The following is a 62,202-nucleotide window of genomic DNA, read 5'->3' on the forward strand; positions in this document are numbered from 1 at the left end:
CAACCTGACTTGCCTCTTGAGAACTCTGCATGCAGATCAAGAAACAAAGTTAGAACTGGACATGGAACCACAGACTGGTTCCAAATAGGAAAAGGAGTATGTCAAGGCTGTATATTGTCACCCTGCTTATTTAACTTATTTGCAGAGTACATCATGAGAAATGCTGGACTGGATGAAGCCCAAGCTGGAATCAAGATTGCCGGGAGAAGTATCAATAACCTCAGATATGAGACGACACCACCCTTATGGCAGAAAGTGAAGAAGAACTAAAGAGCCTCTTGATGAAAGTTAAAAAGGAGAGTGAAAAAGTTGGCTTAAAGCTCAACATTCAGAAAACTAGGATCATGGCATCCAGCCCCATCACTTCATGGCAAATATATGGGGAAACAGTGGAAGCAGTGACATACTTTATTTTGGGGGGCTCCAAAATCACTGCAGATGGTGACTGCAGCCATGAAATTAAAAGACACTTGCTTCTTGAAAGAAAAGTTATGACCAACCTAGACAGTATATTAAAAGATGGAGACATTACTTTGCCAACAAAGGTCCATCTAGTCAAAGCTATGGTTTTTCCAGTAGTCATGTATGGACATGAGAGTTGAACTATGAAGAAAGCTAAGCGCCGAAGAATTGATGCTTTTGAACTGTGGTGTTGGAGAAGACTCTTGAGAGTCCCTTGGACTGCAAGGAGATCCAACCAGTCCATCCTAAAGGAAATCAGTCCTGAATCTTCATTGAAAGGACTGATGCTGAAGCTGAAATTCCAATACTTTGGCCACCTGATGCGAAGAACTGACTTATTTGAAAAGACCCTGATGCTGGGAAAGATTGAGGGTGGGAGGAGAAGGGGACAACAGAGTATGAGATGGTTGGATGGTATCACTGACTCAAAGGACGTGAGTCTGAGTAAACCCCGGGAGTTGGTGATGGACAGGGAAGCCTGGCGTGCTGCAGTCCATGGGATCGCAAAGAGTCGGACATGACTGAGCGACTGAACTGAACTGAACTGAAGAAAAGGTTGCTTCAGGCATGCCAACTCTTTCTGACCCTGTGGACTGTAGCCTGCCAGGCTCCTCCGTCCACGGGATGCTCTAGGCAAGAATACTGGAGTGGGTCGCCATGCCCTCCTCCAGAGGATCTTCCCAAATCAGGGATCCAAACTGCATAGCTCTTGTGTCGCCTGTATTGCAGATTCTTTACCCCCTGAGCCACCTAGGAAGCCCCAAAGGGGCATTCCCCTTGGCTAATTGCAAGGGCAATCATGGAATCCAGCCAACTCGCCTGCTGGTCTCAGCCCATTAATAAATGTTTGAGTTGGATCCACCCTTGTTGTTCCTATGATTGCAAGATGCCCTTCAACACGAAAAAGATAAAAGTTTATTACCTGCAGGACCCGGAAATTATACAATACCCCAGGGGCCACACAGCAAGATTTTGAGTAGAGAAGGAGGATGAGGAACTGAGGTTCTGTGCTAACTGGGGTCAAGGGATGGGACCTAGGGTTTCTCAGGCTCTCTCTTTATTGGCAAATTTGAAACATAAGAGCGGGAATTTTAAAGCACAGGAAGAGAAAACAACAAAAACCAAGTAGCAAAAGGTCAGTTATTGAAATCAACCAGGATCTCTAAAACAAAGGAGTCTCAGCTGGGGCAGGGGGACCTGGTTTTTCCCTAGCCCCGTGGCCACCAGTGTGTTCATTCGAGACAGCCCTTTTTGAAGTGGCGGTCTGGGTGATTAATGCTTAAGTCAGGCAATTCCTTTACAAAAAGAAAAGCCAATGGTCAGGATTGATACCTCATTATCAATCAAAGAAGTAGAGATTAAGACTCAATGAGAAGACTTCCCTGGTGACCCAGTGGTTAAGATGCTGGGGACACAGGTCTGGGAAGGTTCCACATTCACAGGGCAACTAAGCCTATGCACCACAGCTACTGAGTCCACGCTCTAGAGCCCATGTTCTGCAACAAGAGAAGCCACCGCAAGGAGAAGCCCGTACACTGTAACTAGAGAGTAGCCCCTGCTTGCCACAACTACAGAAAAGCCTGCAAGCAGCAACGAAGACCCAGCACAGCCAATAAATAAGCAAATACACATATTTTTTAAAGGATTCAAAGAGATATCCTTATATACCCACTGGATTGACAAAATTTTGAAAGTCAGATGGCACCAAGAGATGATGAGGGCCTGAAGGGAGCTAGCAGGCAGGTAAACTTTGAAAAACAGCTTTCTATTATCCACAGTAATGCTGAAGGTTCTGGGCTTTGATGTGGACATATCTGTACATGCCTTCCCACTGATTGTTGTCATTGCTCAGTTTTGTCAGACTCTGGGACCCTGTGGACTTAAGCCCCCCAGGCTCCTATGCCCATGGGATTCTCCAGGCAAGAATACTGGAATGGGTTGCCATGCCCTCCTCCAGGGGATCTTCCCGACCCATGGATCAAACCTGTGTCTCTTGCATTGGCAGGTGGATTCTTTACCATTGGTCCACCTGGGAAGCTCCCTGCTAGGTTTATCCAAAAGAAGCACATCTGTATATCAGCAATTTCTGCTGCTGCTGCTGCTAAGTCACGTCAGTCGTGTCCAACTCTGTGCGACCCCATAGATGGCAGCCCACCGGGCTCTCCCGTCCCTGGGATTCTCCAGGCAAGAACACTGGAGTGGGTTGCCATTTCCTTCTCCAATGCATGAAAGTAAAAAGTGATAGGGAAGTTGCTCAGTCGTATCCGACTCTTTGCGGCCGCATGGACTGCAGCCTTCCAGGCTCCTCCTCCCATGGGACTTTTCAGGCAAGAGGACTGGAGTGGGTTGCCATTGTCTTCTGCAGGAATACTCAAAGAAACATTGTTCACAACAGAAAAACAACAATGACAAAAACCTGGAGGAAACACGAGGATCCATCCACAGTAGAACACAGATACGTTGGGTAATATGTACTGTATACTGTGTAATATGCGTTGTACAATGTACACAGTAATATGCAGATGATGCAGTTCTATACAACAGTGAAGGCAAGTGAACTGCTGCTGCTTGTGTTCACGCAAATGAATCTCAAAAGCAGAAGGTTTGGGATGGGGTGGAGGAGAACATCACAGAGAAATGTATTCAGTATGACTCCATTTTTACAAAGTTTGAAAGCAGACAAAGTAAAAGAAAATTTTGTTTCACAAACTGTAAATAAGGTTTAAAACTATAGATAAAAACAAGGGATTGGGTTTTCTGGGGTGAAGAGCATGATCACGGAATGTGTTTATGAATCATATTTTTTATTTTCTGTATCTTGTGGTGTTCTGACAGCTTGAAAATCTTGCTGGCCCAAGAGAGGTGGCACTGCAGGGTAACCGATTCTTAGAGATCACCAAGGATTCCATCAGGAGTATGCGTTTTATGTGCAAACCAGCGAATCCAGAGACCGTACCCACTACTACCTATTGGGGTTGGCCAAAAAGTTCATTGGGGTTTTTCTATAAACTGCATAGAAAGGGACATCCCTGGTGGTCCAGTGGTTAAGATTACCAGCTTCCACTGCAAGTGGTGTGGGTTCAATCCCTGGTCAGAGAACTAGGATCCCGTGTGCTGTGTGGTGCAGCCTACAATAAATAAACTTTTAAAAAAGATGCTATAGAGAAACCTGGGCAAACTTTTTGGCCAACCAATACTTTATCTAATTTTCACACACCAAACCAATACTTCCCCACCTTAAATCATCCCAGGGTCAGCTAACCTGGCAACTAAAAACCACCCCTACAGTCATGGTCGTTGTTAGCCGTTCAGTTGCCAAGTCCGACCCTTTACGACCCCATGGACTGCAGCACGCCAGGCTCCTCTCTCGGAGCTTGCTCAAACTCATGTCCATTGAATCAGTGATGCCATCCAACTATCTCATCCTCTGTCATCCCCTTCTCCTCCTGCCTTCAATCTTTCCCAGCATAAGAGTCTTTTCAAATGAGTTGGTTCTTCGCATCAGGTGACCAAAGTATTGGAATTTCAGCTTCAGCATCAGTCCTTTCAATGAATTCGGGACTGATTTCCTTTAGGATGGACTGGTTGGATCTCTGCCAAGAGACTCTCTTCTCCAATACCACAGTTTAAAAGCATCAATTCTTTGGCACTCAGCTTTCTTTATAGTCCAACTCTCACATCCATACATGACTACTGGAAACTCTACTAAAGGCTCTTAAACTCCCCACATCCTTGCTTCTGCCTTCTAACCACCCAGATGTCTTTCTCATGTGCCCCTGAGTGGTGTGGGATGCCTCCTTCCCTTGAAAAGTATTAAGTCATCAGTTCTTTTTTTCAATGACTTTAGACTCTCTGAGTCATCCCTCGGTCACCTCCATATCTGTGAGTATAATCATTGAGATAGGGAGATTGGTCAGAGAGGGGCACCCAGAGATCTTCAAGGTAATGGTAAAATTCTATTTCTTAAATGGACTGCTGGGCTCAACGACATCATCGTTATTCTTCAAACTGCACATACATGCCTTTGTAATTATGGTATAGTCCACTATAAAAATTAAGAAAATCCATAAGCATTTTATTTACTACAAAAGTAGCACATCATTGTAACATTTTTTTAAAGTGTTCATTTATTTGGCTACACCAGGTCTTAGCTGCAGCCTGAGAGCTCTTAGTTGCAGCATGTGGGATCCAGTTCCCTGTCCAGGGATTGAACCTGGGCCCCCTGCATTAGGAGCACGGAGTCTTAGCCACTGGGCTACCAGGGAAGTTCCCAACGTTAATTTCTTAGTTTCGTTGTTTTCTTTTTAAACGTTTTGGCTGCACACATGGCATGTGGGATCTTAGCTTCCCGACTAGGGATCAAATGTGCACCCCCTGCAGTGGAAGCACAGAGTCTTAACCACTGGACAGCCAGGGAAGTCCCTTCATCTCTTAGTTTTGATAAAAGTACTATGATGATGTAAGATGGTAACATTAGGGGAACCTTGGTGAAGGATATGTTAAAATTCTTTATATTGTCTTTGCCACTCTTCTGCAAACCTGAAATTATTTCAAAACAAGAAAAAGGTTTTTAAAAGTACTGCAGAAGCCAAACCATGCAGGATCCTCCTTGGAGGCCACTCTGGCGTGTTTGGATTCTGTCCTCTGAACAACAGGGCGTCACTGGAGGGGTTTCAAAAGGTGGGGCGGAGTCCAATCATGTGTAAAGACAACGCACAGCTTCTCATAAAAAGATTTTTTAAAAAACCCAGAACACAGCTTCTTAAGAATTTCAAAACTGTCATAGATGTGGAGGCCATCTTCCCTGTGGCCAGATGCAGATGGCCTTGACTGACCCCGGCGGTGAGGTCCTTGTGACAGTGGACACGTTGGGGGTGGGGGGCGCGCTGGAGAGAACACAGCACCCATTGATGAACAGCGGTGGGAGGGAGTGTCATAGGAGAGTCCTGGGGCGACGGGGAGGAAATGAGAAGGACAGAGGCTGCAGGGCTTGGTGGGAGATTGGTGGGGGATTGGGAGGGAGGCCTGTGAACAGAGAGGGCTGCGGAGACCCCACCTGCAAGCTTCCCGTGTCCCTCAGCCAAGCTCTCAGCCTCCTCCTCACACCACCCTTCAGCTCCATCAATAGGCCTCCTCCTTCCCCTCCTGTCCTCCCGTCCCCCACACTTATGCATATACCCCACCTCTTCGACCCATCCCTCCTTCCTCAAAGTTCCCAGAAAAGTCCCAGCTCTCCACCTGGGATCTGCCCTCTTCCTTGAATTTTTTTTTGAGTCTTCTCAGCTCACAAAATTCTTCCTCATAAAGATTAGATAAAACTTCCCTTTGATCCCAGGCCTCCCTCCAGCTGTCACCCTCCACGCCTGCTTCAGCCAAACCTCCTCAAAGGCCTGATTGTCTCCTTGGCCCAGACTCCCACTTCCTGCCCTCAGGCCACCCCTCCCCTCTCAGCCCCAGGAACCTTTCCTCCTCTGTGTGAGACCCCACAGCTTTGACCTCTCATCCTCTAGTCCTGCGAGTCTCTCTCCCTCACACACCTCACCTTCTAAGGCAGCATATGCTTATTTGTTTATCGTCTGTCTCTCTCACTAGGTTTCATAAGGTGATGTTATGAGCTGAACGGTGTTAAAAGTGTTAGTCGCTCAGTTGTGTCCGACTCTTTGTGACCCCATGGACTGTAGCCCGCCAGGCTCCTCTGTCCATGGGATTTTCCAGATAAGAATACTGGAGTCGGTTGCCATTTCCTTCTCCAGGGCATCTTCCTGACCCAGGGATCGAACTTGAGTCTCCTGTGTTTTTATGTAGAGTCCTTCCCTCTCAATGATCATGAACCAGCTCAAATGACCAATGGGTCCAGCCTCTCTGCAGCCCTTCATTATGCTATCAACTCCCTGCCCCCCTCATCTCAGACCCCATCTCAGATATCTCTGGAGCCCCAGATCGTCATCCTTTTGGACAGGGGCATCCCACAGGAACCCCAGGCTCGGGAGTTAAAAGCTAAGTGTACTTTCCCCCAGTCCTGTGCATCCAGGTCCAAGGATGCCTCTAAGAGATGACCCTGTGTCCCACCAATAGCAACCAGTCCAGCCTTGTGGATGTTGCTTCTGGAGAGTAAGTTTAGCATTTTTTTTTTTCTCCTCCACCTCACCACTACCACCCTCGCCCCACCCCGGCCACCATCTCCTCCCACCTGGACCACCATAGCAGCCTCCTCAGTGATTTTCCTTGCTGTCTGCTCTGTTGTCTAAATGGTAGTCAGGAGGACCTTTAAAATATACATTAAGGACTCCCTGGTGGTCCAGTGGTTGAGAAGTTGCCTGCCAATGCAGGAGACACAGGTTCGATCCCTGTTTAGACAAGATACCACAAGCTGTAAGGTAACTTAGCCCGTGCCCCATAGCTGCTGAACCTGCAGTCTAAACCCCACATGTGCTCTAGAGCCCATGTGCTGCTCCCCCATACTGACTCTATATGCCTGGAACCCATGCTCTGCAACGAGAAATCAACTGAATGAGAAGTCTGCACACCACAACTGGAGAGTAGCCCTCGTTCTTGGAAACTAGAGAAAGCCAGCATGCAGCAGTGAAGACCCAACATAGCCAAATATAAATTAAAAAAAAAAAAATCTACATTTAAGCTCCTTCCTCTGCTTAAATCTTTTGCTGATTTACACTTTTACATATAGAAGAAAAACAAAATTCTTAGCATGCTGCATAAGTTCCTCCTTGACTTGGTCCCTGCCAGCTTTTCTCCATCTCACTTGAGCCTCAGGACCTTTGAACTTGCTATTCCCTCTTCCTAGGACATGTTCCACTCAAATTCTTTATGACTCACTGCCTTGCTTCTTTTAAATCTCCACTAATGACTGTTTTTCTTTAAGAGGACTTCTTATCTGCCTCTCACGAACTAGGCACCCCCAGCCTCTCACCTTGCTTTCTATTCCTTCTCAGCATTTATCACCTCATGCATGTTATATGCTTGTTTGCTTACCAGTTTGTGTTTTTCTCTCCTTCCTACTAGAACGTGAGGCCCAGGAAGGCAGGGATTTCGTTTGCTTTGTTATCTCCGCCCAAACCCAGCACCTGAAAAAGGTCCAGCATACAGTAAGCACTTAATAGATATAACCAGTGAGTGAAATTTCTAATTCCTCCCGCCTCAGATTTGGGGCTTCAGCAACACTGAGCTGCTTTTGGCTGCCCATACACATCACTGGAAAAAGAAATGGCAACCCACTCCAGTATTCTTGTTTGGAGAATTCCGTGGACAGAAGAGCCTGGCAGGCTACAGTCCATGGGGTCACAAAGAGTCGGATGCGACTGAGCAACTAACGCTACTTCACATCATGCTGTTTATCACCTCCAAGCCTTTGCTCAAGCTGATCTACCTTCCTGGAGGGCCCTTCCTCTGCTAACGTTGATATTCTGTAGACTCTTCCTTGAAGAGTCTGCTTGGGTTATCACCTCCTTCAGGCAGCCTTTCCTGATTACTGCCCCATTGCCTGGTTAAGTAGCCTTTGCAGGGCTCCTGCAGTATCTTGGATGTCTCAGTGGTCAGATTTATCACTGTGCTTTTGAAGGACCTGTTTATTGCTCATTTGCTTATTGTGAGCATCTTGTTAGCAAACCTTTCTGGTAAATCCTTAACATATAGCCTGATAGAGTCAGTGCTGAGTGAATGCTTTTATGACTGAATGAATGAATGAGTTGGCTTGGGTCTAGCCATAAAAATTGCTCTGTGACTCCGAGCAAGTCCACAGCTCTCTGTGGACCCCAGTTTTTCTCAATCTGTGTAACCAGGTGTCTCACAACCAGCTGTGCTTATGAAAATATACAGTTTCCAGGCCCAGCCTTGGAGGTTCCGATTCTGGAGAAGAAGAGACAGTTTGCATGTAATGCACCCCTTTGGGTCATTCTGATGTGCCGACAGCTGGACACCATGGCTAGGTCCCCTGCTCACTGTGCAGACCTAAGATTCTGCCTTAAGAGAAACCAGAAGGGGAAAGTGGCACTTGATGGCCCTTGGAGGACAGTCCTGGGGGATCCCCTGGGGCTGGGGGGTGGAGCGCATGCAGGAAGAAAGCGACCTTCCCCCGCACTGACTTCCCCCATCCCCTATCAGGGCTGCAGATTGAAAGGAGGGCGGCGGGGATAAGCACAGCTGCACAGCACAATTTAGCCCTTTCATTAGGAGCTTAGTTCTTGGCTGGCTGGTGGGGAAAGGCCGCACTGTGACCCCAGCCCCATGGCCACAGCTCCGTCTGCCCAGTTTTTTCTTGCTGCTCAGGCCTTTTCACCCCAAGAAGTCCCTGGGTGTCCTTGGGTGGCCCTAGAGCCTTGAAGTGGGGCCACAGAGGGGAAGGGGCCATTCTCTTGAGAAAAGAGGGAGAAGGAACTAGAATCTGGGGGACAGAAATATTTTAGTGCTGAGAATTCCAGGGATGAAGATCAATCAGGCTAAAGCTGCAGATGTTGAGGGCATACATGACTTGGGGAAGCCCATTTCCTATTTTTTCGCAATTCTGACATTCCAAGGTGATGTGGAAGAAATTCAACCAACCCTTCGAGCCCCACTTACCCTCTCTATGAAATGAGTGTTCGATGGTAGCAGCTGTGATAATACTGTAAACAGACCTTTTAGGTGCTTCCCATTTCTAGCACTCTGGAATTTAGGGGTAGATCCCTGGGCTAACAATCAGGATAGTGGGTTTGAATCTTGATTCTGCCATGGACACGCTGTGTGGCCTTGTGGAAAACTATTGGACTCTCTGGGCATCTTTGCAAAGTAAGTGGGAGTAGAGTGCAGTGTGCCTAAGACAGTTGGTAACTTAACTTCATTACCTTATCCTTGTATGTATCAAGAGCATTTACTCCCAAGAGGGTTTATCACTGTTGATGTTGACCTTGATCAATTGGCTGAGGTAGTGTTTTCCAGGTTTCTCCATGTAAAGTTACTCTTTTTTTTCCTTTCCATACTGAGCTCTTTAAAACAAAATCACTATGTGCAGCCCACACTTTGGTGAGAAAGTAAAAGTTAGTCATACAGTCGTGTCCAACCCTTTGAGACCCCATAGACTGTAGCCCACGAGGTTCCTCTGTCCATGGAATTTTCTGGGCAAGAACACTGGAGTGGATTGCCATTTCCTTCTCCAGGGACACTTTAGTGAGAAACTATGCTCTATCTCCTTGAAGGTGACGTATCTACATAAATTATTTGGAATTATTCTGCAAGAATATTTATCTATTCTCTCCCACTTATTTATTTATAAAAATATAATGCTTTATTTTCTTGCTTGCTCAAATTATTCCAGCTTTGGTCTTTAAAAGCTCTTTCAGTTGGATTCTGTGTCCCTTTGACATGCTGCCATCATTGTGGATTTTTATTTTAGTGCTTCCTTACCTGCCGCACTAAAAAAAAAAAAAATTTTTTTTTTCAGTGCTTCCTTACTTGCTGGGGCTTCCCTAGTGGCTCAGTCGGTAAAGAATCTGCCTGAAATACGGAAGACCCAGGTTCAATCCCCAGGTCGGGAAGATCCCATGGGGAAGGAAATGGCAACCCACTCTAGTACTCTTGCCTGGAGAATTCCATGGACAGAGGAGCCGGACAGACTGAAGTCCATGGACTTGCAAAGAGTTGGACATGACTGTGTGAATAACTTTCACTTTCACTTACTTGCTGGCACTGCAACACGATCCGGGCTTATCTTGTGTATTCCTATCCCAGTCCTGGAAGAATCCATTTCTCCAAAGAGCCCTGGTTCTTTTATTGGAGAATGGCATTAGAAACCAAGATGTGGATATGAGGTGTGCTCATTGCTACTGGGGTGTTTTTGCTTCAAATCCTCTCAGCTGATGGAGCAAGGAAATACATGTGTATAGGCTAACTTCTATGTATACACATATCCATAAAGATTTCTATCTATATCTATCAATCTACCAACTATCTATATCTATTTCTATATTAAGCTAAGTAGGAGTTCATACTGTCTCCAGCTCTGAACTATTACCACCTGGATCATTCTAGTCCCTTGCTGGTCTGTAACTTCTCATTCCAATAGTGAGAAACCTGCACCATTCTTCTTTTGATCATCAAATTGTCTGAACTCTGACTAGTTGAATTCCCTTTAAGTTGGCTCCTTTCACTTGACTTCACCATTCTTTGAGGGCTTTCTTTCTTCCTGACACGAGACATTTCAGGTTCACCTCGCACTTTCTCTGAACAATCCAGGAATCAGCCATTTCTCTAGGGATGTGAGTCTCTTTTACTGGGGAATGGTATTTAGGGACCAAGATCTGGGTACTAGATGTGCTAATTCTATGGGGTTGTTATGGTTCCTTAGCCTACTCAATGGGCAGAGCTAGAGAATGTATGTGTGTGTATATGTGTGAAGCATGAGCTCACACTGATGTCTCCAGCTGAACTCATAGCTGCAGATCCTTCTTCTGTGCTATGTTTTTAATTTTCATTTCCCGTAGTGAGAACCCAGGTTCCCAAGTCATTAATGTATTTATTTATTTCTTCAATCAGACAACAGAAATAGTAGTTTCAGAATTACAGCACCAATACTTTTGCCAAGTGTGGTTAATTCAAGTTCAAGACTTCTTTGTGGTTTTCTTTATTCTTAGAATATATCCTATTAAGAGGCTAGGAGTCAGAGTCCTGTGGCCAAACTTACTTAAATTAATTGTTTTCTTTGTGTGGTTATATTATAAACTTGACATGCAATTAAGCTCATTTTCCCCCCTTTGTTTTCAAGTTTAGGATTTAGGTTTTCATCTTTTAATTTATGTTATTTTTGAAAATGTAAAACGTTTACATGGTTAAAAAGTCAAAACTGTATAAAAATATACTCAGAGAAATCTTGCTGCTGCTGCTAAGTCACTTCAGTCATGTCCGACTCTGTGCGACCCCATAGACGGCAGCCCATCAGGTTCCCCCGTCCCTGGGATTCTCCAGGCAAGAACACTGAAGTGGGTAGCCATTTCCTTCTCCAATGCATGAAAGCAAAAAATGAAAGTGAAGTCGCTCAGTCGTGTCCGAACTCTTAGCGACCCCATGGACTGCAGCCTACCAGGCTCCTCCGTCCATGGGATTTTCCAGGCAAGAGTACTGGAGTGGGGTGCCATTGCCTTCTCCGAGAGAAATCTTACTCCTTTTTCTTCTCTACTGCATTACTGCCAGTTCCTTATGAGAAACTGTTTTTAATAAGTTTCTGATTTATCCTTCTTCGGTTTCTTTTGCATAATCAAATAAATAAGTGTATGTAGAATAAATAATTAAAAATTTTTCTTACATGAAAGGTAGCATACTATGCACAATCCTCTACATTTTGTTTAACAATGTATGTTTTAAATCACTCCACGCAGGTTCATCAAGTTCTTCCTCCTAGCTTTTATGGCAGCATAACAATCATTGCATGTCTGTGCGTGTGTGCCCAGCTGTGTCTGACTTTTTGTGACCCCGTGGACTGTAGCCCGTCAGGATCCTCTGTCCATGGAATTTTCTAGGCAAGAATACTGAAACGGGTTGCCATTTCCTACTCCAGGGCATCTTCCTGAATCCAGATTGACCCCTGGGTTCTTATGCATTGGCAGATGGATTCATTACCACTGCACCATCTGGGAGGCCCCAGACATTCATTATATAGAAATAAAGTTCATTTTGTTATTACAAATAACAATGAATGATCTGTATGGAGATTTTTAAATATTTGTGTAATTATGTCTTTACGATAAACCCTAGAGGAATCCTGAGTCAGAGGGTACAGCCTATGTCATTCTTCTAGATATTACTGAATTCCCACCAGTGATGTGTAAGGATGCCTGTGGGCTCCAAGGCTATCAGCATGTGTCGTCAAGCTTTTGAACTTTCCCCTAATTGATGGATAAGAAATGGCACTTCAGGGCAGTCTGATCTGCATTAAAACTTAGTTCCATCTGTATATACATTTCCCCAGAAGTGCTGGGCCATTTCAAACAACCTCGGTAGACTGGACTTCAGGGTTGTCCCAACCACAAGTTTGGTTGGTGGCTGTGGCTCCCATCACGCCTGGGGGCCAGTGGGATCTCCACAGAGAATCGCAGCTCCTCACCCCCCATCTCTGGTTCCCCGAGGCCACTGACCCTCCTCCCCTCAGCCCCACACTGGGCAAGGCAGCGACTGCTTCCTCAACACAAAGAAGACTCTGAGTGAGGAGAATGACTTGGCCTCTGAGAAATGCTGAAGTCTTGACCTCCTCCACAGCTGAGAGGGCCAGCTGGGGCTGAGGAACGATGAAGGCAGGACCTCAGGGTGCGAAGGACTGGGCCGGGACTGCTCTTTGAGGACGCTGGATTGGAGACACAGGGCACCTAATCCCCCTAGAATGCTTGACACAGCCTCTTACTTACTTCTTAGACTTAAGGCTCTTCCACTCTGTCCTCTCCTACCTGACTGCCTGTGGACATGCCTGAAACTTAGAGGTGACCATGTGCGTGCTAAGTCATTTCAGTCATGTCCGACTCTTTGCGACTCTATGGACTGTAGCCCGCCAGGCTCCTCTGTCCATGGAATTCTCCAGGCAAAATACAGGAGTGGATTGCCACGCTCTCCTCCAGGGTATGTTCCCGAGCCAGGGATCAAACCCAGGTCTCCTGCGTTGGCAGGTGGGTTCCGGTTCTTTACCACTGGTGTCGCCTGGGAAGCCCAGAGCTGACCATGGTACTCCTGTATTACAAACTTTTTTGGTTTTCTAGTTCAGATCTGATCTCGACTCGCCTTCTGAAGGAAATCTCCCTCTCTACCTATGGATGTCAAGGTGGAAGCTACAATGTCTTTTATGAGCTTGTCTCAGAAGTCACACATATAACTTCCTCTACATTTGATTCTTTCCAGGTGAGTCTAGACCCAGCACACACTGAAAGGGGCTCCACTTTGGGAAGGGAGGAGTGTCAAGAAATTTGTGAGTATGTTTTAGAATCACCATGCTATCCATCCACCTAGCCAATGAACATTAACTGAGCACCTGTTACACACCTGGCCTTGTGAGCAACTCACGGTCTAGAACCTTGAAAAGAGTGTCATCTGGACATGAGTGCAAACTCAGTCGTCCCCAGGGTCCAGGAAATAGCGTGAACAAGTGAACCAAATGGGGACTCAGGAGAGCTGGCTACCCTTGATGAAGGGAGAGGTTTCTGGCCAGCTTCAGAGGCTTATGTAAAGCCTCATTCTTTTTAGACATTGACAACAAATTCAGTTGTTGTTTAAGAAACTTTCTGTCTGTCTGGTTTGGTCCATATGCCACTAGTTTGCAGCCACACTGAATTTCTCAGTGTTCTTCTCAAACGTTCATTTATTCATTTCACAAACTCCTATATGCACGGGGCCCCTCTCACACATTAAAGAAATGACCTGCAATCAGCCCCTGCACACCCCATTTTCTTGGCCTGGAGTACCTTCTCAACTTTCTCCCTACATTGAACTCCTATTCCTCCTTCACAACCCAGGTGCCAGTGTCCCTCCTCCGGGAAACCTCCTGGACTCCACCTCTAGTGGGTGTTACTGGTTCTCTCCTGTAGGCTTCTAGTATATTTTCATTCACAGCTCCATTATAGAACTTTTTTGCTTCTTTCACCAGAGAGTGAGCTCCTGAGGGTTGAGTGAAAAGACAGGTGCTGCTGAGCAGAAGGGGGAAGATCACCTGGGGCTACTGGGCAGGGCTCCCCAGAGGAGGTGGTCCTGGGAGGATGAACAGGACTTGCAGAAAGGGGATCCCCTGGTGAGGGCAAGAGGATGAGCAAAACCACAGAGGCAGGAAGGCGTGGGTCGTGCCTGAGGCTGGCAGAGGCCCAGCTCCTTCCTCCTTGGACCTCCCTGCAGCTGGCGGGCTCTTGGCTGCCTCCCCAGATGGTGAGGGGTGAGGTCTGCAGGCCCCGAGAAGCTCCAAGTAGCCGGGGAAGGGGAGACGGCTGGAACAAGAAACCCAACTCCTAGATGAGTCATCTGTGGAGTCAGTCCTACAATAACATGAGAGGGAGGGCTGGACTAGGAGGGAAAGGGAGGGGCAGGGGGCTAAGGGATGGACTGAGGGAAGCAGGAAGGTCCTTAGTGTCCCCGCCTTAGGGTCTCCAGCCCCAGGTTCCCCTGGGACCTTGGCTGCTGGTTTCCACTGCCCCTGGAGCTAGACTCCTCTCCAACTCTCTGCAGCCTCCTTGCTGGTGGGTCTCCCTGCAACCCCTGCCTTCTTTTTGCTGTATCCTCCATCCTGTAGCTAGGAAAATCTTGGGAAAAAATCTGATCACATTACTCCCTCTGTAACTCCCTCCATGGCTTTTCATGGCTCTAAGAGACAATTCCCATTCTCTGTGACCTGCAGACCTTGCCCACCTCTCCCACTTCTGGTCAAGTCCCAGCCCCTTCACTCTGTCTCTAATGTGCCTCCAATCCACTCTCCTGCCACAGGACTTTTGCATGTGCTGTTCCCGCTGACTGTAATGCTCCTCCCTGACTTCTTTCACTAGTTCATCCTTCCTCTCTTGTCAGATCTCAGCTTAAGCCTTCAGGGCAGCCCTCCCAGACCTAGAATCCACTGGGTTCCTTTGATATGGATTCCTGTTTCCTTTGAACAACCATACCTGCACCTGTGTGGTGCATTCATTACTAAGATGTGATCTCTTACCATACTATGAGCTACACAAGGGCAGGGACTGCCTGTTGTGTTCACCCTGCCACCCCAGCACACACATTGTCCCTGGAATAGAGCGGGTGATCAATCAGTGCATCTCAGAACCGCTATCCCCTGCAGGACATGACAAATGCACATGGGTGTTGCCTCATAGCAGTCAGAGAAGGGAGCCAAAGCAGAAGTTATCGGTTCCATTGTACAGTTGAGAAAAACTGAGGTTCAGAGAATTTAGACAAACCCTCATGACACTGCAGGGAGGTAGTGGAAAGGCAGGAACTTGAACCCAGGGCCCTTACTCATATATCATGGGCTCCCCTACCATGAAGCAGTTTTTTTTTTTTAATATTGATTAACTGACTGATTGATTTGGCTGCTTCAGGTCTTAGTTGCGGCATGCAGGATCTTTTGTTGTGGTGCACGGGTTCTCTAGTTGTGGCTTGCAGACTTAGTTGCTCTGTGGCATGTGGATTTTAGCTCCCTGACCGGGGATTGAACCTGCATCCCCAGCATTGCAGGCAGATTCTTAACCACTGGACCACCAGGCAAGTCTCCATGAAGAAGTTTTAAGAGCAGACATGGTAGTTGTCCTGGCTGGGCAGTGTGACACTGCGTGAGTCAACCCCTCTCAGAGTGGATCTCCCTGCTGTAAATTAGGACAATTAAACAAGTGAAGTTTTAAGTCTCAGGGCCACTGAGACATTTTGTTCTCATAGATTTCTTTCCCTGTCCCTGCCACCAGATTGTGGGCATCCTAGGAGAAGGTGGGACAGTGTCTGGGGTACCTGTGTGTCCACAGGAGTCCTCCGCTCTGATCCCAAGACCTGGTATCAGAGAGTTCAGTTAAACATCATATTTCCCCCCTGTAAGAAGAGAAGGTCATTGAGGGAGAAAACAATGTCTTTTTTCTTCCTAGTGTTTATGAAGTGGGCAATGATCATCAAAGCTTTTGTTGACTTAACCTGTGTTTCCATCTCCCTCCTTCTGGTTTCTTTGAGAAGTTCTCCCCACTCCATGCAGTCCTGGTAGACCTGTCCTCATGTGTTCCCACTGAGGGGTGAGCATAGAATCTGTTCTGGCCAATCAGAATAGCCTTATTACTCTGGCCATAGTGATTGGCTCAGGAATAGACATGTGACCTAAGCAAGGCCAATCAGGGTCTTCCTTAGAGTTAGTGGCATATAGAGGCAGGGGGAAAATGTTGTCATTGTACTAGGACTGCTGACTGAGACCATGTAACCCTGAAGTTCCTGGAGACCTTCTTCCCTGGCCATGGGAGGGAAGCCACCTGGAGAATGATGACAGACCTCTGGCACTAGTTCTCGCTTTTAAGATTCTAAAGTCCCTTTTCTCACTTAAGCCAGGTTGAGTTGAACTTCTGTCATTTACAATCAAGAGTCTTTGATGGGTCAGGTCAATTTCATCCTGGAGAGGCCGGGGGTGATGTTCTGTGTGCCCTTCAGCCTCCCTGTTCCGAGTCACTCTTGGCCCCCAGCCCTCACAAGCATTTCTGTGCCACCCTCCTACAGACACCACCAGAGAAGAGGAGCAAACCACTCCTTTTCAACCCAGGCTTTTACAGTTCAGTGCTGTGTTAGTTGCAGCCTCTGAGAAACAGAAACCAAAGACAGAGTTAGAAGTGCAAGAGATTCACTGGGGGTGATGCCTGTAAGGATAAAGGGAAGAGGGAGCCAGGAGAGATGAGGACTGTACCGCAGGTCCGACAACTACAAAAGGAAACGAGGAGGAAAGGAGGGCTGGGCAGAAAGAATTTCAGTCTGTGGCATAGCACTGAGGAAGTCTCACCCAGCCCAGTGGGGAGCTCTGGCATGGGAACTGTTTAGAGAAGAGTCCCACATCAGGCAGAAGGGGTGAGCCCTTGTGCACAGTGTGCTTGGCCAGGGGCTGCCCAGGTAGCATGTGGCCTTGACCACAAGCAGTGTCCTGAGTCATCCAGGGCTCATGGAACTTCCTGCAACAGGCTCTCACTTGAAGGGAGATGTAAGGGGCACACTCCATGGCTGGTACAATGCCTCAATACATACTCATTTTATTTTTTAAATAATTTTTAAACTTAATTCTAATTAATTGATTTTTAAAACATTTTCTGGCTGTGCTGGGTCTTCATTGCTGCCCTTAGTCTTTCTCTAGTTGTGGCGAGTGTGGGCTCCTCTTGGTTGCGGTGCATGGGCTTCTCATTGTGGTGGCTTCTCTTGCTGTGGAGCAGGGGCTCTAGGGTGCATGGGATTCAGGAGCTGCGGCTTGCAGTCTCTAGAGCATGGGCTCAGTAGTTGTAGCACATGAGCTTAGTTGCTCCGTGGCGTGTGGAATCTTCCTGGACCAGGGATTGAACCCATGTCCTCTGCATTGGCAGGTGGATTCTTATTCACTGCACAGGTAAGTCCCCTACTCGTTTTAATAAAGATGTATAGGGGGCAAGATTCAAACCCAGGCCTTCTGCATCCAGAGTCTGTCTTCTCCAGTGTCAATCTTCCTTATACATGAGGGACCACAGGTAGTAAATAAGCTTCATCTCTAGTGCCAGCTTATATTGATTGGAAGCAGTTACCAGGTTGTTGGAAGCAACAACCTGGATCTGTGTTGAAGAGAATTCTGAGGCTGCTTCTAGGTTCAGCAGGAAGTTCCATGATTGATTCATGATGTTTGTGGTGGGTAGGAAGCGGGTGAATATATGCACGTGTGCCAAGTACTTCTGCTGATAGTAGGAACAAATAAATATTTACTGAATAAATAAATTCTGAATCCCATGACTTTAAAAAAAAAAATTAGGCAAGTGAGACTGCTCCCTGATGAGATGTCCTGGCACCTGGCCCTGGGAATCTCAGAAACATAGATAGAGCTGCCATTTGCTGGAGACCTATTGCATGCCAAGCACTGTGTGAAGTCCTCTCAATGCATTAGCTCATTGGATTCTCACCAAAGTCTCATGAGGAAAAGATTATAACCTGTGCTTTATGTTGTGGATACTGTGGCCTCAATCTGTGCAAGGCTGCACAGCACATCAGAGCAGATCCCATTTGCACATCCCTCCCCGGTTCACTCTACTCCACTGTGTGTAAGAATGGTGATGGATTTTGTTATTTCTCCAAATTTAGTGGAGCAATTGGAGCAAGATTCAGTTATTCATTTACCAAAAAGAGAGGAAATGAATACTTGAACAGTTCTTGGAAAATCCTCTGGAAAGTTCCTGGGAGATGAACCAAATCCAATGGAGCATTTAAGCCCGTGTATTTAGAGGTTGATTTCACAACCATTGGTCCCTAACATAAACAACACCATTTTAGTGTTGAAATATATTAATTCTGCCATGTACCAGAGACAGTGCAAAGCACCTTACACTCATTAACTTATTTAATCCCCACCACAGCTCTGTGAGGAAGTAAATATTATTCTCTCTGGCTTACAGAGGATAAAGCTGAGGCACAGGAAGGTGAACTTGCTTGAGGTCACACACAACATGAGGCCAAGGCTGTATGGGTATGTGTGTGTACATTTACGGTTGCATGTGGAATTGAACCATAAAATAGAAAGTATTTTTGGAAGAATATGGGATGGGAATAAAGTGGCCAAGGATGTCAGTGGAGCCAAGCAATGGACTTTATAAAGAGCGTACTTGTGGTTTATATGCCATTTCAGATCCCTTCCCACCCTTTGTATGCAAATTAATTTTCTTTTGGGTGACCCATTGATCTGAGATGTTCGGGGGTTGGTGGGACCTTGGGCACATGGCCCAATGAGAATCTCTCTTTTAAGTCAAGGGGAGATACACAAAACTGTCAGGGAGAGATACACAGTTTGGGATTCATTGTGGTAGCAAAAAGGAGCTAGTTTATACCATTATTCCTAGAAATGGACAGCCTTGTCCAATTTTGGTTTCCCAAGTAGGGCAGTGGTAAAGAATCCACCTACAAATGCAAGAGATGCAAGAGACACAGGTTTGATCCCTGGGTCAAGAAGATCCCCTGCAGTAGGAAATGGCTACTTATTCCAGTATTCTTGCCTGGAAAATCCCATGGACAGAGGAGCCTGGTGGTCTACAGTCCATGGGGTCACAAAGAATTGGACATAATTGAGCACGTCCAATTTTGGTTTCCTCAGTTAACTCCTATCCAACTTTGAACAAACTGCATAACTTCTCATTATCTCAGGTTTTTTTCACCTGTAAAATGAGGACAATAATAGAATTTACATCGTAATTCTTTCACACTTTCCGCCTGACACACGGAAAGCTCTACTTTGGTGTTTGTCTGTGTTGATGGAATTCCATCGGTCATCAAGAGTTTACAACTCATTCCTGCCAGGACCATCCCACTTACCTTGTATGTTTCAGAGGATGGACTCTGGCCTTCTCACTGATTCTGTGAGCACCCCATACTCCACTAATCCTTCATTTTTTTGCCTAACTCACAATCAGTCTCCATTGCCTGCAAATCCTGAACACTAGATGTCATGTCAATTCTGTTTCCCTGCAAAGCTGGAACTCTAGAACCTCCAGCCTACGATCCCCTCAACTTCCAGCAGGATCCTGCCACCTGACATCAACAAGTCTGTTCTCTCCAAAGCTCGAGTCTGGAGTAATGATACCAAAACCATCCAGACCGGCTTCTTCGGGTTGGAGAGGATTTGACTGCTGAATACATACCATCAAGAGATCCCCCGGGCTGGAGCTATTAGAAATAGGGGATTCTTAGTCCTGAATTAACAACGAACAAACAGAAGTCCAGGGATGTAAAGGGACTTGTAAAAGTTATACAAACAAGATGAGATGGCTCCTAGCTTGGGTACTTTCTGCAAAAAGACTGGTTGACTTATGTGGGTTGGGAGATGGGCTGTGAATGATGCTTGGACTTTGAACTTAAATCCTTACTACTATACTTGTCCGTTTTCATTTCTTTGCTTAGTCCCAACTTCTTTAAGCTTAGTATTACCTCAGGGCCTTTGTACATGCTGTTCCTTTTGCCTGGAACTCTGATTCTCCCACTCCATCTCTACTCTTCACCTAATTTCTTCCCCTCTTTCAGATCTAGGCTTCTCTCCCCCTTCCTAAACCACCAACTCTAGGCTGATCCCCCCACTGTGCCCAGCATTAACATTTGTCTGTTTCCTTCTTAGCAGTTCACACACTCAGGTATTACTTTTTTGTGTTTTACGCCTGTCTTTCGCACTAGATTGTACATTACCCAAGGACAGGGGCTCTGTCTTGTTATGGCTCAGTGCATGGTACAATGTTTGATAAAGGACTGGATGAATCCCAGAGTCACCCAACAAGAATAACTAGCTATCATCTAGTTTCCCAGTCTCCCTCCAAAACTGAAGCTTAGCTGGGAACAGTTGTTTGGCCACAGTCACAAAACCGGTCACTATTTGAGAGAAATAAGACTAGTACTCACAACCACCATCTCCTCTAAGCCTTGAGTTGGGTGGTCCTGGTGAAGCATGGGTGGGCTTCACAGGGGAAAGGCCTTGGGACATAATTCTTGCCACCAAATCTAAGAGGCAGGTACTATCGTCACCATTGTCACCATTATCATCACTACCACCATCATCATCCCCATCTTACAGATGAGGAAACTGATTTGCGAGAGTTCCTGACTTGCTGGAATCCCCCAGCTGGCAAGTAGACGAGGTTCACTTCACCGAGCATCAGGACAGCGCCAGAGCCTCGTTCTGTCAGTCTGTACAATGGGCGCTTCCTGGGGTGGGCGGGGTGCAAGATGACTGAGGCAGGAGCTCGGCGGCGGGAGGAGTGAGGAACAGGGCCAGATCAAATTCCCCTTGGCAGCCCGCGGCCCTGGGCCGGGAGGGGGGCGTCTGGTTCTCATCACAGGCGGCGGCGGGCGGGGCGGGGGCAAGGCGCCGGCTCCGAGGGGCCGCCGTCGGCCGCCGGGTCCCACGCGGGGAGCAGCCCCCGCCCCGCCCGTCCCGCCCCTGCGGCCGCCCTCGGTGGTGGCCCGGCCCTCTCCGCCCGCGGCTCTCCCCTTCTGTCTCTGTCTCCAGTCTCAATCACCGTGCGTCTCTCCTGCACCCACTCTGTCTCTCTGCCCGAATCCCCGGCTCCCCTCGCAGATGAGGCGGGTCGGCGGCGCCCGGGGGCCAGCCCACCCCGCCCGATCCAGGGCTAGGCGGAGGGTCTGAGGCTGCATCCGACAGACGGAGGCACCGACGCGCTGACCAGACCCTCTGAGAGTCACCCGGGAGAGGAGCAGCCGCCGCCGAAGCTTGTACCCCGTCACCATGGTAACTCCTGCCAAGGCCTGGACCACCTTGCTCTGTCCCCTGTTGATGGGCACAGCCCTAGAGAGGGATGTCCGAGGCAGATTCCTTTTACGTTGAGACCACCTTCAGTTCCTGGCCAGGGGTCTGTGCTTAACTGACCCCACCAGAAGGGGTGGGGTGGAGGGTGCAGAAACCCATCTCTGGCGATGGCTTCCTTCCCTCCTCTCTGGACCTGCTTCTGTCCTTGTGTGAAGTGGATGCATTAAGATTGGATGTTTGGTAAACTCTGATACTGCACCATCCCATTGCACAGACCAGAGCTGAAACCTAGCTCTGAACCCTGGACAAACTTGGGGTGGTGTTACATTTCAGACCTGAGGCTGAGGGTCAGATATGTGCATTGTTGTCACCGTGTTTGGATGGGGAAAGGGTTCAAGTCCCCTCTTAGCCCAGTCGGGCACCACAGGGCAAGGTGGGTTAGGGTACCAAGGGGAGAGGAGGGACTTGTTCACCCAGGCTTGGCGTGGTGTTGCTGCTTTCGACTCAAAGAAACAAAGTCAGGTCTACTCATTGGTCCAAGAGGAAGTGCTCCCATGGGAACTGGGTGGGGAGGTAGGCCTAGGGGAGTGGGAGAGAGAGAAGGGAGGGTTATACCCCCCATGCCATGTCTTTCGGAGCTGGCACCTTGAGAAGGCTGGGGTGCTGTGTGTGTGTGTTTGTGCCAATATCTGGAAACAGAATGAAAGAAAAGCTTGTTTTCAAGGAATCTCAGCCCAGTTTCAGCCAGGAGCCCCGGGCTGGTTCACAGAAGTGGTGGGGATTTGGAAAAGGGCTCCAGGGACAGGTCACAACTTTAATCCCTGTGATGAATGAGGTTGAATCTGTGTCAGTTGAATTTGTGCACATGCCGACTTCTATACAGACAGGTTCACACATACACACACACAGCATGCAAACATTCTCACACCGCTGAACACACATGCCCTCTTGAACCCGAGCCTTGTATGCCTGCTCCCCCAGGTTGCTAGAATATGAGCATAATCACCTGCATATACACCACAGACATACTGTAAAACCAGACTCCTAAATCCACGTACCACAGGGCAGGTGTACACACACGTCGCTCTTGGAGCTGTTTGACAATAGTCATCATAAGTTAACAGATCTTCACCTCTCACCACAGGCAAGGCTCTGAGCTGGGCAATTTACATACAGGAGATCATGTAACTCACACCTCCTCCAACAGTAAACCTGCTGTATCTCCACCCCACAGATGGAGACCCAAAGCTCTGGGAACTTAAGTGACTGCCCAAGGGTCACTCTATCAGGAAGTGGCAATTAGGACACCCTGAATTCTGAACTTGCACTGGGTGGTCTTGGCCACCCCAAAGCCACTTTTTCTGGCTTCAGACTTAATGCAGTTATTTGTTTTAGAATCCAGATGCCCTGCTGAGCCGCAGACACCTCAGATCAAGGCTCAGACACTGAGTGGCTCCTCTCAAAGGGTGAACAATTCTTTCCTGAATGGGAGTGAGGGATGGATTTTCTGCTTATCTCTGTCTTTAAATATTAAAGGTTGCCACTTGACCATCTTTTCTGGAGTCAGAGTACTCCAGCCGCTCTGACTTTGGTTTCGAGTTTTCATGTTTTGTGCTCTCTTCTGCCACGGGGCCTTTGCACAACTGCTCCTTCCAGGTGGAACACCTTCCTCTAAATGAATTCCTATTCATCCTGTGTGTCTCCACCCGATGTCACCTCCTCAGGAAAGTCTTTCCCGATTCTTCTGCCTTTCACTCTAGCATGCTATGTATCTCTACATCCTGGCACCCATCACAGCTGTAATGTTTGTAGGGTGATTTGATTAATGGCCATTTAGTGTTCTGGGCAGCCCAAGGTCACAGAATCTTATGACAGGGGCTTAGGGCTTACCTAGTCCCAATTTCTTAAATTTCCATATCATTATAATAATTTTTGCATAACTACTTACTGGATAAGGTGTAAAGAAATTACAAAATGTACTACTTATTATTTACTTAATATTTTCTTGAAATCAACTACTTTGTAAGTTTAAAAATATATTTAAATAGGAAATCTTATGCCCATGAAAAATCAGTATTCATTGTCATTAATAGAAAGTAACTGAACAAATAAATGCAATGAAAGTGAATATATATTAGAAAATTGTGGCTGGATCAAGTTGGATGTAGATGATTCTAAGCCTAGGACTATTTTCTTTCTCTTAAAAGAAGTAGTAGCTAAGTGTCTGAGAGGTGTTCCATGTATATTGGCACTGAGCTTTCTCTTTGGTCTCATAAAGAGGACTGGGAGAGAATTAGAATAACTTTCTTACTGTGATTTCACATCAAGTTCATGTCCCCCCAGATCATCCCATGGGCCACCTGTGATCCCACCACATGCTTTGAAAAATGCTGGTTGAGTCCAATTCAATTCACTCAACATTGCGAAGTACCTATCTTTGCAATGGTGGGTGGTCCTCCAAAGCACCTACTGTGTGCCAGGCCCTGTGTAAGGATCAGGGCCTGGAGATGAGTCAGCCCTGGTCCCTGCCTGGGGGGCTTGCAGTCAATGGGGAAGGCAGACCACTCCCTGGGAATTCTGTGCTGAATGATGAGCAGTGGAGTCCATCACTTTGCCTGGAAGCACGTATATCATGAAAAAATTACAGTTACGGGTCGGGGGAGTTCTTTGGTGGTCCAGTGGTTAGTACTCAGGGCTTTCAGTGCCCTGGGTTCAATCGTTGGTCAAGGAACTAAGATTTCCACCAGCAGCACCCCCCCCAAAAAAAATGCAGGTGGAGTAGGGCTCTGAAGGAAGAGCTCACCCAGTCTGGGGAGGAGCTTGTGGGAATTCAGGATGTGCTTCCCAAAGTGGGGACTCCACAAAGGGTCCTGGAAGGGGAGACTTCGATGGCACTTAGATGAGCATTTCTCATTTTACAGCTTTTCATCTTAATGAGTGTTGCTGCTGCTGCTAAGTCACTTCAGTTGTGTCCGACTCTGTGCGACCCCATAGACGGCAGCCCACCAGGCTCCCCTGTTGCTGGGATTCTCCAGGCAAGAAGCAGGAACACATGATAATAAATACAAATAAATTCAAGTTGAGAATGAATTGACAGAAAGATGAATAGGAAGTATTGGGCTGGCCAAAATGTTTGGGAAAACCCAAACAAACTTTTTGGCCAACCCCATAAATAATGGATATTAAACAATAAATTAGGCTAGGTGAACAGTAAGAAAAACTCATGAATGAGATACATGGGTCATTGGGAAGCCCTGAGCTAGGGTGTATTGTGTATTAGACATAGGAAGGGGATTCTGGGGAGATTAATGGGCCACTAATGCCAGGCTTGGAGAAGGAAATGGCAACCCACTCCAGTATTCTTGCCTGGAGAATCCCATGGAGGGAGGAGTCTGGTAGACTACAGTCCACGGGGTTGCAAAGAGTGGGACATAACTGAGCTACTTCACTCACTCAATGCCAGGATGAGCTGCTCAGGCACTGGGGAGCTTCTCAAGATAGTTGAACAGTGGAAGGTACAGTTGAGTCTGTGTGTTAGAAAGACCATCATGGCCAAAGGGGAGCCTAGCCAGGTGGCAGGGAGCCTGGGGAAGAGGCAGAAGAACTGGTAGTTATGTGGGCAGGTTCATATGCTGGCTCTACCATTGACTTGGGCTCAGTTTCTTAATCTGTAAAATGGGAATAAATATACCCATCCCATAGAATTGTTGAGAAGATGAGATAAAAGAATGTATGGAAATGTTTTAGCATAAGACATGCCACAGAAGACTTGCTCAGTAGGAAGAAGCCCTAGTTATAATAGTTATTAACCTTATGTGGTTTGGGTGGGAGATGAACCCCAGGGCAGAGACAAAAGAGCCAGGAGGGAAAGGAACAAACACAGAACTAAGGCCCAGAGAGGTGAACCAAATTGCTCAAGATCACACAGATGATACACAACAAAGCTAGACTTGAACGTGGGCCTGCTGACTCCCACTTGCTTTTTAGTTCACTGCATCTGAGTTGTTTTTCCAGTTTCTGAAAGTTTTTTTTTTTTTTTTTAATAAGGAGCCAATTCTCACTCATACTTCCACCCACACAAAACTAAAAAGGATTCAAAGCAGGAGAAGCTTTAGATGGATGTGAGCAATAACTTCCTGGCACCCAGAGCAACAGAACACTGGTTAGATTTTCCTGCCAGGAGGAGTTCAAGGGGTGGGTCCCAGGTAGTTGAGCCTGGTGGTCACAGCTTGATACCCACCAGGCTGCATCAGGCTCATAGATGTATTCGGTTTGGCCAAACTTTAAAATATTGGGAGGTTTTACTAAAATGTCAGTGGATCTGGCAATGCTGGGCAAAGGCAGCACTGGGCTGGAGCTGATGAAATGGGGCATGTGCCCCAGGAGCCACAGCTCCCTACGGCTTCCCTGATTCTGAGGCCCACCATAAGGGGTCACTCGCCAAAGGGCTAGAGGGGTTATTTTCTCACACAGAGACCAATTCCGTCTTCCATGTCAACTCTCAGGCCTCTGTAGGCATTTGCATCTGTGGCTGCTGGTTTAGACCTTCCCTGGACCTGAGTAGGAAAATGGATGAGACAGCCCTTTGTAAACTTTCTCACTACCTGTGGGCTAACTGACCCCATTGGGAAACCACATGCCAGGTCCAATCCTTCCTGGATCTGATTATACCTTGAATTCTAGAAAGGCCCCACTTGGAATGGCCTTGGAGATAGATAAGCCCAATGCTTCCATTTTACAGATGGGGAAACTGAAGCCAAGATGACTCGGTGAGTCAACGGTGGAATCTCATCTTCCCTTGGCATTTCTGCCACAGAGGGGAGTAGGGGTTGAAGGTCGTAGCCTGAGGATACTGCTTACCTCAGCTTTCCTCCACCCTCTCTTTTCCCAAGCTTGGAGGTGCCGATACTAGGTGATGCTAAAATCTGTGCCTGTCGGAGCAAATGCGTAAAGCTGGACCTTTAAGAGCTCAGCCCACCTCTCAAACGGCCCAGCTAACCACAGCTGGTGAGACCATTTAAAAAGGGAACCAGACTTAGAAACACACACCCACAATCACACTTTTATATCCCCCCAATTATAAAATCTCTACAGGCTAGTTACAGAGTGTTCGGAAAATCCAGCGACTGAGGAGGAAAATTAAAACTGCGACTTACAAGCCCCTGCCCCTCACAGCCCTCAGGGGTAACTACAGTTAACACTTTATTTCATGGCCTCTCAGCTTACACACATTTTTACACAGTGGAGATCACACTGCATGGGAATTTTTCTTTAAAAAAATTCCAATAGTCACAAGAATACTTACCGCTGGAATAGGAGAGTGGTCTGGGTGGGGACCTCTTTCTTGCAGGGAGGGGCGTGGAAATCTTGACCTTTCGATTCGGGTAGTGGTTCCAGGGGTATGTACAGAGCTAAAAATGCATCAACCTGTGCCTTTTATTTGTGTTAGTCGTTCAGTCATTTCCGACTCTCTGCGACCCAGCAGGCTCCTTTGTCCATGGAATTCTCCAGACAAGCATACTGCAGTGGGTTGCCATTCCCTTCTTCAGGGGATCCTCCCAACTGAGGAATCGAACCCAGATCTCCTTCATCGTGGGCAGATTCTTTACTGTCAGAGCCACCAGGGAAGCCCGTGCACTTTCTATTTGCTTACTTGATAAAGACAAGACTTAAGATTACAATAATAATAGAGGCTCTTTGCAAAGACATTGATCAGAAATTTACAAACACCCATACTCCCCGCTCCTCTTATGCCCAGACAAGACTGCCGGGAACAGACACTCTTCTCTGTCCTTTGGCATCATACAAGGTACCATGGGTCATTCCAGAAGGTCTGTGAGCATTGTACAGGTGCCAGCCTTGCGGGCCGATCCGGCCAGGCCCATTGGTGTTTCCATCTCTGGCACTTGGTCACAGGGGAGGGGGCTGGAGGGCTACAGACAGGCTCTGGGCGGTGACACCCTCTTCTTTCTCAGCTTCAGGCTGTCTCCTGCCTCAGATTCTGTCGAGGAGCAGTTAAAGGTGCAGCCAGGCTGTGCTCACAGGGGAGGAATGGAAACATGTTGATTAAGTTTCACGGAAATCATTTTGAGGGGCCCACGTCTAGCCGACGGTGTTTGGGTTCCTGTGGTCCCAGGCTGGGCTGCTCGGTTGATTTTGAGTGGAGAGTGGCCAATTTTCCTCTCTGCAGCTGCCTGGGCCCCGTCACTGTGTGCTTCCCCCAATACTTGGACAGCTTATGAGCCCCTGGGGTTCAGGCCTGTAGCAGGTAGTGCTCTGGCCAAGAGCTCAGAATCATGTTAACTTAGAACATTCTTCCTTTTTACTGGCTGCTCCATATATGGTTAGAGTGTGCGGCCAGCTGAGCCAATGTGTAAAAGCCAAGGCCTCCCAGGCTACAAGCCTCTGACCGTGAGAGGTAAACAGAGTCTTTAGGCCCCACTCGAAACAGGGCAAGACAGCTGGGAAGGGTGCCCCCAAGTCTGGTGGCTGTTGGGGGCCCCAAGGCAGACTCCCAGTGATGAGGCAGAGGGTGGATTTGACCCTCCCAGACCTGGGTTGGATCCTGGCTTTTTCTCCCCTTCTCTGTGACCTTGGGCCAGATCAACCTCAGTTTCTTTATCTGCAAAATGGGATGTTCCTATTTTGCCCCTAGGATGGTTGTGTGTGGCCAAGCAGTGTGAGTAGAGAGTGTGGTTCACAGTAGGTGCCTGGAAACTGTTGTTAGTATGGGGGTGACCCTTGTGGATTCGGGAAGGGACCAGATGTCTTCATATAGAGGCCAGGACTTGAGCTTTGTTCGACAGAATGAGTAAAAATAAATAACAATTAATAACAGTAACAACAACAGCAACAACTTTTACTTTTCTTATGACTTCCTACATCCCTTATCTCCTTCTATGTCCAGAATAGTCATCTGAGCAAGACATGCAGGGGACTAGAATTCATATTTACAGATGGGGAACTGAGGCTCATCATTTTTTTTCCCCCAGACATTGGGATGCAGACTGTAGTTGAGTCACAGGTGGTCCCAGAGTGAAACTAAGTAACGTGGAATAGTGTGGTTAGAGTCTGTCTCTTTCAAACTCTCCTCTGATCTGAGCACCCAGGGAGTAAGCCTCCCTCTGTGAAAAGATGTCTTTAACACCTTTCTAGAGTGTGGTGATCAGAGAGTGTTCTGACCTTCAGGAAGTCACCAAATATCCCTAGAATTTAATGGCAGTATTTGTTTTCATTGTTTACTGTTTGTTTTCAATATTTTTTAAAAATATAGTTGACTTACAATGTTATGTTAATTTCTGCTGTGCAGCAGGGTGGTTCAGTTATACATATATACACACTTTTTATTATTTTCCATTGTGATTTACCAGAGGATATTTTTTAAAGCAAGCGCTGCTTTCTTAGAAGTTTATTTACTGTTTTTATTTTTGGTTGTGCTGGGTCTTTGTTGCTGTGCACAGCCCTTCTCTGGTTGTGTGAGCAGGGAAGGGGCTCCTGTTTGGCTGTGGCTTCTCACTGTCGTGGCCTCTCTTCCCTACTTCGTGCTGTCGTGGCTACGGGCTCTAGGGCACACGGGCTTCAGTATTGCTGCATGCGGGCTCAGGAGTTGAAGTGCAGGGGCTTAATTGCTTCATGGCATGCGGGATCTTCCTGGACCAGGGATTGAACCCATGTCTTCTGGGTTGGCAGGTGGGTTCTTAACCACTGGACCACCAGGGAAGTCCTACCATAGGGTACTGAATGTAGGTCTCTCTGCTACACAGCAGGACCTCGCTGTTTACCCATTGCCTTTTGTTTTTTTTTTAATTAAATTTTACTGAAGTATAGTTGCTATGCAAATCCATTACTCTTTTTTTTTAAATGGTTTATTTTTATGGAAATTGAATAGTAAAAATAGATTTTATATAATAAATGTGTAATTATTTTATAGTTATATATTAAATTATTTGCATAAATATACACTTACAGAGGGGCTTCTCCAATGGTTCAGTTGTAAAGAATCTACCTGCAATGCAGGAGACACGGGTTTGAGGTCTCAATCCCTGGGTTGAGAAGATTCCCTGGAGGAGGGCATGGCAACCCACTCCAGTAGTCTTGCCTGGACAATCACACGGACAGAGGAGCCTGGCAGGCTACAGTCCATAGGTCACAAAGAGCTGGACATGACTGAAGCAACTGAGCACACAGTTACATGAGATATACATATATATGGCTATTATAATAATACATGTAAATATACTTATGAATAAATATAAACGAATACATATTTCAATACATTGAAAAAATAAGTATCAGTTCAGTCACTCAGTCATGTCCGACTCTTTGCAACCCCATGAATCGCAGCACGCCAGGCCTCCCTGTCCATCACCAACTCCCGGAGTTCACTCAGACTCACGTCCATCGAGTCAGTGATGCCATCCAGCCATCTTATCCTCTGTCGTCCCCTTCTCCTCCTGCCCCCAATTCCTCCCATCAATAAAATGATATAAAAACTACCCAATGCATCTTTGGTTTATTTTTGGAGTTACATTCTAGTTAGGCCAACTTATATTGATTTTTCCATTTAAAGTAGTGATATAATAATAATTGTAACCTGACTACAAAAAAAGCAGTGATGGCTGTCGTTTAAAGTGCTTACTAAGTGCTAGACTTTGGCAGAGAATCTACGTGTACTCTCTCACTCAACCTGTCTCAACTCTTTAACGCAGGTAGGATGATAGTCTCCAGCTTTAAAGATGAGGAAATGGAAGCAAAGAGAGTTAAGTAACTTGCCAGGTCACGTGACCAATAAATGGCAGAGCTAGACAAACCGACAAAAGTCCAGCACAGCTGAAAATAATAAATAAATGATTTTTTTAAAAAGATGCAATTATGTATGTAAGTTTTTAAGAAGTAATAAGCGGAGGGACTTACCTGGTGGTCCAGTGGTTAAGCCTTTACGCTTCCACGGCAGGGAGTGTGCGTTCCTTCCCTTGTCTGGGAACTAGAATCCTGAAGCGTGACCAAGAGATTAAAAAAAAAAAAAGTGAGTGGATTTGAAGAAAAGTAGTAAATGATGATAGTACAAAAGGTATTAAAAAGAAAAGGTATTCAGATACGCTAATATTCATGAAGGTGACAATAAATGATTAAATTTCCAAAAACAAAACAAAACATAGCTAGCCCAACTCCATGTGCCCACGAGGAACGAGGCCCAGCAAGGAAGTGCCTACTCCAGGCAGCACAGCAGAGTAGGACCTAGGAGAGGGGAGGGACGGGTGGCAGCCTGAGTTAGGGTGTCTGTGTGTTCATGGGTGTCAGACAGGGTCCCCCAACTTCCTGTCCCCACTGCTGGCCTCAGGATTAGATGGCCAGGGAGGAGAGGTGGTATTGGGATTACTGGGTGTTGGCCAGGGGAGGCATTGAGAGAAGTCCCCAGGCCAGATGAGCTTTTCCTTGTTCTTCGAAATCAAACCCCATCCCCATGCTAGTGTGAAAATAGCGCCTCCTGGGCTTGTGCACTGCTGTGTGTGGGGGTGTGTCCCCTCTGAGCTTCCTGCTGTCATGCCAGGACCCTCCTTCCTTCAGAATGGGGGCTGTAGACATTCTTTCATTGGTTCTACAGAGAGCAGTAGAGGGCCTCCCTTGCGCTCAGCTCTGTGGGTGCTGGTGACCCAGCAGTGACCCTGACACTTGTCTAAATGCCCTGAGCTAGCATCCCTTGCTTTATAGCCTCCTGGCATTGGAATCTTTCTGGGATGGAGAAATGCATTTTTCCTTCTCCTCAAAGTCTCTATTTTATTCCCTATCTCCAGGGACCTCATTTAGAAAAATGATTTTTCTGCCCTAGATAGGCCTTCTTTATGTTGAAGTCTTATTTATTCTCGTCTTCCTTTACACCCCTCAACAATAGATGGACTCATAACGGCACCCAATCTGGGGCAACCAAAAGGGCTTTCATCAGGCTTTTGAAGAGCTGAAAATCACAACCCACGGATCCCACCAGACCTGGTTGGGAACCTCTGGCCTTGTTCCACTTGCCCATTTTACAGGTGGAAAAGCTGTGACTCAGAGAGGGACACTTTATTCATCCCTCCACATTTACTGAGAACCCATTTTATGCCAGGAACGAAGACCCTAGATGAATAGGAGCCAGAGCTGGCTGTGTTAGTTTCTGTTGCTGCTGAAATAAATGACCACAAGTCTAGTAGCTTACAGCAACATGAATTTGTTATCTTGCATCTCTCTATAGATCAGCAGGTCCAACTCATTGGGCTCACTTCAAGGTGTTGATGGGCTGCATTCCTTCCTGGAGACTCTCAGTGAGAATCCGTTCGCCTTCCCCAGCTTCTTGGAGCCGCCCACATTCCTTGGCTCTGCCTCCATTTTCAAAGCCAGCAGCATGTCCTCTCTCGGATGCTTCTTCCACGGTCACATTTCCTCCTGACTTTTGCCTCTTCTGCATTCTCTTCCACTTTTGAAGATGCTTGTTACTGGATTGGGCCCACTTGAATAATCCAAAATAATCTCCCCATTTTAAATCCAGCTGATTAGCAACTTTTATTCCATCTGCAATTTTAGTTCCTCTTTGCCACGTAAGGGGATTTAGTGACAGGTTCCACAGATTAGAATGTGGGCATTTGGGGGCGGGGGGCGTTATTCTGAATACCACTCCTGTCCTCAGGGAGCCTGGGCTCCACCAAGGGAGACAAAATCAGTGTGGCGTTCGCCATGGAGGCTGAGAAAAGGGGACACTTGACCCAGCTGGGATGGGAGCGGGAGGTCAGAGAAAGTCTGGAAGAGATGATGGACTGGCTGGGATGTTGCATATGAGAAGGAGTTAGTTTAGTGAGCATGGAGGTGGGAGGCATCCCTGGAGGAAGGAACAGCATGTGCGAAGCCTGGAAGTGAGGAAGAGAGTGCTGTGTCCTTGTGGCAGAAGCCTGGGGAGAATAGTGAGGCTGGAGGCCAGGCTAGCTGCTTTCTAAAGCCAGTGAGAAACCTGTGAGCAGGTTTTGAGCAGGAGACTTGCAAGGCCAGGTTTGCATTAAAAAATATATATATATATATTTATTTGGCTGTGCTGGGTCTTAATCGTGGCACATGGAATCTTCGATCATCATTGTGGCATGCGAGATCGTTGGTGGTGGTGCTGGTTGCTCAGACGTGTCCAGCTGTTTACGACCCCATGGACTGTAGCCCCCCAGGCTCCTCTGTCCATGGAATTCTGCAGGCAAGAATACTGGAGTAGGTTGCCATGCCCTTCTCCAGGGGATCTTCCCGATCCAGGGATCCAACCCAGGTCTCCCACATTACAGGCAGATTCTTTACTGTTTGAGCTACCTGGGAAGCGAGATTGTTAGTTGCGGCATGTAGGATCTAGTTCTCTGATCAAGAATCAAACCCAGGCCCCTTGCATTGGGAGTGTGGAATCTTAGCCACTGGACCACCAGGGAAATCCCCCAGGTTTGCATTTGAGAAAGATCACCCTGGGGTCCTGTTGGAGAAATGGCTGGGAAGGAGACTAGAGATGGGAAACCAGTGACGATGTGATTCAGTAAAAGAAGTGATGGGGACCTGGATCAAGGCAAGGAAGGGGAACAGAGCAGAGGGAGTGGGTTGGTGAACTGTTGGAGATGAGAAGACTATAGGATACAGTTGACAGTTGCCTGTGGGCAGGAGAGGCAGGAGGAAGGGGCAAGATGATGAGCAGATTTCTGGTTTAGGAGTCTGACTGGATGAGGGGGCCAATCACTAAGGTAGGGTTGTGGAGAAGGAGTAGGCTTAGGAGGGTATGTGTTGATGGTCTGTTCCCAAGAAACACCTAGGGAAGGCATCCTCCATATATGAATATGGGCACTTGTATCAATTATACCAACTTGTATCTGTTGGTTATAGCTGTGTAACAAACCACCCCAAACAAGTAGTATAAAACAGCAACCACTTATTATCACTCATGTGTCCGAATATGGCTGGGGCTTGCCTGATCCAGGCTGGGCTTTGCTGGTGGCTCACCTTCAAACTGCAGGCTTGCAGGTCAGCTAAGTAGCCAGATTTGGGATTGTTGACCACCCCTTCCCTTCTGGCCCTGACCTGAATGCCTTCCCTTGTTCTACTCTACCTTGGACCAGCAGATGATAACCGAGCAAAGAGCTACAGGAGGGGAGGGAATCAGGATGTCTTAAGGAGGAGCATTCTAGGCAGAGGCAACAGCCAGTACAAAGGCCCTGAGGTGAGATTTTGCCTAGTGTTTGAAGAACAGGAAGAAAAGCAGTGTGGCTGGAGGGGGTGTGTGAGTGGGAAGGGGTAGCAGAGGAAGTCAGAGTTAGCCAGGACCTTAGTCACATGGGGCCAGGAAGGTCCTGGGAAGTGGCCACTACTCTTATTGTTATTGCTGCTATCACCTTCCATCCTCTTCTCCTGTCCCCCGCAGGACCCCCCATCCCTGGATGCAGCCATCCAGCACGCCCTGGCGGGCCTCTATCCCCCTTTTGAGGCAACAGCACCTACCATCCTGGGTCAGGTGTTCCGTCTCCTGGATTCTGACTTCCGGGGCGATGGACTGAACTTCCTCCTGGATTTCCTGATCCCTGCCAAGCGCCTGTGTGAACAAGTGCGTGAAGCAGCCTGTGTAAGTTGAAAGGGACATGAGGTCAGGGTACAAGCTCTCCCAGAAGGGCTGGAGGTGAGCAGAGAAGGAAATGGGCTGGTGTGTGTCTTGTTGAAGAGCACGAACTGAGGATGTGGGATGGTTTTCGGGTGTTAATTGCTTGCCCCCCAAAAGACTTAAGCCCCATAGATGGACAGGAAGGTCCCTTGGGCCTTTACCCTCTGACATCTAGGAGTCAATCACATTTGCACTTTAAATAACAAGGAGGGAGGCCTGGGTAAAGCATCCATGTGGATTCTCTGGCCCCCAGGAATTGATACTGTGGACATCAACTGGCTATCTTGACTGAAGTGGGAAAGCTTCAGTAGAAATAGTAGAGAATGTCCCAGACCTTCCTTGGAGCCCTTGTGGCATCAGAACTCTTGCTTTCCTCCCTGGATGATGAATGAACGAATACCAACTTTGATCAATTAATAGGGACCGCCTAGAGCACCTGGTTGGCTCAGTAAGAAGGGATTCTATGAATGGTTAATTATGTCTTCAATGTTTAAGGATGCAATAGACATACTAGTGCTTGTCTGACTCTTTGTGACCCCATGGACTGTAGCCTGCCAGGCTCCTCTATCCATGGGATTCTCCAGTCAAGAATACTGGAGTGGGTTGTCATTTCCTCCTCCAGGGGATCTTCCTGACCTAGGAATCGAACCCATGCCTCCTGCACTGGCAGGAAGATTCTTTACCACTGAGCCACCTGGAAAGTCAATGAGACTCCTTCAAACCCAGATCTCAAGGAGCCCTCTCCTGAGGCAAAGTGGAAAGAAAAGTGTTTTAGGCAGAACTCATTGGCTGCAAATGACAGATCCTTACTTAGGTCAGGACAAGGTGATCCTGACATGAGTCTGAGGTGATCCACTAATCAGACCCCTTCAGGACTCTGTCTCTTGTCTCTGCTTCTACTGCTTGTCAGGATCATTCTTACAAGCTAGGTGTTTCCTCAAGGGTGGAGCCCAGGGCAGCACCAGGATCAAACCCTACTCTGAAGAAGAAAATGAACTCTTCCCCATCAGTTGCAGATAGAAAACCACAAGGGAGAATCCTGATTGGCTGGGCTTGAGTCTTGCTCCCGTGCTTGGACCAATCATTGAGACAAGAGGAATGAGGTACCAGGATTGGCCAGGTTTGGATCCTGTGTCTATCCTTGGACCAATTATTGCAGCCAGAGGAATGGATAGGAGGACTTTGCAGACTTGAATCGTATACCTCCCTCTGTGCTCAGAGGGTGGAGATTGTTTTAAGAAAAGGTTAGGGAGAGGTCTTTGGAGACCAAAAGCTTCATGGAACTTACCCTCATCCTTCAGAGTTGCTGATTCTGCTCTGCCCTTCTGTTATTCAATGCCCACCCCTAACTGCTCTAGCCTCAAGAATTGCTAAGAGCATCTTAGGTCCTACTAGCCTTTCCTGAGTTGCTCATATCTGTCAGGGACCTGGCATATCAGGAACAGAAATAAATGGAGGAATTATGTGCATCATTTCAGTGATAGAAAAGAATTGAATGCAGTTCAGGCTTAGGAGGCTAGAATAAGAGATGGTTGGAACTGGAAGGAAATAGGTCATTTCATTCTAGGTGCTTAGCACGGTGGCTAGCACATAGAAATAGCTCCATACACATTCACTGTTCTTGGACGAGAAGAAAGAGTCTCGCTGAAACATTGCAGCCAATTTCCACATATCCATGTTGACATTATTTAAGCTGTATCCTCCCCATCCTTCCCTCCTGGCTCAGTAGTAAAAAATCCGCCTGCCAATGTAGGAGGCACAGGTTTGATCCCTGGGTCGGGAAGCACTCTTGGAGGAGGAAAAGGCAACCCACTCCAGTATTCTTGCCTGAAAAATCCCATGGGCAGAGGAGCCTGGTGGGCTACAATCCATGGGTTGCAAAAAGTCGAATATGACTGAGCCACTGATCACACACACAGTGGTTCCCCATCTTTATTTCTTCTCCCTAACAAACTATACATCTACCAGCTTCTTTTATTTGGCCATTAAAACTGCATTTGCACTGTTCCTTTCCCATTTATTCTGGGGGCAAAGATCACAATAGTTAGATTTTTTATATTTTAAATTATGGACAACTTTAATTGTAATTATAGGTGAATTTGTGTCACCACAGAGCAGGGAGTGGTGGCATGGAATTAATGTATGCCCCCAGGGGTCAGGTGCCCAAGGTTCAAATCCAGTCTCCATCACTATGAAGTTGGGGGATCCGTGTCTCCTCTCTGAACTTCAGTTTCCTCATAAGGAAAGCAGGCATGTTAATAACACAGGATGTACATACCTCACTGAGATGATACACACAGCTTAGCACAGAACCTGGCATGAGGAAATTGTTCAGTAGCTGCTGGCTGTTACTTTACCACTGTCTCCTTTCTCCCTATGAACTAAGAATGCTCTGGCCTCAAAGTCTTTCTTTGTAACCACCAGCACCCAGACAGACAGCCACAATCAATGAAGCCTAGGGAGACTGGAGACAAACATATGGCTGATTCTAAATGTGAGCACAAGTCCTCCTTTCGCTGCTTTTCAGCTGTGTGATGACGAGGCTTTTTTTTTTTTTTTTCCATCTCTCTGAGCCTTGATTTTCTCATCTGTAAAGTGGGAATGATAGTTCCTGAACTGCCTGCACTCCTGAATTACTGTGAGTCAAATAAGATGATCATAACAGTCATTTCTATGGTGATTTGCTATTTGCAAAATACCACTCGGCTGTTTCATCTCATTCACTGAGAAGTGGAGGGAGGGGGAAAGATGCTGTAAACAGCAGAGGACTATATGAAGAGGGTGAAATAACGCACAGACTTGTGGTTTATGGATAGAAAGTTTCTTGGAGATAGCCAAATCTGTCGTGTAACTGAAATGAACTGGCTTATCAACAAGGCAGGTACAGGTATGGTCGGATCTCATCATTCCCCCAATTCATAATTCCAGAAAACACCTGCTTGATTCACAGGAAGTTCAGTGTCATTCTCTGCAAGTCTCCCATACACTCATCCAAATTACATGAGATTATTGGAGCTTATTTGATCTGCGGGAATCAGACTCTTTCCCAAGTCAGGAAGAGAAAGACCTGTTTTCAGTTTGGTGAAGCTGTTGTTTCTGTTGATGCCACTAGGTGTCACTGTTGAACACTGGGCCCGCACAGCGCCGACTAAGTGAGCATGCACGAACATCTACTCATTACATTTTACGCATTGCATTGTTTTTTAAAAAACATACATGTATTTATGATCTCACTTAATACTCATACCAACCCAATAATATCAATGTGTGTATTGGTATCTGAGCTCAGTCACTCAGTTGTGTCTGATTCTTTGTGACTCCCTGGATTGCAGCCAGCCAAGCTCCTCCATCCATGAGATTTTTCCAGGCAAGAGTGCCTGAGTGGGTTGTCATTTCCTTCTCCAGGGGATCTTCCTGACCCAGGAATTGAACCTGCATCTCCTGCATTGGCAGGCGGATTCTTTACCACATGGGAAAGTCCTAATAATACCAATATGAATCATTATTCCTATTTGCAAATAGGGAAGCTGAGGCTCAAAGAAATTATGTCATTTGCACAAGTTAGCAATACAGACCTTGGAACCCATGTCTCCCTGGCCCTAAAGTGGAGGGTTCAACTTGAACTGGGTTGAGAGGAGTTTTGATGGTTGGAAAGGAGAAGGCAGCCAGCAGGACAATCCTCATGGAAAAGGCTCTTGCTAACTGGTGCCTGGCGCTCAGAGCTTTTCTCCCTTGGCCCAGTAGGTGAGCAAGTATTGGTATTTTCAAGGTCAGGGCCAGGACTAGGGGGAGCAAGAGGCATGGAGGGCCCAATGTTTAAGGAGGCACTCCTCTCAGGGCTGCGTGACTTGCAGGATGCTGAGAGCGGGGCCTCCTTGGATGCTGTGTCCTAGGCACCTTTCTTGCCTCACCTGAGTCCTCGACCTGTTCAACGTTCCTTCTGGGAGAGGGAAGGAAGAAACCCGTGGGCGGGGCTTTCAGAGCCCGATTCTCTGATGCTGTCTCCTCCTCTTTGCAGGCCCCCTACTCACACCGCCTCTTCCTGCACGAGGGCTGGCCGCTGTGCCTGCGGGATGAGGTTGTGGTCCACCTGGCACCCCTCAATCCCCTCTTACTACGCCAAGGTGACTTCTACCTCCAAGTCGAGCCCCGGGAGGAGCAGTCCGTCTGCCTCACGATCAAGTGCCTCTCTGTGGACCTCCGCACAGTGGACACGAAGCCTGTCCCTGAGTCATCCTATCCTTTACTTTTCACCCAAGCCTGGCTGGAGGCCATCAACAGTGACTCTGAGGGCAGTCCCCTACACAACTGCCTGGTAGCTTCAGAAGATGGCATGGCCCCTGTGCCCTGGACCAAGATAACCAGCCCAGAGTTTGTGGATGACAGACCCCCAGCAGTGCATCTCCTCTCCCCAGCCTGGGAGTCCCTTCAGTTAGAGGCACTGGATTTGAGCAGCTCTCAAGAGCTGCACCAGGCCAGGTGCCCAGATAGGCAGGTGCTGCTTGTCCAGAGTTTGGGCAAGGGCAGGACACACAGGAACAAGTACCCAGGACTCATCAAGGTGGAGCAAGCTGGACCTGGGGAGGTGGGCTTCAGGGTGGACAGTGTGGCCAGCCAGGACCTGGAGGGAGAGTATGTGGCTCTTCTGGACTTTTCCCAAGAGAGCAGAGAAGGGTCTCCCAGTAAGGAGGTGTCGACGCCCAATGGGTATCCTTTGGGGGCACCAGAAGAGCTATCTGGAACCAAGGAAATCCCTTTCTCTCAAAGGATGCTTCCTCTGTCAGGGGCCAGTGGAGAGCCTTCCTTGGAAAAATGGGCTTGTGAGAAGCCTGAAAGCTTGGGGGAGAAACCCTGTGTTTGGGGCTTGAGGAGAAAGGCTAATGATAAAGTCCCTACCCAAGACTCAGAACACCAGCCCCGAGAGCCATACCTCAGCATCTTTGTAAACCCACTGCATTGTGCATCTGGCCTCGGGACAGGTGGCTCAGAAGAGCCACCCGCCTCCAAGACACAGGGCATTCAGGGAAACTCAGAGAACGTGGTCCAGCTCAAGCCAGGACCAAAACAAGCATCCTCTCCCCGGCTCTGCCCAGCTTCTCCTCTTGCTGCTCCAGCCTCCAAAACCAAGATGGAAGAGAGGACCAAACAGGGCAATGGGAGACTTGCCAAACCTGTGACCAACCCTGGTCGAAACACTTCCTCTACTGGGTCGCCCACTCCTGGGCTCAAATTCTCATTCTTAAAGGGGCAGAAGCAAGCCCCTGCGGCCCCAGAGAAAGCCTCACTCCAGCATGATGGGCCCTGGAAAGTCTTGTGTTCACTCTACTCACCCAAACCCAACCGAGCCAAGTGCTTAGGGAAAGGTAAGATGCCTGCATGCTCAGCTGGAGAGGGCAACTGTTCTCTAGATGTGATCAGGTGACAAGGTGGTGTAGGATGTCAGGGACGAGATTCATCTGGGCTGGGTCCATCTCAGGGGCTTAGAGCATGGGGTGGCATGTCAAGAAGCTTAAGGTCTCTTGAGCCTGTAATTGAGCAAGATTCTGTGGTTGTGTTGAGACAGCCTGAGTCTATACCCCAGTTTGGCCATAAACTGTCTGGGTGACCATGATCAATGACTTAACCTCTGTAAGGCCAGGTCTCCCTGTCTGTGCAGTGAGGATCTCGTCTGCCTCCTCGAGTTGTTTTGCGGTTCAAAGACAACACCAATAGTAAGGAGCTCAGCACAATGCCTGCCACATAGGAGATCGATATTGTAAGCGCTTATCGTTAGGCAGAATGTGAGAAAACATTTTCCCTGGGAAAATCCATCTTCTGCAATATTCTTTGTTGTTTATCCGCAGCTGGAACAACTCAGACCGAAACATCTGGCCTAGACGCTGACTCAGACCCAGTGACTGAGGAAAAGGCTGACTTCCCAGAAGCTTCTGCCGGCCCTCCAGAAAAAAGCCCCGCTCTGGACGAGGACCCCCCAGGGCTTGAGCCCAGGATTGGGGCCCTGAGCGTGGAGATATTCCATTCCAGGATTGCATGCCTGCCAGGTCCTCAGGGGCTGTAGGGGCGAGTGGAGGTGAAGGGGAGGGAGCGGTGGGGGTGGGGATGGGGTGGCTGACAATCTTCAGATGTTGGTGGGTGTGGGGGAGCAGGGAAGGTCCTAGATGCCTGTGTTCTGGACCAGGCCTCCCTGGGACTCAGATTCTTCATCTTTCCAATGAAGGAGGTTAAAGAAATTTCTAGGTATTCCTTCATCCATCTATCCATTCCTCCCTCCCTCCCTCCATCCATCCATCTGTCTTACTTCCAGTGAGGCCATCAAGGTGAATGTCTTAGGTCAGGTTCCCTAGAAGCAAAGCTTAAGACAGGGATCCTTGGGGTAGTGATTTATTTTCCTGAAGGTTGCTTTCAGGGGAAGGGGAGTGAGGGAGGCAGGGCAAGGCAGGGGAGAAGCTAAGCCAGGATGTGACCTGATTCTCTGAGGGTGGGGCAGCTCTGGAGCATGAATTACATCACAGAGATTGTTCTATCTTAAGGTTCAGGGGCTGACCTGTTGTACACCTGGATCTGTGAGTCATCAGCAGCAGGCTGATCCTGGGATGAGGATGCAAGTGAACCCGTGACCCAGTTCAGCGGAGGGCAATTCTTCAGACAAGGGGACATCTCTGGGCCAATTTACAGCCTGTAACTACAGCCTCTGGGGGATGAGTGCTCTGACCTGATAACGGGGGTCTGATTGGGGTGTCAACGTCATCCAGTACTGAGAGTGTTATCACTCTTGTTTAACATTTTTTCATCTTTGCAATAAAGATTTATTGAGCACCTACTGTGCGTCAGACCCTGGGCTTAGCACTGAGGCTTCAGCAGAGAACCAAGCCTGCTCTCAGGAAGCATATTCTGGGAGTAAATTCAACAGGTTATTACAGTAGGTTATTATAATTCACAGTAAAATGTGACTCTGTGGCATTACAGGGGACTTTGGGAGGCGCGATGAGGCCCCTGGGCTGCTTGGGGTAGAGGAGAGGTCAGGCAAGACTTCCTGAAGGAAGTAACGTGAAACTCAGTCCTGTAGTATGAGTAGGTGTTATCTGTGTAAAACGGTGGGGATGGTGTTCCAGGCACAGAGAACAGCATGTGCAGAGTTCTCCAAGCAAGAGAAACCACTGTGCTTTCTGGGAACTGACTGTCCTGCAAGTCTGTTTTATTTCATAGACATCTAAATTTCTGCGGACGTATCCGGGGGGACACTGATCTGTCATTTTGTTTTGTTTTCCTTTTTAAAAATATTTACTTATTTATTTGGCTGCCTCGAGTCTTCGTTCTGGCATGTGGGTTCTTTGTTGTGGGCGACTCTCTAGCTGCAGCACGTGGGCTCAGTAGTTGCAGTGCTGGGGCTTAGTTGCCCGTGGCATGTGGGATCTTAGTTCCCCAACCAGGGATCGAGCCCCTGTCCCCTGCATTGGAAGGCGGATTCTTAACCATTGGACCACCAGGGCAGTCCCTGCTCTGTCACTTTAAAACTCCTGGAGGACATTGTCTGTCTTCTTGGTCATCTTTGTTGAAGCTCAGGCTGTTTGTTCCTATATTGGTGCTAAGTTGCTTCAGTCGTGTCTGACTCTTTGCGACCCCATGGACTGCAGCCTGCCAGGCCCCTCCGTCCATGGAATTCTCGAGGCAAGAATACTGGAGTGGGTTGCCATGCCCTCTTCCAGGGGATCTTCCCTACCTAGGGATTGAACCTGCGTCTCTTATGTTTCCTGCATTGGCAGGTGGGTTCTTTACCACTAGCACCATCTAGGAAGCCCCGCCCCCATGTTAATTGTTCACAAAGTCTCACAATCCTTCTGTGTTCTAGATGGTTGCACCCGTGTGTAAGGCAACACTTGCGAAGGTGGTTAAGTTTGTTGAAGGCTTCATGAGCTACAAAGGGTCTCCCACACTTCCACACTGCGGAGGGGGTTGTACCTGCACGGAGTCGACAGTGCTCACTGAAGGGTGGCCTTGAGTGAGGTGACTCTGGGGGTCAGGGCTGTGAGTCCAGAGTGCAGGACAGGCCCAGTTTCCAGTGGCCAGGGCCTCTTTCCCCCTGCTAGACTTTCCCTTCCCCACAGTGTAGACAGACTGTGCTGACCCCCTGGGCCTCAGACTCTTGACCCTTGTGGGGAGCATGGGGCACACTGTCTGGATTCCTGGAACAGGAAATAGTCTGTGGAGAAATCATGGTTAGATGTCTGCAAGAATAAATAGTGGGACTTCCCTTGTGGTCCAAACTCTGCGTGCAGGGGGCACTGGTTCAATCCCTGGTCAGGGAAGATCCCGTATGCCGCGTGGTATGGCCAAAAAAAAAAAAAGAGTAAATAGTGACCTGTCAGCTGTGGAATGCACACTCACTACATGGGGGCTGAGATGAGGACAGAGATAATGGCTATTACAACAACTGCTGTTTATGAGGCCCTTGCCCTGTGTTAAATGTTTCTCAGGAACTGTTTCATTTAGTCTTTGAAATAGCCTAATCCGCTCAGTATTGTATTCTCCCCATTTAACAGATGAGGAAACAGGCTCAGAGACACACTGACTTGTCTAAGGACACAGAACAAGTCAGTGCAGAACTGGGACTTCAGTTCCTGTCTGTGTGATCCCAAAGCTCATTCTGTGAGCTCTGTTCTGCCCAAGGTGCCCAGGGCAAGGGGTGCCCAGAGAAGGGTGAGGCTGCCTCCGCATGGAGGATGGTTTTGGGGATGACTTTTCTGAAGAAGTAGTTTTTGAACTGGGTCTTGAGGGATGAATGGGAGTTCAGATGGAGAAGAGAAAGGGCATTCCAGACAGAGGGACTAGTACAGGCAAAGCCTAGAGGCCACAGAGTAGGTTCCTATAGAAGGGGCTCCAGCAAAGTGCTCACTGCTCATGTGTGTGCTTTCTCTTCCAGGCGGTCGGGACAGGGCGGGGCGGCCCCTGCTCCTGGTGTCGACCACCAAGGGCCCCTGGGAGGCGCCGTGGTGCACGGCCTCGGAGGTCACCAAGCTGTTTTCTTACCTGTGCACCATCCCCAGGTAAGGGGCTGGGCCAGCCTGACCACCCCATGCCCCCTCGGCCCCTCAGCCCAGAGCCCAGCACCAGGTACCATATGAAGAGACATCACATCCTCTTGGTCCTGAGCCAGATGATGGGAAGAAAGCAGGACAGACCAAAAAAGCAGGATAGTCCCTGACACGGGGGCGTTCCCAGGCTGGTGGGGGAGATGGATGGTATGCAAGGAGCCAGCCACGGACCAGCAGCTCTCGGGAGTGTTAGTGTGGTGAAGAAAACAGGGATATCGTAGATCAGTGCGGTTCTCAAACTCAACAGGCATCGGAACCATCTGGAGGGCTGTTAAAACAGATGGTTGGGCCCCACCTCCAGAGTTTCTGGTTCAGTTGACTGGTCTGCATACGACCTGACGATGTGTATTTCTAACAAGTTTCCTGGTGATACTGATGTGGGTGGGCTGCAAACACATTTTGAGAGCCTCCGTTGTAAAAGGAAGGGCGAGGGGCGGTTAGTTTCAACTGAGAAATCAGGGAAGTCTTCCCTGAGGAAGTGATACTTGAGTTGGTGATGTACAGGGAAGCCTGGCATGCTGTAGTCCACAGGGTCGCAAAGAGACAGACTGAGCGACTGAACTGAACTGATCTGAATTATAAATATTTGTTGAACAAATGAAGGAAAGGGTGAATGGGTGAAGGAATGAATAAGCGAGAGAGCAAAAGAATGAGTGAGTGATGAGGCTCACTCATCACTGATGATGAGTGATGACCAGGCTTATTTCTACCACCGCCCCTTCCCTCTACCTCCCATAAGACTTCAGGTTGGACTGCCTGGGGAAGAGATTCCATCTTTCCTCTGAGTCGCAGTGCCCAGGCAGAGGTGGGCTGGGGAGGGAGTCGGGGGACCCTTTGGAACCTCCTCCTCCAACTCCACCCCATGGGAGCCAACACTGCCACCTGCTGGCCACTGAGATTTTTCTACCCTTTGTCCAAAGAGGAGTGGTTTTTCCCGTCTGAAGGGGAGATGGAATCCACCCCCGCCCCCTACCAATCTGCTGTGTGACCTGGGAGTGGTTACTTTGCCTCTCTGAAATGCCCCCTGAAAAAGGGAGATGACCAAGTGGGCTGTGAGGACCAAGCATGATCACAAAAAGGGAAGTGAGGTGCAGTGTGAACTGCGCATTTGTTGTTTTTCAGTCGCTCAGTCATGTCCGAGTCTTTTCGACCCCATGGACTGCAGCACGCCAGGCTTCCCTGTCCTTCACCATCTCCCGGAATTTGCTCAAATTCATGTCCATTGAGTTGGTGATGCCATCCAACCATCCCATCCTCTGTCATCCCCTTCTCCTGCCTTCAACCTTTCCCAGTACCAAGGTATTTTCTAATGAGTCAGCTCTTCGCATCAGGTGCCCAGAGCACTGGAGCTTCAGCTTCAGCATCAGTGCTTCTAGCGAATATTCAGGACTGATTTCCTTTAGGGTTGCACCTGGGGATTTCCTTTAGCACTGCGCATGGGGTTCTCATATGCTGGGCTTGCCTCTTCATTCCTGTTGTGAACCACCATTGCTGGGCACCTGCCCTGAGACAGGCTTCATACTGGGTCGTGCTGGGGACCCCAATCCTCCTATATTGGGCCTTGACCTCTATGGGTGTCCAGGCTGGCAGTGGAGGCAGGGGTGGAAATGAACTTCCCTCCCAGTATGGGCACAGCCAGAAGCAGGTGAGGACCTGAAGTCAGAGCCCTGTCCTCACCTCCAAGAGCCTCCTCTCACTGTGTGCTATGTCACTGCCCAGCACCTCAGTTTCCCCTCTCACGACAGTGATAACAGCAGACATTGACATCCCTGTTTCTAATCCATCAGTCCTCATCACAGCCCCCGGAAGCCTACACTATCATTAGCCCCATTTACAGCTGGGAAACTGACTTCTAGAGAGGTGAAACAACATGCCCAGGTCACTGCCACAGCTCCACATCTCACACTGGCCACCTCTGGCTTTGGTCTGTGACTTGGGTGGTTGTAAGACTTGAAGGCAGTTGGGGGTTACTTTCCCAGTCTGATCGAATGGCCAGGGTAATTGGAACCACAGACTGCCTGGCTCCACCCCCTACCCACTGGACACATTTCTTGAAGGACGAGCAGGGGTGGAAGTGAAGCATCCTTACTGACAATTGAAACTGTTTGGAAAATCCCAAGGTAATCACTGAAAAGTACCCTGTGAACCGGTGAGGATGTTTGGGCTGCAAGTAACAAACTCCAACTCAAAATGTCTTATCTGATACGGAAATGTAGCAGTCTTTGTCTCTGCCTTATAGCTCTTTGTAAGAACATTTTAAAGGAGAAAATGTCTTTCCCAGAAGTCTCCAAGAAACATCTCCTCACATCTCATTGGCCAGAAAATGTCACATGGTCCCTATCTAAACCAATCATTGGCCAGGGGAATTGGGTCAGCTGTTGGCCTCAACCAATCAGAATCCAGGCCCTGGGGGCGGAAGGGATGTGGTTATAGGAAGAAAGTTGGATTCTTGAACAAAATGAGCCTTCTCCCCCAACAAAAGGGGTGAATGAAGGTTGGGTGACTCACCTACTGCAACTGGGATAGTAGCATATAGTTTATGATTATTAGGGTGTCTGAGAGAGCTGTGTGAGGTACTGTAGGAGGCCTGAAGAGGGAGCAATACGCTCTGCCTGGAGAAGAATCATGGAGGGCTCTCTGGAAGTGGTGTGTGTTGGGGGCTTGGGGAGGCACTGGAAATTTGTCTTGTAGGATGAAGAGTGCAGTAGTACCCAGGTTTTTGGCAGCCAGTTTCCCTCACCTTCCACTGGGTCCTTCCCCTTCGAGGGCCTGATTCAACCAATAAGACTGCCAATTCTGTTTACCACCCACAGGCCTGAAGATAAAACTAAGGGGTTGGCAGTTGTGATTGATGCTAGGAAACAGCCCCCACATCCCGGTCTGGTCAGTGCCCTGCAGGCCACCCAGGTGAGTGGAAGTGGACAGCCTCAGCCTACCAAGTTTTAGAAGCACTGGAGGCCTTTGGATATTCACAGATCCTGGGGATGCTCAGAGCTAGGACTGGGACCCCAGGCAGGGAACCTTAGTTGCAGATAATAGAAACCCCAGCCCAGGGGATTTCCCTGGTGGTCCAGTGGGTAAGACTCTGTATTTCCACTGCAGGGGGCTTGGGTTCGTTTCCTGTTTGGGGAACTAAGATCCCACATGCTGTGCAGCAAAAGAAACCCCAACCCAAACATGCTTAAAGACAAAGGTCATTGGTTGATGTGACTCAGTCTGGAAATTAAATCCAGCCTCAAGTACGACTTGATTTGGGGGCTCAGATATTGTCCCCAGGATCTGGTTTCTCTCCCCATTTCTGGCTCCATTCCTCCGGGAGAGTGCCATTATCAGCCAGGACCCACTCTTTTGGCTGTGCGGTCCCCACCGTCTCTAATTTCATATGATCTGTCATTTAAATCCAAAAGAAAAGAGCAATTCTTTTCCCAGAAGTCCCAGCAAAAGCTTTCTTGAGGACCTTCTTAGCCCCCGTTGGCTCAGGTGTCCATCCATCAGTCAACCTCTGTGGTCAGGGGACTGTGGCACACTGATTGGCTGAGGTTTAGCTCACGTAAATCTCACCAACTGAGAATGGGGCAGGGAAGAGATTCATAACTCACCAGTACAGGCAGCAGCATAAACGGAAGCTTGGGATAAGCTCACCTTGTGGTCTGACTTCCACCCCATCTCCTCCTACTTCTCCCTTTCTGGATGGGGAAACTGAGACCCAGAGGGGGCGGGGCACCCAGAAAGTCTGCAACCCAGCTTGAACCTGCTGTTCCCTTGACTTCCGATGACTCCCAATAAATCATTTGACTCATCCTCCAAATAAGGATCCCAGGCCTCCCTTCCATGTGGATCCCAGGCATGCGGAACCCTTACCCTGTCCCCATGGCCCATTTGCCCGCATCTTAGAGGGGAAGCTCGGTGAGGGCCTAGGCAGATCAGCTCTGAAATGGTTCTCTCTGACAGGCGCTGGTCCCAGCCTCCATCCGTGCCATGCTTTTCCTGGGGGAGAAGGAGGCAGCTCTCCAGCTGGAGGCACTACCTGACATCCAGGTAAGGGGAAGGCAGCATTGGTTGAGGTGCAGAGGAGTTGGGCTTGCGCTGAGCTGGGGTGAAGAATGGTGGCCCTGGAATAATAGAGTGCAAGTCAATTAGATATGAGGCCTGGATGCTACAAGGCTCCTGCCCAGCCCCCATGGTGTGCAAGTGTGCTCAGTCACGTCTGATTCTTTGCGACCTCATGGACTGTAGCCTGTCAGGCTCCTCTGTCCATGGAATTCTCCAGGTGAGAATACTGGAGTGGGTTGCCATTTCCTCCTCCAGGGGATCTTCCCGACCCAGGGATTGAATCTGTGTGCCCTACATTGGTAGGCAGAATCTTTACCACTCAACCACCAGGGGTGCCTACAGATTTCGTGGGGAATCACTGGTTCCCCAAGTACTGATTAAGTGGTTCTGGGTTGGGCCTGGGATTCTGCATTCTAGCATGTTCCTAAAGTGCTGCTGGGACTGTTGGTCCGTGGAGCACACTTGAAAAACCAGGGATGAAAAATGGGCTCCAGAACCCCACAGAATTCTCCCCATCCCACACTTAGGTATGTGGAGCTGTTTGTACTATAAACCTCAAGCTTCACTACCTGGGAAAAACAGTCAGCTAGTCCCTGCTCCACATCTTAGTGGGTACCGTTAGGATTTGGCGACTTTTCTCAACATCCCCAAGAACATCTCCATGGGTCTCCAGAAAATGGTACAGGACTGCAGAGGAGTTGCACGACAAGGGTCAGCTTTAATTGGTTTGTGTGATTGCCTGGACAACTGTGCTGGAAAGAGCCCAGCTCAGAGGGAAGGAGTGCCGTGATCGATTAATGATGTCTGCCTCCATCACAGGCTAGGAGAGTGGCAGTATGAGCGCTGTTTATTTGCTATTCCTTACACAGGGTCTGGCTCTCAACTTTGATTTATCAGAGTTTCCAGAGAAAATTCTTTGCCCAGAAAGCAACTCTTAAAGCCAGGGACAGTCTTACCCATGGGAGGTGGAGAAATGCTGGGGCATGGATCTGGGCAGGACCTTCTCAGACATTGGTCTCTACATTGAGTTCCCTCGTCAGAATGACTTTTTTTTTTTGGTCTGCAGGTAGAGGTGCTGACCTCACTGAAGGCCCTGAGCCACCATGTGGACCCCAGCCAGCTCCCTACAGCCCTGGAAGGCCCCTTCCCCTACCGTCACGGCGAGTGGGTGCAATTCTTCCAGGTGTCTATCATCACAGCCTTCACCCCACGCCCTCATCCCTTCTCTTTCCCCATTCTCTATCCCGTTCCATGGATCCACCTGAGCTTATCTGGTTCAAAAACAGTCATTCAACAAACACTGATAATGAGGGTGGAGAGGGGAGTGAAGAAGAGCTCAGGCTCTGGGGCCCGAAGGCCTGGCTCCCACCCCCAGCTCTGCTGTGTGACCTTGGGGAAGTTATACGCCTTCTCTGAGCCCTTTTCCTCAATGACAGAATGGGGGTTAAGAAGACTACCTCCTCCTGGGGCTAGTGTGAGACTTGAGTTAAGGTGGGTAAAGAGCTTAGAAGAAAGGGTGTCTGCCACATGCTAAGAGTAATGTGAGTGTTACCCACAAATACATTTACAGGCATCTGCTTTGTGGACACACAAATCTCGGGGAACTCGGGGTCTGGTGGGGGAGGCAGGCGTGCTCCCTCCTGTAAGAGAGAGGAAGTAAGGAAGCTTCCAAAGGGTCTGCTGCTTTCCCATGTGACCTCAGTCCCTACTCACCCCAACCCTGCAAGGGGGCATCTCATGCCTGGTTTAGCACATGAGGACGCACAGGATGGGCACGACTTCTGCAGCAACACAAAGGTGCTTATGGGCTTAAGCCACTCAAGGACCAGTGCTGAGAGCCGGCCCTGGGCTTTCTCTAGCCCAGGGCAGCTCGATTTCAGCACTGTTCCTACTTGGAGCTGGATAATTCATGTTGGGGGTGAGCTGTTTGCACACTGTCACACGATTAGTACCAGCCCTGGACCCTACCCACTCTGACGATAACTTCCTCCAAATGATGACAACCAAAAATGTCTCCAGACATCTCCCTGTGTCCCCTGGCGTGGGAGACCAGCCCCACAGAGACCCACCGGTCTCTAGTCTCACATGGCCGTTTGCTTGCTTGCTTTTGGCCTACGCTCTTCTTTTTAATTGGATCTATTTTCAAACAGACTGTACGTTCAAAATTCAGTTAGTACAGAAGGGTATAAACTGAAAAATCTCTTACCCTACTCGTCCCACAGGCTCCCAGTTCCCCTCTCCAGAGATCTCCAGTTCCTCTAGGGGCTTTTAAACTATATTTTTGCTTTAACGCCTTCCCTTTAAATTGAATCTTACCTATAGATCCAGCCTATAGAGGCTTCCCTGGTCCTTCAAATTGTAAAGAATCTGCCTGCAGTGCAGGAGACCTGGGTTCGATCACTGGGTCAGGAAGATCCCCTAGAGAAGGGAATGGCAGCCCACTTCAGTATTCTTGCCTGGAGAATCCCAAAGAGAGAGGAGCCTGGTGGGCTACAGTCCATGGGGTCGCAAAGAGTTGTACACAACTGAGCAATTAGCATTTTCACTTTCATAAAGCTAATAATGAAGATGATTAAGGATGCTATTCTAAGTGCCTGGAACAAATAAACCCATTTAGTCTTCACACAAGCCTCTAAGGCAGGAACTACTGTGCTCCCATTTTATAGAGGCAGTGGAGGCACAGAGAGGTTAAGAAACTTGCCCAAGGCCTCACAGCTAGCAAGTGGTAAAGCCAGGCTGAAGTGGGACCCAGAGAGGATGGCCTCCAACCCTGCCATCTCACCCCTCCTACCGTTCCCTCCCCCACCATATCCCCAGTGGCCTGGGAGTAGGTCAGACCTGTCCTCTGTCTTTTCCCCTCTCATTTCCATCATGAGTGGTTCTCAAACTGTGGTCCCTGGACCAGTAGCATCAGCCTCACCTGGGGACCTGTTAGAAATGCACACTCTCATGACCCACTGCAGAGAAACTAAACCAGAAATTTGGGAGGAGGGCTCAACAGCCTGGATTTTTAAAAAAATAATTCTCTTGATATGGACCATTTTAAGATTCTTTATTGAATTTGTTACAGTATTTCTTCTATTTTACGTTCCGGTTTTTTGGCCAAGAGGCATGTAGAATCTTAGCTCCCCGACCAAGGATCAGACAGACCTGCATCTCCTGCATTGGAAGGTGAAGTCTTAACCACTGGCCAACCAGGGAAGTCCTGCAGCCTGGATTTTAACTGGCTTTCCAGGCGATTCTGATGCAGCTAACGTTTGAGAACCACCAGCCTGCATGTCCTCCTGGTGGGTGGAGGGGAGCGGCGTCCTCTTCGCAGGCTGACACCCCCACTCTGGGCCTCCTGTCCTGCAGAAGCTGGATCCTTTCCTCGTTGACCTTCGCCAGGCCTCCTGCCTGCTAAAGGCTTCCATCAAAGAGTTTGAGAAGGGTGAGCCCCCTGGAGGGGTGCAGGTGAGCCAGGCGCCAGAAGTGGGGAAACCACAACACACCCCCGATTCCATGGACTAAGGGCTCAGTGAAGGGCCCTTAGTTTTCATTCATTCATTCAGCTGATGTTTATTGGACAGTTAATATGTGTCACGCCCTGGAGACCCAGCCTGGGGTCCCTGCCTTCATGGGGCTCATGGTGCAGTGTGAGAGGTCATTAAAAAAAAAAAGTAGACAGAAATGGACATGTCACTACAAGTAATGCTAAAGGCTATGAAAGTAAGATTGAGAATAATGGGGAAGAAGGGTATTGAAGCTGAGCCTTGAAGGATGAGATGGAACCCTGGGAACAGGAACAGGACTGTGCTCCAGGTAGAGGGCAATCATGTTCAAAGGCCCTGAGGCGGGGCTGTGCTTGGTATATTTGAGCAAGGAGGCCAGTGTGGAACAAAGTAAGGGAAAGGGAGGAGACCTTCTGGGTCCACAGCTGTATTAGGGAGAAGCTGGGTTGGGATTTGATTCTAAATGGGAAGGGAAGCTGCTGGAGAGTTCTAAGCAGCAGTGGGATGATCATATGGGCCCTTTGAGATCTATCTGGTTGCCATACAGAGAACAGACTGCAGGGGGAGCCAGGGTGCTATGGGGAAATCAGCAGAGCCCTGGGATGGGTGTCCCAGTAAGAGATGATGGTGCTTGGACCAGTGAGGTTGCCATGGTGATGAGAGGACGGTTGGTTTGAAGAGATGTTTTAGAGATAGAAAGGATGGACTTTCCGTAAGACCTTGAATGCCCAACTGGGGGAGTCAGATAGGATCAGGGTGTGGGGAGCCCTGGAAGGTTATAGAAGGAGAGTGGGAATTGAGCCTCAGGCTACTTCCCTACCCTGGCAGGAGGCCTCCAGGTGTCTGAGCAAGTCCAAGGAGCTGATGGAGGCAGTGCTAAGGGACCCAGGCCTGATGAGCCTCCAGCGGGAAGGTGGAGCCACCCTGGCCAGGCTGAGACAGGAGGGTAGCAGGCTGAACTTCAACCCGGACGTCAGGTACAGGCACCAGGCTTTTCCTCCCCAACCACATTATGTTCCCTGGGCTGGGACTCAGAGCTGGGGCCACTTTGCTGAGGGGTCACATAGGGTGGGCTCCGAGGATGTACAGAATGGGGTGTTTGTAGTGCCCATATTCCAAGCTGAGGCTTGTACCTCGGCAAGTCCCTTCTCTGTGGTCTTCCTAAGCCCAGGCATTGGAGGACAAGCTCCCCCTGCTTCCGGTCACCATCATAGACCAAGCACTATCTCTGACCTAAACCCTGGGATGAGTGCCTTCAAGAGCTTGTCTCTTATTCCTCATAAGATTACATGAGGCCTGCCTCCTCCTATTTGGCTGATGGATGCTGAGGCTGAGAGAAGGGAAGTAAGAGCCAGGCCACATGAGCACTAACCCCCGAACTGCCCTGCCTGCCCTGGCAGGGGCCTGAGAGAACTTCACGGTGTGTTAAGGTCTCAGAACCAGAGATCAAACTGCACATTCCTAGAAAGTACCAATTTTCTTAAAGTTAGGGATGGGGTGGGGTGCAAATCAGCAATTAAATCAGCCAGCAATTGTAAAAATTTTGTCTCTGTTAGAACGAGCACAATTACAAAGTTTGCATAAGCTTCCAAGAACGTTTTGGTTATTTAACCAACCTCAAACAGCACTTAGTATGAGCACAGCATTGTTCTAAGGGCCTCGAGAATGTTAACGTGTTTAATTCCCACCCACACAGTGTATCCTAGTACCGTCCTTATTTTACAGTGGAAGAGCCTGGAGCTCGGAGAGAGGATAAATGACTTGCCCAAGGTCACACAGCCAGGACATGAACCCAGGCAGCCTGGCCCAGAATCTTGAACACACCACCCTGAGCTGTGCCCACAGACAGATTCATGCAGATGCGAGCGCTGGGCAGCGGCTCCTGGAGGTGGAGTCATCTCCCTGCCCCTCACATGGCCTGGTGGGGCTGGCACTGCCTTTCCCAGCACGCCCCTGCCCGCCTGGTTGGGCTCCGGGGCCTCTTTGGTTCGCCATAGGCCCGTCCAGATCGCTGGCCACCAGAAGCTCCACCAGGGGGCGCTGTGGTCCCATGTGAGCCACTCCGCGCGTTGGTTCTGCAGCTCCTGCCTGTCCCCAACTTCCTCCCTCCCTTTGCCAGACTGCCTGGCATTTTCCATCCTGTTCACTCACCCGGGGCGCTCACCCATTCCCTGGAAGGGTAGTGACCCGTGGGAACCTGCGGTCAGATGAGGCTCCCTCCAGGAGAACAGACTCTCCTTCCCTCTCCTCTTTTACCTTTTCCTTCCAAAGGATCGCTAGGGCAGAGGAGGGCGCAACCACCTTGTGAGGTGGGTTCTGTTACCCTACTTGTTATAGCTGAAGAAACAGAGTCCAGAAAGGGTGAGGAATTTGCATAAGCTCCTCTTACTGGAAGGTAGCAGGCCTGGGGTGTGAACTCAGATCTGTCCACCTCAGTTCCTACCTTCCTAGGGAAAAACAGGGTCATTTGGTTTCCCTCTGTGGCCTCTGGTCCTCCCAGTCGCACAGAAGGCCGAGGCTGAGGCCCAGAGAGGTGTGGGGACCCGCCCCAGGTCACACAGCAAGTCAGCAGCTGAAGCACCCAGGCCAAGGCCACAGAGTTGGAGGGAGTTAGGGAGGCAGGTCTATGCTGGGCAGGAGTGCAGGGAGTGGGGGGCAAGGGATCAACATCTTGGGTTTTTGCTCACCCTCTGTGGCCTCCTAGGAGCCATCTGGCAGAAGCTGCCGCCCTGTACAGCCTTGTGGATGAGCAGCTGCACGTCCTGGCCACTGTGTCCAACCACCTCCTGAGAAGGCTGGAGCTCCGTGTCCGTCTGGGCCGCCTGGAAGCTGCCATCCACCAGGTGAGAGTGGGGAAGGAGGAGGCTGGCCCAGGAACCTGAGGGTGGAGGTGGGGCTCCTGCCGCTCCAGGCCCCGCCCCAGCCAGGTGCTTTGCTCTGGTATAAAGATACCAGGTTGGCACTTCTTGGAGAGCCAGGTAGGGGTTCTTGGAGCATACAACGTGCACTCCGTAAGTGTGCTTGGTGACTGAGGACATAACTCAAGACACTGCGTTTTTTATATATGTATATAATTTTGTATATTTATTTATTTCTGGCTGTGTTAGGTCTTCATTGCTGCGCGGGTTTTTCTCTAGTTGCGGTGAGCGGGAGCTACTCTCTAGTTACGATGCACAGGCGTCTCGCGACGGTGGCTTCTCTTGTTGCTGGCTCTAGGTTTGCCGGGCTCAGTAGCTGCAGCTCCTGGGCTCTAAAGCACAGGCTCATTAGTTGTCGTGCACAGGCTTCGTTGCTCCAAAGCACGTGGGATCTTCCCCAACCAGGGATCAAACCTGTGTCTCCTGCATTGGCAGGCAGGTTCTTTACCGGTGAGCCATCAGGGAAGCCCCCCAGAAGCTGCATTTCTTAAATACCAGCTTTGTCCCAAGCCCTGGGCTGGAGCCTTTGCGACCATCACCACTTTTCAGCCTCATCCCTGACCAGCAACACAGGGAAGACTTTAGGATTTCGCCTACTCACTGATGAGGAAACGGGGTCTGGGAGACATTATGTCACCTGCCCTTGTCGCACACCTGGGGGTCTGATCCTGGAGCCCACACCGGGCACCATCCTGTCCAACTGCCGGTGCCTAGAGCCACCACCTCCCTGCATGCTCGGGGTCGTGGAGCACAGGGTGCCCGGAGCCAGACGGCCTGGTTTCCAGTACCGGTTCCAGCACTTACTAGTGGTGTGATCTAGACAAGGTGCTTAACTATTCAGTGCCTAGATTTCCTCATCTGTTAAATGGGGGATGAAATTAGTGGCCACACGGGGCTTTGTGAGGATAAAGTAGGTGAGTATGTGCCCTTTAAGACACCCCGGAATACGAAGAGGACTCGTGGGATCGAGAGCCATTTTACCCCATCTGTCCCTCATTGAATCCTCATGTCGCCAGAATCGAGGGCGGGGGGTTTCAGGCCAGGTCAGTGGGCCCCCAAATGACTGAGGACAAGACCTCAGCCTCTCACGAAATCGGGAGGCTGGCCAAGGGATATTTCCTCAGCAGTCCCTCACATCCAAACCTCCCTCCCTGCTCCAGGTCAGCCACTGGATGGAGCAGGAAGGAAGCCGGTGCCTGCAAGTGCTGACCCCCAAGGACGGAAGCTTGGACACAGTGGAGAAAGCCCACGCAGAGTTTGAGGACTTCTTCCTTCAGGCTGCGGTGCGTTCCTGAGACTGAGGGACAGGATGGGAGCAGATGGAGAGGACCAGAGCAGGGTGGGGGTGGCACTGCTGGGAAAAGTTGCGAAGGTGGGGAAGTACTAGAAAGCTGCTCAAGACAGTGAGGGAAGAAGCTTGGATCACAAAGGGCTCGGCTTAGATATTGTCTCTTCCAGGAAGCTTTCCCTGACTACCAAGTCCAAAGATGACCGATCTCAGAATCCCTGATGGATTTCTTAAAATACAGATTCCAGAGTCCTACTCTAGCCCTACTGAATCAGCCTGGGAGGTGGGGGAGTCTGCCTTCTGATGTGCTGGGCCCTGGGGCCCAGGGCAATTCAGCCCCTGTTTTAACCCCCAGGGAACTTCCAGGGCAGTTTTTTTTTTTTTTTTTTGGAGGGTGGGTTGGAGGGGCAATGGGGAAATAGTCAGAAGGGGAACACCGTGGTAACATAGATGAGAAGCCTCTAACTCAGACTCTGGAGTCAGGGAATTTTTCCAGAAGGTGACACTAAGTAGAGTCTCAGTGGGCAAAGTGAACCCTGGATTCCCATTTTATAGATGAGGAAGCTGAGACTCAGGAAGTCTCATATCTTGGTAGAGAGGCTGGAGCTGAGTGGATACCCTCCCCTCCCCACTCAGGCCCAATACCGCCGCGGCCTGGAGCTGTGCAAGCAGGCGGCCCAGCTGGCAGCAGCAGCCAGGGCTGGGGAGGCAGGAGGGACCGAGCTCCCGGAGCTGGCAGCCTTTGCCTTCACCCAGCGGGCCTTCCAGGCGAAGCTGACCCACTTCTACATGGCGGCCGAGCGGCAACGCACAGACCTGGAGACGCTGCTCCACCTGCACCACTTCTGCAAGAAGGTGAGCCTTCCAGCCTAGGCCTCCCACCCCTGCCCCCAGCGCCTGGGAGGAAGGGTGGGCAGGAGTGGCCAGGCGCAGTGCTAGGCTCTCTTCATTCCACAGTCATTTCCATAGCAAAGAGAGTTAGCTGCATTTTCTGAAAGGGAAGCAAGGTTTGCAAGATGAAGTTACCCCCCCTAAACCAGGTCCGGCTGATCTCTGAACCCGGTTTGTCCCACTACACAGGAGCCTCCCCGGGACACGAACTCTCAGAGGACCCTCGGAAAACATCTGCTTCTCAAGTGATGGGTTCAGGGGCATGTTGTTGTCGTTCAGTTGCTCAGTCGTGTCAGACTCTTTGTGACCTCATGGACTGCAGCACGCCAGGCTTCCCTGTCCTTCACCATCTCCCAGAGTTTGCTCAAACTCATGTCCATCGAGTCGGTGATGCCATCCAACCAGCTCATCCTCTACGCCCCCTTGTCCTCCTGCCCTCGATCTTTCCCAGCATCAGGGTCTTTTCCAGTCAGTCGGCTCTTTGCATCAGGTGGTCAAAGTATTGGAGCTTCAGCTTCAGCATCAGTCCTTCCAATGATTATTCAGGGTTGATTTCCTTTAGCATTGACTGGTTTGATTTCCTTACTATCCAAGGGACTCTCAAAAGTCTTCTCCAGCACCACAGTTCAAAGACATCAATTCTTCAGCGTTCAGCCTTCTTTATGGTCCAACTCTCACATCTATACATGACTACTGGAAAAACCATAGCTTTGACTATCTGGACTTTGGCGGCAAACTGATGTCTCTGCTTTTTAATATGCTGTCTAGGTTTGTCATTGCTTTTTGGAGCCTGGGGATTTCTGAGAATCTGAGCAAAGTCATAGACTTTCCCTCCACATGTAGACCTTTGCAGGCAACTTCATGGGGTGAGAACCAGGCTGAGAACCTTGATCTAGTCCCACCTCTCTGTTGCAGAGCTGGGGCAACAGGAGGAAGAGGGGTAATGCCTCGTGGGTTAAGGGTATCTGGAAGCTTCTCTCCTCTGTTTACTAAATTTAGCCAGTTTCATCCCCATCAACCTTCTCTGGAGAAAGCAAGCTAGCTCCAGCACTGAGGCCTTTGCACTGGCTGTTCTCTCAGGCTGGAAAACTTTTCCCCTTGACGGGCTGGCTCCTTGCCTTTGGTAAGTCTCAGCTCATATGTCCCTTCCTCACAGAGGTCCTGCCTGAGCCCGCAGCTCCTGCCCCACCCACCACATTCTCTCTCATCACCCTGTGCTGATGACTTCATGGGGCTCTTTGCAATCAGCTTATCCTGTGGCTCCATCACCTGCTCGCCTCTCCCTTATCTGTCACTGTGAGCTGGGCTCCTCCAGCAGGGACCAGGTCCGACTGGGTCCTGGTTCTATCACGGTGCCCAGGGCAGGGTCAGCACCCAGAGGAGGCTCAGTAATTGGTCGCGTGAATGGAGGAAGAGTGAGGAGTCTGGTGTAGGGAGAAGGGCTGGGGGGGCGTGCAGGAGCCCAGAGTCTTTCGGAGGTCGTACAAGACAGGAGGGGATGGCCTTAACCTTCATTCCCACCTGGCCTGTCTCTCAGCATTCAGCCTGGGTGTTCAGCCCCGTTCTCCTCTCCGGCTTTGAATTTTAATCCGCACGATAAGCAGTGGGGCAAGATGGTTTCTGAGGTGCTGTCCACCTCTGTCTGGCTTGGCCTGGAATATCTGGTCCCAGACAGACAGACAGCCGGACGGCTCAGTGCTGGGCTCAGCCCCAGATGGAGAGCGTGCGGGCGGCAGCTTTGGCACTAAATAATAATAACACGATTGTACCGCTAAGGGAGATTTATGGAGCCCTTTCCCAGCCATGAGCTCAGTGTGCTTCCGCGAATATGAAGCCATTTATCTACAGACAAGTTCCTTTAATCCGCGGAAGGATGGTCTCCTCGGAGAAAATGGTTCTTCAGTCCCCACCGCCTAACGACTCGCTGTCGGCTTCTAAATTAATGGAGAGAAAGATTATGTTTTTCACGAGCTGCTGGAAATGTGTTGGCTCTTTGCGGCCTGCAGACATTTTGTGGGTGACGTGGGGGCAGGCAGAATCCCCAAAGAGGGCCTGACCAGAGTGAAGGGGCTTCCAGGCCAGGTCTGGCTGACAGTCTCCCCATGGAACTGCAAGGGTGTGGCCCCACCTGGGCCAGTTTCTCCTGTTCAAGGAGGTGCTTGCAAGATACCCTCTTGAGGCGGGACAGTTGAGTTCAAATCCCAGCTTCTCCCTGACCTGAGGCAAGTGACTTCACCTCTCTGAGCCTCAGTTTCCTCCTCTGTAAAATGGGCCACTGGTTCAGTGAGATCCTACATGAGATGCACAGAGGCTGGCAGACGGTCAGTGGTTCAATCAATATTAGCCAGTCTCCTCCCTCAGCACCACTTATAAGGGGTTCATACCCTCCGAGAATCCACATTATTCAGCTCCCCAATTTTCATGATTAGTTACCACAACCTCCACTTTACGTAGGGGGAATCTGAGCCCTAGAGAGGGTTGAGTCCTTACTGGTCCCTAAGTCTGGAAGACTGTGCCTAAAGATCTCAAGGGTGATGGGGATTGTTTCTGGTGGGTCCTTGGGGAAGAAAGAGGAATATTGTTATCATCAGCAGCAGCAGAGAGAACCACAGCCATGCTGGGTGGGGAGGGGCCTAACATGGATTGGGCATTTTTATTAATCTCTCTAGCTAGATTCATTATTGAAGCCTCCTCTCTGCTCAGAGGGAGTACATCCCTATCCTCACGGAAACCCCACCTCCCTCTTTTCTTGTCTCCCAGGTGACCTGGTTCCACATGGACTGTCAGGACCTGATGGCCCAGCTCAGGCTGGGCAAGGCCCAGAGGACCAGCCCTGGGGACCAGCGCCGTCTCCACCGCTACCTGCAGCGCCTGGCATCCGAGTTTCCTGCCGAGAAGCTCACAGCCATGGGGCTGCAGGTGGCCTCGCTGAGCCGGGAAGGCCTGGGCCGGGACCTGTGGGAGGAGGCCCAGGCGAGACACGAGGACATCCAGATGCTCCTGAAGAAGGCGCTAGCCCACTGTCCGTGCCCAGCAGGTTCCCCGGCCCACCCCACGTGCCCGGAACTCAGGGGGGCGGCCGCCAAGGACCAGGGCCTGAATGGGGAAGTCACTTCCAAGGGCAGATGGGACCTGCCCCTCCAGGACTCACTGGGTTCAGATCGTTCGCCCAAATCCCGTTGGCCTCCTTGGGCCCCCAGGCGCGGACAGAACAGAAATCTCCAAGCGGCCCCTCCGACCCAGGAAGCTGGCCAGGCTGTTGAGGCTGATGAAGGCAGAACCCCCCATGGGCCCTTGGACCCCGCTCCTGAGCGTTTCCTCACCACCCTCTTCTCCTGGCAGCGACTCCCCAGGCAGACTCAGATCTCCCAGCCTGCTGGGGACAGCTTCTCCTCAGAGGGGACAGGCTCACAGACGTCTCTGGAGGACTCACCCCACACAAGTCCCCCTGCTTCCCTCTAGCTGGGAGTTCCCGTCAATCATCAGACTCCTGAGGGCGGGGTGCGGGGAGTGCTTGGGGTGGAGCCCAGCAACAGATGGGGAGCCCAGGATGATCCCTCAGAACGTAGCTACTGAGTTTGGCCCGTGCTTGCAGGATGAGAACCCGGCACCTGCTCCTGGCCCCAGGTAGCTCCGGGAAGCCCGACTCACATTCGGAATAATGAGAGCGCAGGGCAGGGCAGGACATGGGGAAGCGTGGCATTGGCTCCAAAACCCCAGAGACTCGTCGTGGAAAAGAGCTGATGGTACATACCTTTCCAGAGGTCTCTGACTTAGACGGGCCAGATGCCTACCTGGAGTTCTGTGGTGTGCCAGCTTCCTCTTGGAACACGAGGGGCAGAGCTGCCCTCATGATGGAACCCAGGGTAGGGAGATTGGGGAGTGGTTTCTTGTCTTAGGGGCCCACAAGGAAACAAACCCTACACAAGGATTCGAGTGCACATTTCTTTGGCTTTGATCCCAGGAACTACTGGCAAAGGAGCAGGGGGAGTGAGTCTGGGAAGGGAATAAAGGGTGTGCTGTCAAGGGAATTATCGCATGTAATTTATTCGCTGGTACCGCTGGCCTCAAGCAAAGAGAATCACCTGCTGGAGGCCAGTTAGTGCACAAAAGAGGGGTAGGGAGGTGGACTGTCTGCCGCGTCTCTGTCACTTGGCTCCTCCAACCGATATGAACATCAGTCTGAAGTTCAAGGAACCCCAGAGAGGACCCCTTCCTTCTCCTGTATCTCGGTCTTCTTCCCCTCCCCAGCACAGGTCCTCAGACCCTACCGTCCGCTCTCCCCACCCTAAGCCCCACCTCTCTCTAGGCACAGCCTCTGGTGTCCAGTGCCATCAGGTTTTGCTGTGGTAGGGAGCCACATCCCCAGCCAGCAGGTGGTGCGAGGAGACAGTGGGAAAAGACGCAAGAGGCTCTGAGATCAGAGCATCCAGAAGAAAGCGGGCCTTTCACAATGCCCGGAGTGACCCCGGCTGGCTCCTCCCCTGAATGTCATTATCCCAAGAGCGTGTGCCTGTCTGTCCTAGGATGCCTCACCAAGGTGGCCTCTGGTAGCTTAGCCCTGGAATTTTCCTGGCTCTGGGATGAGGGTGGGGTACACGTCCTCCCACAAGATGAGGCTCTAGAAGAAGTGGGGGAGGCAGGACCGGAGAACAAACAGGGTTTCTCAAGAGCCGTCTCAGTAGAGAGAGCCGCACAAATCTCCATGCCCAAAATATCTTTGGGCATCTTCCGGGACTCAAGATTCCGTCAAGAGTGGTCTGAGGCCTCTCTGCCTGAGAACCACAAGCAGAGCTGTTCAAAGGCAGTTTCCTAGGGGATCCCACCCCAGATAATCAAAACCAGACCTGTGGGGCGGGGTGGCTGGAACTTGCATTTGTAACCAACTGCTCAGGCAACACAGTGAAGTGTGTGTGTTGTTGGGAAACACTTGGGGCTGAGACCTGAGCCGGTGCCCCCACCTCAACCCCAAGCCAGCTCTGATCTTTCATTCCAATCTCCTGCCTTCTGTCCAGACAGCCCTGAGGATGCAGGAGGCATTTGATTGCCCATCTCCATCCATGCCTGTTGCCTCAGAGTGGGGCTGAAGGCTCTTAAAATGCTGTTGCCATAGCAACAGCATCCAGCCAGTGGGGACCACAGGCAGGGAGCCAGGGTACCTGGGGTGTAAGGATGAAAACTGAGTTCTGAGAGGCTACAGCTACTGCTAGGGCTGAGGGGGGCTGAGGAGGGGTATGGATAATCCAGGAATCCTTGGGAGGGAGGGTCTCCAAAGCCGTCTCGTACATCCCTCTGTCTCCAAAAAGAACCGAACCCCAACAACTTGTTTATTCACAGCAGCCCAAAGGAGACAAAGGGGTGCAGAAATGAAATATAGTAATTAATAATAGTAAGGCTTTCTGGTGGCTTGGTAGTAAAGAATCTACCAGCCAATGCAAGAGACACAGGTTCGACCCCTGGTCTGGGAGGATCCCACATGCCAAGACGTAGCTAAACTGGTACACCATAACTATTGAGCCTGTGCTCTAGAGCCCGGGAACTGCAACCACTGAGCTCTCATGCTACAGGTACTGAAGTCCATGTGTCCTAGAGCCCATGATCAGCAACAAGAGAAGCCACCACAATGAGAAGCCCAAGGGCCACAATTAGAGAAAATCCTGCATGCAACAACAAAGACCCCAGCACAGCTAAAAAATAAATAAAAATTTTAAAGATGATTAATAATAATAGTTAACATTTATTCTGTGTTTTCTTTGTGTCTGGCTTGGTGCTAAGCCCTTTAAAAGCTTTGCCGGCCTTGTTGAATTTTTCACAACAATCCTACGAAGCCAATATTGATTTCACCCCATTTTACTGAGGAGGAAACTGAGACTCAGAGAGGTTTGGTGATGCCTTGCCCAGTGTCACATAGCAAGTGGCAAAACTGGGACTCAACACAGCACTGATGCTTCAGACTCATCTTCAGACAAGCTGGGCTGGTTGCTAATTCTGCAGTGACCATGGGCTTTGTCTCTTCAGCAGTCCTGCTGTGCCAGGACACTGCCATGCAGCCAGGGCCTTTGGCTGGGCGGGACTTGGCCCTTTAGGTGGCACTTTCTCTGGTCTCCAAAAGCATCCAAGGCAGCGTGGCTTGGTGGTCCTACACATGGATGGACTGGGTTCCTGCCCAGGCTCCATAAATCACAAGCTGTGAGTCTTTGGCCAGATTATGCCACCTTTCTGTGCTTTGATGTCCTCATCCTTAAAATGAGAATCACCAGACCTCAGAGGCTTGCTGTGAGTACTAAATGAGTTACTGTGTGGAAGGTCCTTAGAAAGGCTCCTTAGTAAGTGCTCATTAAGTGATGTGTAGTGCTATACTCTGGCACCAAGCCAGCCCAGCCCCTGATTTCATTACCCAACAAATCAGGGAAGAAATTCCTTCAAAGG

General features: G+C 49.4%; 1 protein-coding gene and 1 long non-coding RNA gene across 7 annotated transcripts; one reads left to right on the forward strand and one right to left on the reverse strand.

Moving 5' to 3' along the window:
* The first annotated feature begins 21,081 nt into the window (after positions 1–21,081).
* Positions 21,082–59,804, forward strand: KIAA1755 (KIAA1755 ortholog). 6 transcript variants are annotated; one of them, XR_015138638.1, is made up of 14 exons: positions 21,082–21,376; positions 33,807–34,004; positions 38,059–39,403; positions 39,884–40,081; positions 42,961–43,084; positions 45,946–46,039; positions 47,084–47,170; positions 48,252–48,349; positions 50,540–50,638; positions 51,505–51,653; positions 53,381–53,519; positions 54,755–54,877; positions 55,519–55,737; positions 58,534–59,804. XR_015138638.1 is itself a non-coding variant. In XM_086330866.1 (14 exons), exons 1-14 carry the CDS (start codon positions 21,374–21,376, stop codon positions 59,233–59,235), a joined length of 3,597 nt encoding a protein of 1,198 aa, XP_086186992.1. In that variant the 5' UTR covers positions 21,082–21,373; the 3' UTR covers positions 59,236–59,804. The 6 variants fall into 6 exon arrangements, 4 of the variants coding, with proteins under 4 accessions (XP_086186992.1, XP_086186995.1, XP_086186993.1 ...); XM_086330866.1 differs by having other exon boundaries at positions 48,252–48,368; XR_015138637.1 differs by lacking the exons at positions 50,540–50,638; positions 51,505–51,653 and having other exon boundaries at positions 48,252–48,368.
* On the reverse strand, positions 26,584–47,244 carry LOC147360267 (uncharacterized). The gene is made up of 4 exons (XR_015138639.1): positions 46,994–47,244; positions 33,884–33,974; positions 30,308–30,385; positions 26,584–27,426 (listed from the first exon to the last, which is right to left on the reverse strand). It is a non-coding gene; the product is annotated as an uncharacterized LOC147360267 (long non-coding RNA).
* Positions 59,805–62,202: the final 2,398 nt, after the last annotated feature.

This window comes from Bos grunniens, chromosome 13, assembly GCF_055505025.1.
Source record: "Bos grunniens cultivar Pamir isolate PY7600 chromosome 13, Bosgru_T2T1.0, whole genome shotgun sequence".
Lineage (NCBI taxonomy): Eukaryota > Metazoa > Chordata > Mammalia > Artiodactyla > Bovidae > Bos > Bos grunniens.

What these genes read in the sequence shown, in the direction of transcription:
- KIAA1755 (XM_086330866.1), top strand. An exon ending in TGGAAGCTGCCATCCACCAG is followed by an intron (nt 53,520 to 54,754) that starts GTGAGAGTGGGG and finishes TCCCTGCTCCAG; the next exon opens with GTCAGCCACTGGATGGAGCA. An exon ending in ACTTCTTCCTTCAGGCTGCG is followed by an intron (nt 54,878 to 55,518) that starts GTGCGTTCCTGA and finishes CTCCCCACTCAG; the next exon opens with GCCCAATACCGCCGCGGCCT.